Below are 61,868 nucleotides of genomic sequence, written 5' to 3'. Positions count from 1 at the left end.
GTCGGACGCTTAACCGACTGCGCCACCCAGGCGCCCCTAGACCACATCTTCTTTATCCAGTCATCCATCGATGGATATTTGGGCTCTTTCCATACTTTGGCTATTGTTGATAGTGCTGCTATAAGCATGGGGGTGCACATGTCCCTTCAAAACAGCACATCTGTATCCCGTGGATAAATGCCTAGTAGTGCGATTGCTGGGTCATAGGGTAGTTCTATTTTGAGTTTTTTGAGGAGCCTCCATACTGTTTTCCAGAGCGGCTGCACCAGCCTGCATTCCCAGATGTCTCGTTTATTTTTAAGTTAATATACCATAGAGTATATTAGCCAAGGTCCAGTTATGCCAGCAGAGAATTTGGTATGCAGAAATGAAAGCTGGTTCAAAATGGCTGACGCAGGAACGGAAAGGTCAAGAAGAAGACACTGAGATATCATGGAGGGAGCAAGGGCACGGACTGCCTCACTCCTAGGGCTGGGGGTGGGCGAAGGGAAGAGGCTAGACTTGTTCAAAGTGAACACTGGGAGAAGGGCCCCGGGGGCCTGGGACCCAGCCCCTGGGGAAGGGGTGCAGGTCCCTGGCACTGTGCCCCCGAGGCGGAGGCATGGTGAGGATGTCCTTCAGGGAGGGGGAAAACCACGCACTGGATCAGGAGGGAGCTGCTAGTGCAACAGAGGTGTCGCCGAGGTGAGGCCCACGGGGAAGAGCAAAGCACCGACGTGCTCAGGAAGCACGAGGGAAGGAGCAAGTCCCTTCTCCCCGAACCCACCCAGTGCTGGCCGAGTGCTTCCTCCCTCTCCCTCCCTCCTCTTTTCCCCATTCCTCACTTGCCAAGGGAGCAGGCGCACAGATCCTGACACGGGGCCACTGGGCAAAGCGGACCGATGTGGTTTGCTCGGTCCCAGCTCCAGCCTCAGAGCGGCCGAGTGTGAAAAGGTAGGGCTGGAACTGAAAGGCAGGAGCTTACTAACTGACACACCGGGTAGGGAAGGCTCGGGGCTCCAAGCCAACCCCCCTTATCCTTACCCTGCCCCTTCCACTGACTCGCTCTGTGGCTGGAAGCAAGGCACTCTACTTCTCCAAACCTCTGTTTCTTCTGCCGCAGAATGAGAGGGGAGCTCTGACCTCCTGCTTCTCAACCTGTGGTTCTCATACCAGAAGCGTCACAATCACCCGGGAGCTTGTTGGAAATGCAGTCTCCGACCCCACTCCCGACGGCCGGGATGAGACTGTGCATCTTAGCAAGATTCCCGGTGCACAGTTAAGTCACAGAAGGACTGTGCTAAGTGCCCCTCCGTGCCAGGCCCGTGGCAGTGCGACGGAAAGACATGAGGTTTATAGTCTGACAGATCTGAGTTAAAATCCTTGTTCTGCCCTTAGCTTCTCTTGACTTCAAGTTCCTCATTTGGAACAAAACAAAACAGAAACAAAACCAAAGGTGGGGGAGGGATTCCATGAAACTCACAGGATCATGGTAGGGATGAAATGAGATGAGGGGGCGCCTGGGTGGCTTGGTAGGTTAAGCGTCTGTCTGTTGATCTCGGCTCAGGTCGTGATCTCACAGTTCGTGAGTTTGAGCCCCTCATCTGACTGTACAAAGCCTGCTTGGGATTCCGTCTTTCTCTCTCTCTGCCCTCCCTGTCCTCTCTCTTTCTCTCTCTCTGAAAATAAACAAAGAAACTTAAAACAAAACAAAACAAAACAACGCTCCCTACACCAGCAGGGCTCAAGATTCTTTTGTAGATCTGTTAGAGAATCCGTGTAGATCAGGACACCAGGCCAGACTTCCTAGGAGCAGTACTGAAGCCAGGCCTCCAAGAATTCATAGGATGTGACCAAACCACCCTCCAAAGAGACTGGAATCTAAAAAGACTTTTTAAAAAAAAAATCCGGAAATGCCAAACATATGTTCTCTTCTCTAGAACTGTCTCTAGATGGCGCAATAGGAATGTTGTGACCCAAGGACTGTATTGGTTATGGGACCTTGCAGGTCGTAATGGCTCTTTTACTGGCCTCAGTCCCCACATGTGTAAAATGGAATCATTTTGCAGTAGACATTACTTACATAATGAAAAGATATTCCTGTAGTGGTTTATTTTTTAAAGAATGCCTCCAGGGTCACCTGGGTGGCTCAGTCCGTTAAGAGTCCAACTCTTGATTTCGGTTCAGGTCATGACCTCACAGTTCGTGGGTTCTAGCCCCGCATTGGGCTCTGCGCTGACAGGGTGGAGCCTGCTTGGGATTCTGTCTCTCCCTCTCTCTCTGCCCTTCCCCTGCTTGCTCTCTATGTCTCTCTCAAAATAAATAAAGATAAAAACTTCAGGGGTGCCCAGGTGGCTCAGTTGGTTGAGTGTCTGACCGGCTCAGGCCATGATCTCGCGGTCTGTGGGTTCGAGCCCCACGTCAGGCTCTGTGCTGACAGCTCAGAGCCTGGAGCCTGCTTCAGATTCTGTGTCTCCCTCTCTCTCTGCCCCTCCCCTGCTTGTGCTGTCTCTCTCGGTCTCTCAACAATAAATAAATGTTAAAATTTTTTTAAAAATATACGGTCACATCTTTGTTCTTCAAATTAACTGCTCGAGTGCTCACCTGCCCTTCTCAGAAAAGAATCTCTCTCTTCAGACACTGGTCTCCTTTCCAGCTAGCCAAGAATTCCAAAGGTTCTGGATTCCAAAGGATTTGAATTCCAAAGGATTCAAATCCTCACTTCACCATTGCAATGACTCACCACTGTCAGAAGGTGTCACTGTTCCACACCGCTGCTGCGGCAGCCCATCAAGGGCACCCCTCTCCATTCCAACAGAAGAACAGCACAGCGAGGCATGGCCCAGAACCCAGCCCTCCGCTTCCCTGAGTGGTTGCTCCGCCACCAGACCCTTGTGGCGTGCAGCCCTTTGAGGCTTTTGATGCTCTTCCCCTAGCTCTAGGACCAGGGACAAGATCACAGTGTCCACTTGCTGGGTGTCTAGACTTTCAGACCTCGGGGAAAAGCACTTGGGAGGTTGGGGGTCTCAGGCCCTCTTCTCCAGGGGTGCTGGATTCCTACATATATATCGGCCTATGCTCCCTTCAGATTCTTTCCTTTACCTATGACCCCCTTTTTTCCTAGAACAGTGTGGTTGTGGCTAGGCTTGAGTCCAGAGACCCTGCACAAAACCAAGTAGGTCAGCACTAAGGCATTTTGCTTGAAAACCGCATTTCTGCCTTGCCAGTCTTCTGCTTCCTAGAAAGGTCTGGGAGGCTCTGCATGGAGTCCATGAGTGAGGTCAGCCTGAGACTGGGGGTGCTGAACAGGAGGAGCACAATGAACCAGGGAGGGACCTGAGCCACACCAAGCCTGGGGTGGAGGAGAAGAAGGGGCAGAGCCAGGCATGAAGTTGAGCAGCCAGGCTGGTGGAAGGAGGGTGCCAGGTCCCATGCCCAGGTGGACGGGAAGATAGGATTTCAAGGAGGACAGAAAAGGGCTGTCTGGATCAGGCAATTCTAAGTCATAGGCAGTCTACCTGCGAGCCTTTAGGAGAGGGTCATGGGAGCCAGCGTGGGATAGGGATGAGGAAATGGGGGCAGGTTAGGAATGAAAGAATGGCATCGCTGGAAAGAACATAAAGATTATTTTTTAATACCACTAATGTTAGGGGCGCCTGGTGGCTCAGTCGGTTAAGCGTCCGACTCTTGGTTTCAGCTCGGGTCAAGATCTCGAGGTTCGTGAGTTCCAGTCCCACATCGGGCTCCACGCTAACAATGCAGAGCCTGCTTAGGATCCTCTCTCTCTTCCTCTCTTCCTCTCTCTCTCTCCTCTCTCAAAATAAATAAATAAACTTTTTTTAAAAATCACTGATTTTAGGGGCGCGTGAGTGGCTCAGTTGGTTAAGCGACCAACTTCGGCTCAGGTCATGATCTCACAGTCCGTGTGTTCGAGCCCCACGTCAGGCTCTGTGCCAATGGCTCGGAGCCTGGAGCCTGCTTCAGATTCTGTGTCCCCCTCTCTTTCTCTGCCCCTCCCCTGCTCATCCTTTGTCTCTCTCTCTCTCTCTCTCTCTCTCTCTCTCTGTCTCAAAAATAAATAATAAAACATTTTCTAAAAACCGCTAATTAAGGACAAGAAGACAGACATTTAAGAGGTTCCGTGAACTGTGACCACTCGGCTAGTAAGAAGCAGTTAGTTGCGTTTCACATGTACTTGTCGAGCATCTGTATATGAAGAATTATTCCAAGCACCAGGAGAGATACCAACACGGTAAAGAGGAAGTCTTCACTGTCAACAAATAGGGGATAGAAGTCATGTGGTGCATGTAGGGGAGAAGGGAACAGGGTTGAATCTCCTAGTCTCCTTTTGTCTTCACAGACACCACATGAGTGGGATTTCGTTTTCTTTGATTGGCAGATAAGGAACTTTAACCTCAGGGATAAGATACACTAATTAGAAGGAGATTCAGAACTGAAACCCAGGTTTATCTGATGGCAGGATCTAAGTGTTTTTCCTAACACTAATATAATTCAGGCACTAAAAACCAAATGGGTTCGAAGGAAGAAGCTGCCTGCCTCTCTCTGGGAGTTGTAGGAAAAGTTTCATAAGAGCAGTTGTACTGGATCATTGAAAAAACTCGCAGACAGAAAGCCACCGGGTAGGAGAGGGTAAGGTGGAAATGGTGACCAGAGTGCATGGGAAAAACTGCAGAGTAACTTCCTGCATGAAGAAAGTCCCGGAACTCAGTTCAGCTGGAACCAGAGTCCATGTAGCGCAACAGTGGGGACAAGGGAAGAGTGGGAACTGAGGGCCATAGCATATACAGACCTTACTTAGCCTGGAAGAGAAACTTGAACGTACTCTGCAGATGCTATTTCAGCAGGGAAATGACACATACAATCCGAGCTAGGCTGTAGGAAGACGAACCTGTCAGCATAAGTGGGTTGGTGCAAAAGTGAGAAATGGGAGGCCGAGGACAAGTTAGGAAGTTGCTGAAGTAGAGCAGGGCTGGAAATAAGTAAGCGGTCAGTGGAGCTGGAAAGAAAACAATGATTTATATTGCTGTAATACAGATGTGTCTTAATACAACCCATCTCTATTATAACTATATAATTGCTGAGTACATCTGTTCAGTAATAACAGAGATATTTACTGAGTACTTACTACAACCTGCGCACCTTGCTAAGGGCTTTATAAGTGCTAATTCATTTGCTACTCATAGCAGCCTTACGAGGTAGAAACTATCATTAGCCTCATTGTACAGATGGGGAAATGAAGGCTTTGAGCAAATGGGAAACACACCCAGGGTCATATAATTAGTATCTGCAGAAAACGGAACTCAACCCCCATGTGTTTGACCCCAGAGTCCATGCTGTTACCCACATGTTACATACTCAGCCCTCACGCCCATGTCTCCCGGGCTCAGCCTCCCCTAAATTAACAAGATTTTGATGGAGATGTAAGCCCTGTAGAGTGGGATGTGGAATCCTGGTTCAGCTACTTAAAAGCTGACTGATACTGGGCATGTTTCTTGACCTCCCGAGCCTCTTTTCCTTCTGTGGACTGGAGACAGCAGACCAACTTTGCAGGGCCGTTGAGAAGACCCAAGGTGGAAGCCCATGGAATATGCCTGGGCAGTGCATGGACACTTAGGAACAAGTCGTCAAGGAATGCTCGTTGTTAATAATAATAATACAAGGGCCTTCAGATGAGGGCAGCCAGGCTGACAAAAGGACTAGAGATTATGTCATCTGAAGACCAGTTAAGATGAGTGGCTGTTTTTATGTGGAGGAAGGGAACGGTAATAGTCGCCTTCAAATGTACAGGGTTGTCACATGGGAGGAGACAGGGAAGACTGGTTCAACATGGCTCAAAAGGGCAGAACTGGGACCGTGGAGGCTACTCTAGGAGTTTCTAACCACCTGAGGTGACTCACACTGGGAAAACCCTCTTTGCCAGATGGTGGGATCCTGTTACTGGAGGGTTTCCAGAGCAAATATTTACGAAGGTTTACAATAATTGTCCTCATGTATGGGTATGTAAGAATCACTCAGACAGCTTGCCAAAACCCAAATTGATGCGCCTGCTTCCAGAACTTTTGCTTCATAAGGCCTGGGGTGGGGCCTGAGACTTTGCACCTGTCACCAGCTCCCAAGTGATAGTGCAGCTAGGCCATGTTTACACTTTGAGAACCGTTCAGTTCCCAAGAGGGTAATAGCTTCTAAACCCCAGACCTGTTTGGTTGGTCCCTAACGATGCTCCCAGACGTCAGAAAAATTATGAAATGTATCACATGTTTCACAATTGCTAAATGCGCTCAATGTGAAAGACTGCTCTTCATTCCAAGACTATGACCTTCTGACATTTCTGGTGTCGAAATTGCCATTCTTTCGCCTAAGGAGAATAATAGATGATGGTTCTTTTGTTAGTTGGTTTCTTCACATGGCAAAAGAGCAAGCTGGAAACCCTGGGGTGGTTCTTCATTTTTAAAAAATCCTTTTGGTCCATGTACTTCTAACATCGAGGACGCGCTACCCCTGGGCGAGTAAGAGTTTCGATGAAGTGTTTTCTCTAAGAGATCCCTTCCAAAGTTAAGTTCAGGCGTCTTTTAAAAAGGCATTATACACCTCTTTGCCTGGCGGAACAGCTTACTCAGAACATATTTGACCTTTCATTAATGCTTCCAGTGATCATTAAGCACATCTAATACCATAAAGTGCTCTCAGACCCACAACCATGCCCTGAGGGAGGCTACTTACAGAGGACTGTTTGTCCCTCATTAAACCGCCCATGTGTCAGCTTGTTCTTCTGCCTATCATCCAAAGAATGTCAGGCTACCAAGCTTATTAAATCAGTGGTTTCATTTCACACATCAATTTAAGTCAATAGCCTGTGACTTTGAGACCACTTGTCTCTTACAAGGAATAAGGGTCATAGGCTCAATAAAAGATCAAAGAGAGTTGCCCCTTTCTGTTGCGAAATGGTAATGGCAGGCAATTCTCCCTGAGAACTCACTACATGCTAGAACTTACCTAGAGCAGTGAAGTAATTTGCCCGAGGTTAATTTATGGGAGTCAGGATTCAAACAGAACAATCAGAATGAAATGGGCACCGCCCACCTTTACTCTGCCCAGTTCACTGGTGATTCCAACAGTGAGCTTCTGTAGTCTGGCCACTGAGTGAACGCAGATATTGTTTGTATGTAGTTTGGGTACATAAAACTATTATTGCTTTTTGTGTGTTTGTATGTAGTTATTTCTGTATGTGTGTACGTAGGGCTTATGTGCTAATCGTTTTTGTTTAAGGGATGTTCTGCTTGTTAGAAGAAATTGAAATGATTCTCATCCAAGAATCAGGTTCGGGATCAGTTGACTTGGAGACACTGGCCTTGTGCTGTGTGCTGGGCACATGGAGATTAGGAGATGGCTCTACTCCCCCAAGAGCTGCCCTTGGGAATGCCAGTAAAGCGTGGAAGTTCTCTGGGCTGCGAGTGCCAAGGAGAGAGATCGGTAATGCCCTAATTTGTGCAGACTACCTTTCGATCACCGAAAGGTGATCACCAACTGGTCAGTCGGAAACACTGGCTTCAGTCCTTCCTATCTAGAAAGCACTGACAGCTGATCATTATGGCAAGCTGGAAAAGGAGACTGGTGGCTGGATATCCTTTATAGTGGGCTGGTCTTAAGCAAACTGCTCGCGTGTCTGTTGAGAGACACAGGACAGGCCAAAGGGCACAACCAGCTACGTGGTCTGAAGTTAGTACCATCAAAATAACCATGGCATTCTGTAATGTCGGTAAGGGTGTAGAGATATAGCTATTCTTGTACCCCGTGGATAGCATTTGTAGACAGCAATTTGTCAATTGGTTTTAAAATATAAAAAGAAATTTAAGAAAATTTCATGTGTTCGAAAATATGTGTGATAATGAAAATTTACTGGAAATTTTCCCATCATAGATTCCCCCACAATGGTCTGTCAGAGTGTGGACTGTGTCTAGTTCACTGCTCTATCCCCAGTACTTTTCACGGTTCCTATACATCAATAATCTCCACCTAGAATGGATTCTCCTTCTTCTGCTGGATGTTGCTGTATCTTCTGGAACGATGGTCACTCCAGCCGTCATCATAGAAGATAACCTGAGAATGACAGTGTAGGCAGCTGAGAGGAAGATGTGGATCTTTCAAGATATCACCGAGCCAGTGAATTAACGAACTCTGGGTCAACCTATGTTCAGACTTCTTGCTACATAAGAAAATAAGCACCCTTCTTCTTGTGGCTGTTTGAGTTACGTGCAGCCAAAAGCATCGCAAGTGAGAGACTGAGTGAATGAATGAATGAATGAATGACTCCATCCACTAGTATAAGAAAGCCAACTCCCCTACAATCCAGTTAAAGCCTTATCTTGGAGACTTGGAAAACTGCTTACTCTTCTTAAGAAAGTCAAGGTAATAAGACAATGAAATCTTGACTACCTGAAATTAGTTTTCTGGATAAACTTTTAGGTGAAAGCGGCACTTTGCAAGGGAAAAGAACCTCTTATTAGGGCTTAAATATATATTATTAATGTAATTATTTAATTATTAATTTAATAAATATAATATTAAACTTATAAATATATAAGAACCTCTTATATATATATATATATAATATATAAGAACCTCTTATTAGGGCTTAAATATATATTATTAATTATTTATTTAATTATTAATTTAATAAATATAATATATATTTATATATATAGGGCTTATGTATATAAAATAGTCTTAGAGAAGTTTCAGAGTCAAGAAACATTCAGTCCAATCTCCTAAATGTTAGCAAGCATAAGTATAACTTGAAGACCTTTTTAAAAAGCCAATTCCTGGGACTCACCTCTGAAGGTTTAGATGCAGTGGGATGTGTGAGTCCAGGAACTGGCATTTTGGCCAGCGTTCTGAGGTGGATTGTCTGCAGACTACATTTTAAGAAACCCTATTCTGAAATTTCCACTTTATGTCATGGAACTGAACCACAGGAAACGGCACTTCCCCCAGTAATCAAGGGAGCGTATTCAAGTGATGGAAAAATCCAGAAGATGAGAGCCATATTTTGGCTTATCTATTCACCAGATTAAGACACTGATCAGGCAGGTTTAGGCCCCCCAAGTCTGATGTCCCTATTTATTAAAAACAATATGGATCGGGGCACCTGGGTGGCTCAGTCGGTTAAGCGTCCGACTTCAGCTCAGGTCATGATCTCACAGTCTGTGAGTTCGAGCCCCACGTCAGGCTCTGTGCTGACCGCTCAGAGCCTGGAGCCTGCTTCAGATTCTGTGTCTCCCTCTCTCTCTGCCCTATCCCCTGCTCCTGCTCTGTCTCTCTCTGTCTCAAAAATAAATAAAAACATTTAAAAAAAATTTTTTTAATAAAACAATATAGATCAATAGTCTGCTGCATTGCTACCCCTCAGACTAATCGCAAGGACCAAACAATCTCAGTAGATGTATTGTATGCATATAAGGAGATGCTCTTTGTTAGGACTCTGGTGTTTATTGAGCTCCTTCATAAAAAAAATTATTGGGGTGCTCGGTGGCTCAGTCGGTTGAGTGTCCAAGTCTTAATTTTGGCTCAGGTCATGATCCCAGGGTAGTGGGATCAAGTTCCGTGTCAGGCTCCGCCTGAGTGTGGAGCCTGCTTGAGATTCTCTCTCTCTCTCCCCTCCCACCGCTCTCTCTTCCTCTTAAAAAAAAAAACAAAACAACGATTTGTATTGATTAGGTTATATTCATTATGAAAGAAACGGGGATGCACATTATAGGAAGTCTGCTACATTGTCAAACTATAAAAGTGATTTTGCTGACTCTCCAGTTAATCTGAGAGCTTGTTCACCAGAACATCCTATTCCTAAGCATTCTGACTGGGCTTTCATGTAAATAATGTACAGTTATTAACAACAATGTGCATTTATGAAGAGACTCCCCACCAAAGGGAGCTTCCTTGACTTGGGCACAAATTAATGGCCCAACACCCACGGGATGGGGAAAATATTTGCAAATCATATACCTGGTACGGGATTAATATGTAGAATACATAGAGCACTCCTAAAACTCAACAATGACCAAAAAAACCCAAAAACCACAAACCCGATTCAAAAATGGGCAAAAGATTTCAGCAGACATTTCTCCAAAGAAGGTATACGAATGGCTAATAAGCCCATGAAAAGATGCTCAACATCACTCATCATTTGGGAAATGCAAATCACAACCACAACAAGTTACCACCTCGCACCCACTAGAACAGCCACTATGAAAAAGAAAATGCAAACCAAAACCCAGAAAACAAGTGTTGACAAGGATGTGGAGAAAATGGAAACCCTTGTGTATTGTTGGTGAAGACAGAAAATGGTGCAGCTGCTGTGGAAAACAGATTCCTGTTAAGCATAAAATTATCATCGGATCCAGCAAGCCCACTTCTGGGTGTATACCCAAAAGAATTGAAAGCAAGATCTCGAAAGGATATTTGTCCACCCATGTTGATAGCAGCATTGTGGACATGGCTAACACACGGAGCCAACCCAGTGTTCATCAATGGATGAATGGATAAGTCAAAAGCGGTACATACAATGGGATATTTCGACCTTAAAAAGGAAGGAAATTCTGTAGTATGCTACAACGAGGATGAAGCTTGAGGACATGATGCTAAATGAAGTAAGCTACTTCTATGAGAAACTTTGAGTAGTCAAACTCAAGAATGGTGGTTCTTCTCTCTGAATGAGATGAGAGGGGGAGGGGAGAACGGGGAGTTATTGTGTAAAAAGCACAAAGTTTCAGATGAAAGGAATTATGGGGCTGAATGGTGGTGATAGATGCACTACAATGTGAATGTATTTATTTATTTATTTATTTATTTTTTTTTGGGGGGGGGGGACAGAGAGAGACAGAGCATGAACGGGGGAGGGGCAGAGAGAGAGGGAGACACAGAATCGGAAACAGGCTCCAGGCTCTGAGCCATTAGCCCAGAGCCTGACGCGGGGCTCGAACTCACGGACCGCGAGATCGTGACCTGGCTGAAGTCGGACGCTTAACCGACTGCGCCACCCAGGCGCCCCAATGTGAATGTATTTAATACCACTGAACTGTCCCACTTAAAAATAGCTACAATGATCATTGTTGTATGTGTTTTACCACTATAAATAATCCTCTACCAACAATTAACGGACCCAAGGTAATAAACTGTATGATTTGATTCTGTTCACATGACCTTTACCTCTGGAAAAGACAAAACTATACAACTGAGAACACAGCTGTGGTCACCAGAGGCTAAAGGTGGGAGAAGGACATGACCTCAAAGGAGGGAGTTTTTGGGGGTGATGATTGTGTTGGTGGTTACAAGAACCCCTCCATGTGCTAACATTCATAAACGGCACACAATCATAAGCCCTTTTGCTACATGTTCATTTAAAAGGTAAAATTAATTAATTGGCCCAACTGGAGGTTACTATTTTTCTCACCTCGACAATAGCAGCCCCAAAGGTTGAGGTTTATGGAGACAGAAAAGAAGAATCAAAGACGCAGGCGGGAAGGCAGGAAGAGAGAATGAGAACATGCGGGCTGGGTAAACAACTGTTCTGAGTATGTTTTTGTTCCTTTCCTTTTTTGAGAGTTCTCAGTCTTATTGAGGCTTCTTCCTCCTCTTCCCTAGTGTAAACTATCCTGATCAGCAGTCATTTCGAGGTTTCTCCTACAAAGGACAACACGCTTCAGTCTAACGGTGATGTTTAGGTGGAACTTAACTTTCCCAATCACCTAATAGTCCAACGACGCTCAGAATGGTTAAGGTTTCTGTGTGTGTGTGTGTGTTTTCCTTTTTTTTTTTTTTTGCTTTTTTTGCTTTTTTGTTATTGTTGTTGTTTTAGGATGGTTAAGCTTTTAAAGCAAAGCCCTCTCTAACAGTTCCAATGTTTGAGTTCAGGCATAGGAAGCAGAGGAAAGGCCTTTTCCATAGTGGCTGCAGGGTAACTTCGTGTATGAAGTTTGCATTTCAATTGCCCCCTCTTGACTGGAGCTTCAGAGAGACAGAACTTGAGACAAGTCTGTCATTTAACAATTTTTAGTAGCCACCTTTAAAAAGCAAACGTTGGGGCGCCTGGGTGGCGCAGTCGGTTAAGCGTCCGACTTCAGCCAGGTCACGATCTCGCGGTCCGGGAGTTCGAGCCCCGCGTCGGGCTCTGGGCCGATGGCTCAGAGCTCAGAGCCTGGAGCCTGTTCCGATTCTGTGTCTCCCTCTCTCTCTGCCCCTCCCCCGTTCATGCTCTGTCTCTCTCTGTCCCAAAAATAAATAAACGTTGAAAAAAAAATTAAAAAAAAATAATAATAAATAAATAAATAAATAAAAAGCAAACGCGGCAAGTGAGATCAACTTCAATATTTTATTTAGCCCAGGGCATCAAAACACCATTTCAATGTGTAATCAATATAAAAATTATTAATGAAATATTTTGCATTCTCTTTTTCGTACTGCCTTTGAAATCCAGTGTGTTTTACACTTAAAGTACATCTCAGCCTGGATAGGCCACAAGCCAATAGCTAGGAGCTGTTGTATAAGACAAAACAGGTCTATTCTTCTTTTTTTTTTTTTTTTTTTTTAAGTTTATTGGTTTTGAGAGAAAGAGAAGAGCACGAGCAGAGGAGGGGCAGAGAGAGGGGGAGAGAGAATTCGAAGCAGACTCCGCACTGTCAGCACAGAACCCAGTGCAGGCCTCAAAACCATGAACTGTGAGATCATGACCTGAACAGAAATCAAGAGTCAGACGCCTGACTCACTGAGCCACCCAGGCGCCCCTAGACTATTCATTTTTAAAGCCCAATGAATATTTGAGCCTCAGCCCACATTCTTCATTCATTCATTGGTCAACAAAAGCCGGAGTGTCTAACATCAAGCATTATGCTAGAAACTGGAAATACAAAAGTGAACGAGACATCATGTGCCCTAAAGCTGTCTGTGGGGGTGAAAGACACATAGATACTTTAAAAATAACGTGAAAGAATCGTGACAGATGCACTCTCTTTTTTGAGCACCTGAAAGGGGAAGGAAGTGCCATAAATGTAGTTTTAGAGGTGGCCCTGAGCTGGTTTCAAGGATGTGTTTAAGGTTAGCTCTACTAAGGACCTGGGTAAGAGCATTCCAGAGGTGCCGGCGTGAGCAGAGGCAATGAAAAAATGAGGGATAATGGGGTCCAGGGAACCACCTAAGAGTGCATGTTTCTGCAAAGATGAGAGAGAGGGAAGTGGATAGGTAAGCAGGACCAGTGTAGGACCTGATCAGTCATGTTTAGCTTCTAAAATAAAAATCTCTTACACTTTCCAAAATATTAGTAAAACAACCTGCTTTCTACAGAATTGAGGTGAAACGCCGGTAACAGTCATGACTCCTCTGTACTGACTGCCCCAGAGCACCCCACCCCTGGGGCTTGCGACACTGCAGGGCACAGTGGCCGCTACTGCGTTTGCAATGGCTGGGACTCCTTCCTTCCTTCTTCTCCCTCCAGTCCTGCCTATCTGCCTCAGGCAAGTGGAAAACGGGGAAGGCTGCTGACCACAGCCTATCCCTCAAAAGCCTTTTGGAGTTCAGGGACAGGTCTTCACGCTTCTGGAATGTTTCCTCGTGGATAAAATGGGGCTCACACTACTACCCACCGCCCAAAAAGAACTGCTGTGTAACTCAAATGAATCTACAGAAAGCGCCTCAAGACTAAATAAAAGGTGCGTTATGTGGTCTTGCGGGCACGGAGTGACCTGACCTGCCGAGGTCAAGGCCAGGTTTGCATCCTCTCCGGCCGGCCGGGACAGGAATCCTGGGCCAAGCTGCAGGGTGGCTGACCCAGGGCGGTGGGGAGCCCCCACCGCACCTGTCGGAAGTAACCCAACGCATGACCGCTTAACGCGACCCTCGAGGAGGCACCACTTAAGGAGCAGGGGCAGCAGCCGCATCCCTCGACCGCCGCCGCCCGCGTCCGCACAGCCTCCAGCACCGCAGGGCGCAGTTGACCCCACCAGCGCGCGTGTCCCCGGCCACCCCTCCCCACGCGTCGGAGAGAAGAGGGTGGAGCGGCCTGACTCCCGCAGCCAATAAACGCAGCGGTTTCCTGGTCCGATCTCCGGCGCGGCTCACCATTGGTCGCCAGCCGGGTCTCGGCCCACCGAACCTTTGCGACCCCAGCCAATCGCGAGGCGGCGACGCGACCCCAAGACTCCCCGGGAGCGGGCTGCGGGCGGCGCGGGCGCAGGCGGGCGAGGAGCGGGTGGCGGTGACAGGCGGCGCGAGCTGGCACCCCCTCCCCCGCGCGGCGCGCCGCTGGCCCCACCATGGAGCCCGCCGTGTCGCTGGCCGTGTGCGCGCTGCTCTTCCTGCTCTGGGTTCGCGTGAAGGGGCTGGAGTTCGTGCTCATCCACCAGCGCTGGGTGTTCGTGTGCCTCTTCCTCCTGCCGCTCTCGCTCATCTTCGACATCTACTACTACGTGCGCGCCTGGGTGGTGTTCAAGCTCAGCAGCGCGCCGCGGCTGCACGGGCAGCGTGTGCGGGACATCCAGAAGCAGGTGAGCGACGCCGGGCGGGGCACACCGGAGCCGGTCCGCGGCACTCGGTCGTGCGCGCTGAGAGCGCCACGCCGGGTGCGAGGTGGCGGGCGGTGCGCCGGTTTTGGAGGGGGGTTTGAACTCAAAATGTGATGGGGGGGGTGGTGCTTCCCGGAGAGGGAACGGAGTGAGCAAAGGCCTTCGGGGGACAGAACGTTGCTCGGTGTCTGTGGAGTGCCTACTGTGTGCGGAGCACGTGCGGGTCCCCAGAGGGATATAAAGGATCACGAGATAGGGGAAGGTGAGCCGTGCACAGGTGGCTGCCACCAGTCCCAAGCGGTCTCAGAGCGGGGAGGCCCTCTGGGAGGTGGAGCTGGCACTAGAGACTGGGAAGTAGGGAGGAAGAGGTGTCAGGGGGAGGGTCGGATTTGAGCCAAGGTCCAGAGCGGGAGAAGGTTGGAAGTCAGTTCCGAGCTAGGTTGGGGCGGGGCCTTGAGTTTGGAGTTTACTCTGTAGCAGCCGGGAGCTGTGGATTCCTGTAGACTGAAGGACTAAAGTGAGAAAGTAGCACCCAGCCAGGGCGAGGAGCCTCGCGGCGCGGCTCTGGGCCTGGCGTTCACTCCTTGGGGAGACATCTCCAGTAACTCTGGAAGTCCTCCTCCGTGTCTGCGCCTCCGGAGCCTGTGCCCCAGCCGGTGCTCACAGTGGAGCCTCCTTCTCCGTGCCCAGCGTTGGCATGAGCATCGGGTCTGGGCATTTTCTTGGCTCCCTCTGCCCCTGCTTATGTTCCTCTCTTAGGGGTGTTAGGTTGCAAGGAGCTTCTGTTTCCTGCCACCACCCTCACCACAGGTGTAGCAGCCTCCATGTTCTGTTGGCGTAGGGCTGGGTGCTGCAAGCAAGAGTGGGAAGATGGATGCTGAGGGCCACTCCCGTGAAGGATAAGACCTTGGACTGGGTGGCAGGATGCAGCATCTGGAACTGCTTTGCGTGGGCTGCCCTGGCCTCAGTTGATCAGTCACAGCTCCAGAGCCCTGCCTACCCTCCCTTCCCAGTTGCACCCTCTTTCCTAGCTCTTTCCGCTTGTTCAGATTCTCCATGTATTTGTCACCGCCCCCCCTCCTCCCGACCAATCAGAGTGTGAGCTCCTTGAAGGCAAGGACCGTTGTCCAACTCACATCGGGCCCATGGGGTCTGGCCCAGAGCAGCCCAGTGAGCACTTGTTCACCTGAACGAAGCCATAGGGTTCACTGGACAGGAAGACAAGAGGCTTGCCCAAACCAGCCCACTGCCTTGGACCTGCCATGTGCCACCGCCTGTGCCCCTGATGTCCATCGTTTCTAATCTCACAGCAACCCTGGTAGGTCTTATGCCTGTTTTACAGGTGGAAAAATTGAAGCTGAAGCCGTAGTGATGTGTCCAAGTGGGTATAGCTAGTAAATGGGGCTGGACCCCAGGCCCAGGTCAGCCTGGTTTTAGAGCCTGAACTCTGACCTATCTTCTTTCCCAGCCCTTTCCATTCCACCCAGAAGGTCTGGTTCGGTTGCCTCACACCTAGCTCGTGGTAACAGCCATCGGACCAGCCACTTAAGTAGTTGCCCCTTATCTCGGCCGTCCCCACCTCTCTCTGGCACGTGGTCACAAGAACATTGCCTCCCTGCCCAGATTCTTGTTTGGTTCGCATCAGGATCCAGTCCAACCGGTGGTTCAGGCTTTAAAACCTCAGACTCACTTCCCGTGGCCCATCCGACGCACCCACAATCCATTTCCTGCACCGCTGAGTTTGAAGTCCTGGGACTGCAGAGTCAGGCAGGGGCAAGGCCTGCTTGATGGTGGAATCCCACCTCTCACCCCTTCACAGAAATCTCTTCGTCAGTAACCCTCCTCTGCTCGAACACCTGTGTTTCACAGGGTGCTCTGGCCTCTGATGGTAGGAAAGTTCTCCCCCATGTTGAGCGGTTTGCCTCACAAACAGCTCTTGCTTCAATGCAACGTCCTCCACAACTTGGTTGCATGTGATAGGATCCAAACTCAGATTGGCCTGAACAAAAAGGGATTTTATTGGCCCAGGTCCTGAAAAGTCCAGGAGTAAAACTGGCTCAGGTATGACTGGATCCAGGATCGCCTGTCCCTAATCTCCCAACTCTCCATCCCTCTGCCATCTTTTGGCCCTGCTTTCCTCCGGGTTGACCTCATTCTCAGGGAGACCCGTTTCCCTGTGGAAACCCCAGCAGTTTCATCCAACCAGCTCAGCAACCCCAGTAAAATGGGAGCGCCTCTCCTAGAACAGGTCTTACTGTCTTGACTGGGATCCTGGGCCCCTCCCAGAACCTGTCACTATGGCCCCGAAGGATGGAATCAGACCTCAGTCCTGTGCCCACCTTCTGGGGCAGGGCTAGACTCAGCATCACCTGGACCAAAGGAAGATGGGAATATTAGAAGCATATGACGAGGAAATGGGTGGTCGAAGCTCACAGCGACAGATGTCCTTCTCAGTAGGAAGGGGACACTTCCTCCCATGTTCCTGATAGGCATGGCACCTCGCCGTTTGCTCTCGGTGTTTTGTGTTCTGGTCACTTAGAGTAGAGGTTTTGCAAAGCTCTTCCTTCCATCGGATTGGTGGTCCTTCCCTGCCCCTACTCTCACCCTTCAAGTGACACGAGTTAACACACACACACACACATATACACACATACACACACATGCTTAGAACAGGGCTTGGCACATAATGAGCCTCAGTAATGAGTGTTAACTGTTATTCTGTTCTTGACCGTTAACACAAGCACGTCTATCTTTCCAGGTCTGAAGTTGGACAGTCCTGCCTGTGAATCTGGGCTCTGCCCTTCACTGGTTGATTGACCAAATTATTCTGCTTCTCGGTTTTCTCACCTACAAAAGAGGGCTGGTCATCCCGCCCTGCTGGGGTTGCTGGGAGAAGTAAAGTACCCACAGTGTACAGTGGGTGCCTGGCACAGTGGGGGCACCCAGTAAATGGTTTTCCCTTGTCAGGTTGTGTTATGATGGCTACAAAACCTTTCCCGAGCTTCCCAGTTAGAGTTGTTTCCATAGCACTTTGATCCTGTTTTTTAGCTCTTTCTTCATCCTGTTTTGGGGGTGTGGTAACACCTCGGCTTTTCTGTTGGCCACACTAGCCGGGGAGGTTTCAGAGGGAAAGGCCTGTGGGCCTGCCAGGGCCTGGCAGGATGCAGAGGCTCAGTAAATATTTGCTCACACGGGAAGGCGTCACTCCAGGCGCCCTCTCATGAAAACAGGGCCGCGAGCTGCTCTGGGGACCCCTGGTGGGGCCAGCTCAGTCTCTGTCCCACTGTTGCAGGTGCGGGAATGGAAGGAGCAGGGCAGCAAGACTTTCATGTGCACGGGACGCCCCGGCTGGCTCACTGTCTCGCTGCGGGTCGGGAAGTACAAGAAGACACACAAAAACATCATGATCAACCTGATGGACATTCTGGAGGTAGACACCAAGAAACAGGTGAGGGTGCCACAGTTCCCTGGCTCGGGGAGCAGGTGGGGCACTACCCCTGGTGCAAGTGACTCACAGGGAGACTTCAACCAAGAAGACCCCGGCGGGGACGGGACCAAGACCCCTGGTCATCACAGAAGGCTCTGCCATCCTTCAAAACCTCATAGCTTTGGAAGAGATCAGTCATAGCCTTGTTCCCCAGGAGGGGCAAATTGAGCTCAGGGAGACCTGTTGATTGTCAGCAGTTCCATGGGAAGAAAGGATGGGGTAATCGTGGGCAAAGAGGAGAGAGAAAATGCAACCTATTACCCCTTCCCAGTAAGGAAGCATTCTGGTAAAAAATGGGCTTTGGAGGCGGCAAGGGGGAAGGGTGACCCACTTGTTAATAGACTTAGACATGTGCTTAATCTTTGTCCTGTCCAATGGTTTTTCTTGAAACCTGGCATAAGGAAAAAGGAAATAAGTCTAAATCAAAGACAGCACAGGGGGATTGTATCACTTCTTCCTTCCTTCCTACCTTCCTTCCTTCCTTTGCTTCTTCCCTTTCTCCCTCTCTCTTTTCCTTCCTTTACTTTTTTCTTTTCTTTACTTCCTTCCTTCTTTCCTTTCTCTCTCTTCCTTTCTCTCTCTTTCCCTCCCTCCCTCCTTCTCTTTCTGTCACAATTTTATTTCTAATGGAAGATCACACAATACCCTAGTAGTAGGGAGTTATTAGATATGGTGTATCCACACTATGGCATTTTGTTGTGAGGCCTTGGCCATGTTGCTTAATGTCCCTGTGTCTTTTCTTTTTTTCCTAAGCAGCTTTATTGATATATACTTGATATGAAAGAGTGCACAGGTGTCCCATGACAATAAATTTTGGCATATGTATGCACAATCAAGACAATGAACATACCCATTGCCCCCAGAAGTTTCCTTGTGCCCCTTGGGAATCCCTTGTTTAGCCCCCTACCTGCCTCTTCCCCCCACATTCCTAGGCAAATAATGGCCTGCTTTGTATCATTAGTTTGTATGTCGAGTTTCATATAAATGGCATCAGGCATTAGGTACTCTTTTTTATTTTGTCTGACAACTTTCACTCAGCATAATTTTTTTTTAATGATTATTTATTTTTGGGGGGGGGGAGGGGCAGAGAGAGGGAGACACAGAGTCTGAAGCAGGCTCCAGGCTCCAGGCTGTCAGCACAGAGCCTGACTTGGGGCTCAAACCCACAAACCAGGAGATCATGACCTGAGCCGAAGTCAGACACTCAACCAACTGAGCCACTCAGGTGCCCCTCACTCAGCATAGTAATTTTGAGATACATCCATGTTGAAGCAAGTATCAGAAGTGCGTTCTGTTTTACTGATGAGTAGTATTCCATTGTTTATGTAGATCACAGTTTGTTTACCCATTCACTTATCGATGGACATTTGGGTTGTTTCCAGTTTGGGGCTATTACCGAGTGGCTAGGAGCACTTGTGTACAGTCTCTATATGGACCTATACTTTCTTTTGGGTAAATACCTGGAAGTGGGATAGCTGGATCCTATGATGGGAGTATGGTTAACTTTTTAAGAAATGGTTAAATTGTTTTCTAAAGCGGTTGTCGCATTTCACATTCCCACGAGCGTTCCAGTGGCTCCACATCATCATAAACTTAGTGTGGTTGGTCTTAATCCTAATGGGTCTGTAGTGGTAGCTCGTTGTGGTTTAACTTCCATTTTCCTAATGACTGACGATGGGCATCTTTCCATGTGCATACTTGCCATTTGTGTATCTTTTTTGGTGAAGTGCCTGTTCAAATCTTAGGTTGAGTCTTTTTATTGGGTTGCTTTCCTATTATATATTCTAGAAACAAGTCCTTCATCAGATACACAATTTACAAATATTTTCTCCAGTTTTTGACTTCTTTTGAAAACCAGAGTTAACTTTGGAGTTCAGTATATTAATTTCTTTCATAGGTTGTATTTGTGATGTCTTATTTAAGAAGTCTTGCCCTAGTCCTATGTTTTCTTCTAGAAGTATTACAATTTTCTGTTTTACATTTAAGACCTTGATCCATTTGGAGTTAATTTTTGCATATGGTATCAAATGTGGATGAAAAAATATTTTTTTGTATGTGGATTTCCTGTTGTTCTAGCCCCTTTTGTTGAAGAGATAATCTTTTCTCCACTGAATTGGCTTTGCTCCTTTGTTGAAAATCATTGTTCGTATACGTAGGTCTGTTTCTGGAATCTTCTGTTCTGTTGATCTGTTTGCCCATCTGTATGCCAATACCATACTGTCTCAATTGCTGTCGCTTTATAATAAGTCCCTAAGAATGAGTTGGGAAGTATTCCTTCTTTTTCATTTTTTCTGGAGGTGTTTGTATAAAATTGGTATTATTTCTTCATGCAGTAATTAGTAGAATTAACAGTGAAACCATCTGGGCCTGGATTTTTCTTTGTGAGCAAGTTTTTATCTACAAAATAAAAATTTATAATAGCACTATGACTCTTCAGTTTGTTTCTTCTTGGTGAGCTTGGTAGTTTGTGTCTCTAAAGCTGTTTGTCTATTTCAAGTTGTATAATGAATTGACATTAGGTTATTCATGATACTCCCCTACTGTCTTTTGAACACCTGTAGAATCTGTAGTGATGCCACATGTTTCATTCCTGATATTGGTCATTTGTGACTCTTCTCTTCTTCCCGACCAGTCTAGCTAGAGGTTAGTCAACTATACTGATCTTCTCACAGAAGTAGCTTCGGTTTCATTGATTTTTCTCTACTTTTGGTTTGTTTGTTTTCTATTTCATTGACTTCTGCTTTGATCTTTCTTAATTCCTTTCTTTTACTTACTTTGCATTTAATTTTACACTAATTTGGTCTAGTTTTTTTAGGTTGAAAGCTGAGGTAATTGATTTAGGCCTTTTTTTCTAATATAGATGTTTAGTGCTATAAATTTTCCCCCAAAGCACAGTTTTAAAACAATCCCACAAATTTTGAATCTCTTCACATTCATTTAGTTCAAAATACTTTCTGGTTTCTCTTTTTTCTTTTTTTTAAGAGAGAGAGTGAGTGTGTGCACAGGCGAGAAGCAGAGAGAGAGGGAAAGAAAATGTTAAGCAGGCTCCATGCTCAGTGCAGAGTCTGACATGGGGCTCAATCCCATGACCCTGGGATTATGACCTGAGCTGAGATCAAGGGCCAGACACTCAACCGACTGAGCCACCCAGGCATCCCTGGTTTTCCTTTTGATATTGCTTTCACTCATGGGTTATTTAGAAGCACGTTATTCAGTTTCCAAATATTTGGGAATTTCCCAGAGATCTTTCTATTACCGATTCCTAATTTAATTCGGTTATGGTTAGAAAACATACTTTATATGATTAGAATCCTTTTCATCTTACTGAGACTTACTTTATTGCCCAGAATATGGGCTATCTTGGTAAATGTTCCATGTGCATTTTTTTTAACACATATTCTGCTCTTTAGGGTGGCATGTCAGGTCAAGTTTGTTGATTCAAGTTTGTTGTTCCAAGTTTTCTATATTCTTACAAATTTTCTCTCTGTGCTGTCAATTATTGAAAGAGAGATATTGAAATCTCTGCCTGTGATTGTGGATTTAGTTCTCTTAGAGCTCCATCAGGTTTTGCTTCATGTATTTTGAAGCTCTGCTAATAGGTATATAAATGTTTAGGATTTTTATGTCCTCTTGATTGAATGATTTATGTCCTCTTGATGAATCCCTTTATCATTATGAAATGACTCATTTTATTCCTAGTTACCTTCTTTGAGATCTACTTTATCTGATATGATTAATAAAGTCATTTCATCTCTCTCTTGACTAGTGGTGGCATGGTGTCCACTTATATTTAAAGCGTGTTCCTTACAGGCAACATATAGTTAGATACTGCTTTTTAATCCGATCTGACAATCTCTGCCTTTTAACTGAGACGTTAAAGCCGTTTTTATTTAATGCCATTATCAATAAGGTTTGATTTAAATCTGTCACCTTGTTCTTTGTCTTCTATTTGTCCCTTTGTTCTTTGTTCCCTTTTTCGTTTTTTTTCTTTTTTTTTTTTTTTTTTTTTTTTTTTTTTTTTTGCCTTCTTTTGGATTATGGAATCATTTTTGTAATCCTGTTTTAACTCTTTGGTTGGCTTACCTGTAACTTTATGTTTTGTTCTTTTGGCGGTTGTTTTAGGATTTATAGTTTGCACTTCGCTTATCCCAGTCTACCTTCAAATGATAGCATCCTATGTCATGTGTATTGTAAGGGTCTTTAACATTAAAGCACTTCCGGTTCTCTTCTTTCCACCTTTGTGCTATCGTTGTCATACTTTTATATGTTGTAAACCCCACTATTATTTAAAAGTCTGTTATCTTTCGAAGAAATATGAATAATAAGAAAAAAATCTTACTTACCGATGTAGTTACCATTTCTTCATTGCCTCGTGTTTCCATCTGGTTTCATTTTTCTTTCTGCCTGAAGGAATTCCTTCAACATTTCTTGTATGGTGATTTTGCTGGTGACGAAGCTTTCAGCTATGGTAATGTCTGAAAATATTTTTCTTGTTTTTGCCTTCATTTCCTTTACATTTCTTTTTTATTTTGGGGAACTACATATAACATAAAATTTCTCATCTTGACCTATTTTGTTGTCGGTGGGGAGAGGGGCAGAGAGAGAGAGGGAGAGAGAGAATCTTAAGCAGGTTCCATGCCCAACGTGGAGCCCAATGCAGGGCTTGATCTCACGACCCTGAGCTGAAATCAAGGCAGACGCTTCACCAGCAGACCCACCCAGTTGCCAAACCATATTTTTTAAGTAGGCTCCATGCCCAATATGGGTCTTGAACTCACGACCCTGAGATCAAGAGTCACATGCTCCACAGACTGAGCCCGCCAGGCGCCACAGTCATCTTAACTGTTTTTCAGCATACACTGAACAAATTCTATCTTTGTGATTTTGGCTACTCAGTGTACTTCATAAGTGGAATCATACAGTATTTGTTTTTTTGTGCCTATCTATTTTGCTTGGCGTAATGTCCTTAAGGTTCATTCATCTTATAGCATATTGCAGAATTTTCTTCCTTTTAAAGGGTGAACAATGTTTCATTGTGTGTGTGTGTGTATATATATATATATATACACACACACACACAAACACCACATTTTGCTTATCCATTAATCTGTTGATGGACATTGGGTTGTTCCCATGTTTTAGCTATTGTGAATCATGCCACTAGGAATGTGGATGTACAAATACCTTTTCAAGTCCTGCATTCAATTCTTTCAGGTATATAGCCAAAAGTGGGATTGCTGGATCGTATGGTAATTCTATGTTTAATCTTTTTTGAGGACCTGCCATACTGTTTTCCACAGCAGCTATACCATTTTGCGTTCCCACCAACGGTACACCAGGGTTTCAATTTCTCCACATCTTCACCGTCACGTGTTATTTTCCGGGTTTTTGTTTGTTTTGTTTTTTGATAATCCATCCTAACACATTTTAGGTTGCCTTCATTTTTGAAAGTTGTTTTCACTGGGTATGAAATTCTAGGCTGATAGGGGTTTTTTTTCGCTGTAAGTTAAAGATGCTTCACTGTCTTCTTTCCTGCATTGTTTCCAACAAAGCAACCTCTCATCCTGATCTTTGTTCCTCTGCGTGGAACGTGTCTTTTTTATTTCTGGCTGCTTCTAAGATTTTATCATTAGTTTTGAGCAATTTTATTATGATGCCCCTTGGTATAGTTTTTTTTCCTAATTCTTGTGCTTGGGATCCATTATAATTTTCACCAAATTTGGAAAATGTGGGGGTCATTATTTCTTCAAGTGTTTTTTTCTGTCTCCTGCTCTCCTTTGAGGACTGTCACACATCTATGAGACTTCTTAACGTTGTTCCAGGGCTCAGCTCACTTATACACTGTAAACATTGTAAAAAAATTTTTCTTTGGGTGTTTCCTTTAGGAGAGTTCGAATTGCTGTGTCCTTGAGTGCACTGCTCTTTTTTCCTGCAGTGTCTACTTTGCTGTTGATCCCAGCCAGTGTATCTTTCATCTCTGATGTTGTTTTCATTTCTAGAAGTTTGATTAGGATCTTTTTACTGTCTTTTTAACATCTCTACTTAATTTTTTGAATATAGGAAATATAGTAATATAATTACTGGTTTATAACAATTATTTTAATGTTCTTGTTTGCTAATTGTAATATCTCTGCCAAATCTGGGCCTATTTTATCAAAACAGATTGATTGATTTTCCTTCTTTTATGAGTCAAATCCTCCTGCCTCTTTGCATACCTGGTAAACTTCGACTGGGTTCTAGACATTGTGAATTTTACCGTGTTGGGTGCTGAATATTTTTGTGTTCCTGTAACTCTTCTTGAGCTTTGTTCTGGGACACAGCTATGTTACTGGGAAATAGTTTGATCCTCTTGGGTCTTGATTTTTCAGGTGGGGTCAAAGCAGCGGGTAATCTAAGGATAGTTCTTCCCCATTGCTGAGGCAAGGTCATACTCTCCCCATTGCCTTATGAACCCTGAGGTTCTCCAGTCTGCCTTGTGAGAACAGATATTCCTTCCTTCCCTGGGTGAGCCCTTGGCATTGTTGCCACTTTCCCGAGCCTCAGCCTCAGGTAACTTCCTTACGTGTATGCACTGATCATACTTCACTGAACGCTCGGTGGGCATCCTTTGCGGTTCATCGAAATTTTCTCTGTGCAGTTCTCCCCTCCGGTGCTCTGTCCTGCAGACTCAATTCACCTTGGTCTTCTGCGGCTCTCAACACAGAGTTCGCTGGGCTCCGCTGCCTTTCCCCTCCCTGCACTGCCTGATTCCAGGGAATTAGGCTGGGCGTTCACAGGGCTCCCTTTGTTTCCTGCCTCCCAGGGGTCATTAACGTCATTGCCCAATGTCCACGATGTTGAAACTCTCGTTTTGCTTATTTTGTCTGTTTCCTGCTTTCAGGCAGCAGGGTAAATCTGGTCCCTGTTTCTCCATCTGGACTAGAAGCAGAAGTACACGTTGGCATGTTAATGTGTCTATTAAAAATTGTGTTTTCCAAGAATATTTAATGGCAAGGGATGATGGTCATAGTGTCAAATTTTAAAAAGCAAAGCAGAAAAATATGTGTATGCGTGCCTGAATTTGTGTGTTACGTGTGCGTTGTATTACGACATGCAAAATAGCCATACATGCTGTGGGAAAAGACTGAAAGTAAATACACTCCAGTATTAACGCTGATAGCTAGGATGACACGAAGAAGTAGGATGGATGATTTTTGTCTTTATCATATATGCAGTTTCTTTCAAATAAATGAGCACTTCTATAATCTCAAAGAAAAATAATCCTAAGTATTAAGTGTAACGATATTTGAAAGGATGAGATTAAACACTAGCAAACCCAGCACCAGAAACCCCATTCACTGTAACGAAAGCTAGTGTCATATTCTAGAAAGAGGCCATAAACGGCATGTAGAAATCCTGTGTGATTGTGTGAGAAGGTTTGGGATGACACCTTCTGTGTGGAGAAGCCCCCAGTAGCCCTTGCAGCCTCCTTGTGACCCAGGGTCTCTCTTCTTGTGTCAACAGATTGTCCGTGTGGAACCCTTGGTGACCATGGGTCAGGTGACTGCCCTGCTGACCTCCATTGGCTGGACCCTGCCTGTGTTGCCCGAGCTGGATGACCTCACAGTGGGTGAGGACTGTAGGGTCAGAGCTGAGGCACCGTGTTGGTTCAGGGGCCGCCACTGTTCCATCCATGACAGAAGCCACCACCTCTGTCCACCTAGCGCCAAAGACAGGGCGTTCACTGCCTACCTTTCCATCTCTGAGCAGCTCAGGTTATTAGGCAGCACCTTCTCCTCTCTGGTGCAAATATGCGTCCCTGTGACTCATGTCCGTTATTCCAGTTCTGCCTTGTAGAGTGAACACAATAAGTCTAGTCCCTCTCTTCTTCCTCAGGATTCATGATCCCCAAAGCTTTTCCTTTCCAGGGCAAACACCTTTAGCTCCTGTAACTATTCCCACAGAGCATGGCATCCTGCCACCCAGACAACCGCCCTTTTCATCAAGGTCTCTCTTAAGATGAATGAACATGGTTTTCTAAGCTGGGTCTGGCCAGAGGTGAGGGTGTGAACGCCTTTGACAGGCTGTCATGTCCATTCCCCTACGCTGGGAAAGCCCTCAGGTCCTGTCCTAGCTCCTCCTTCCCTCTCCTCTCCAGATCCAAAGAGATGGGAAATCTATCCCAAGCAGCCAGCCCTCTCACATCTCCCTTGTGCTGTGAGCAACCCCAGCTCCCATGAAGTGCCCTTTACCCAATCCCCCTTGAACCTGCACCCCACAGCTCTGCCTGGCTAACACACGTGTCTCTGCAGGGGGCTTGATCATGGGCACGGGCATTGAGTCATCATCGCACAAGTACGGTCTGTTCCAACACATCTGCACCGCCTACGAGCTGGTCCTGGCTGACGGCAGCTTTGTGCGATGCACACCGGTGAGTTCAGAGACGGGGGACATCCCACCAGCCTGCCCTGGGCATCAAGGGTCCGGGGGTTGGGGAGGGAGGGACCCTGGGGATGCTTCCCTTCAAACACACCTGTTCGGTCTGGGTCTGTATTCATAATAATCACAAAGATTGATATAACCCCTTACACGTGCTCAAATACTATTATAAATGCTTCATACGTATTAAGCCATCTAATCTTTCGATAACTTCCTGAGGTAATAGTATTAGCCACATCTTATAGATAGGAAACTAAAACACAAAGAGGTTGATAAACCTTCCTGGGACACACAGCGAGGAAATCCCACACAGCTGGGATTCAAACCCAGAATATCAGGCGCCCAGATCAGTGCCCTTAACAATTTATCACTCCGTTCTGCCTCTCTCAGGGAAGTCAGGCCTGAGCCACAAAGCTCTATGCCATATGCTGTGAGGTGTAACTAAAAGTGGCAAGAGGGGTGGTTTGGAAAAAATAAAAGTTAATTCTGCCCGGAGTGGGATGCAAACATTTAAGGTGTTTTACCCTAATGAGCGGGACAGGACTGAGACTTTAAACAAACTCAGATTGCCTAGCCTATCAAAGGGGCCCCTGGATGGTAGGGACAGAGTGACTCTTTAAAGGAAGATGGTTCAGAGAGTGACCAGGGTCGGTGGTCCCACAGAAGAGAGTCCGGGGCAGGCTTGAGAACACCGGTCTTAGACAAGGATTCACACCAATTCAGCACGTTTTCTGAAACACTTGCCTGGGCCCAGCCTTCCAACCTGTTTATTACCAGCAGAGAAAGGAGACAGACATTCGAGAATCGCTCCCCTTCTCTGAGGCCCATTTTCCTCACCTGACAAATGCATCATCAGGAGGAGATGATAGATGCCAGATGTGAAGCTCCTAATGTAGAGGCTGGGTACCTGGCAGATACCCAGTTATTACAGCTGCTGTCTGACAGTGTAGTGAGGTGGGGGCCCAGATGGCCCACTTCCACTGTTCCAGAGACTTCTGCCAGCCTGCTGCCGAGCTCCCCCGCTCCAGTCCCCTGCCCCAGTGCACCCCACCCCGCCCGCACCAAGTGCATACAGCATGCGCAGTGACCACACGGGACTGTCCTCTTGGGTAAGGGCCAGCCAAAGCTAGACGTTTCCAAAAAGCGCTTTGTTAAAATCAAAGAATCTGAATTAGAAGGACCAGATGAGAAGTCTCCAAGACAAATACCGAAACGAGAAATGATAAGGTTAGAAGCGGATGGCAGAACCAGATGAGGTCTTGCGGGAAGAACGCTGGATCGGGACTTAGGTGACCCTGCCTGAGCCCTGGCATCCCTGTGCTGACTTGTGGGATGCCTCGGGTCACATGGGAAGAAGCCCTGCCACTTCTTAGAGCCTCACTTTCCTTACTGTTCAAGTGGGAATGTGAGTGCTCTGGGCTGCCAGGGCGGGGCTGGGGGGTGGGGTAGGAGAAGGTTGGATTTCACAGCTAATGGACTGAGAAAGCCTTGTAGGTTTGAGGAATGGCCCATTTTGATGTTTCTGGGCTCCTTACTCGGGTTCACACGATGAGATAGTGACAGCAGGAACTTAGCCGAGGCCCTGGGTCCTTTGCACCCCGTTGCCTGTGTGCCACGGTGCGGGGTCCGGGGATTCACCCTCTCAGCATGTGTTGACTCTGACTCCCAGTCGGAAAACTCAGACCTGTTCTACGCTGTGCCGTGGTCCTGTGGGACCCTGGGCTTCCTGGTGGCCGCCGAGATCCGCATCATCCCCGCCAAGAAGTACGTCAAGCTGAGGTTTGAGCCAGTGCGTGGCCTGGAGGCTATCTGTGACAAGTTCACCCGTGAGTCCCAGCGGCCGGAGAACCACTTCGTGGAAGGACTGCTCTACTCCCTGGATGAGGCCGTCATCATGACAGGGGTCATGACAGACGAGGCAGAGCCCAGCAAGGTAGGCCAGGGTGTCAGCTGCCAAGGACCAAGGCCTGGGGAGAAGGAAGGCCTGGGTGGGCTGGGGCTGAGCCTCTTCCCCCACCCTGACCCTGGCAGCACATTCTTTGAGGCTGTGGCCTTGGTCAGCCCACCTGGGGTTTGGACCCTGAGATCTAAAGTCAGAGCTGTCTGGGGCCCCTGGGTGGCTCAGTCAGTTAAGCGTCCGACTTCGGCTCGGGTCACGACCTCACGGTTCGTGAGTTCGAGCCTCGTGTCGGGCTCTGTGCTGACAGCTCGGAGCCTGGGGCCTGCTTCACATTCTGGATCTCCCTCGCTCTCTGTCCCTCCCCCGCTCATGCTGTCTCTGTCTCTCAAAAATAAATAAATGTAAAAAAAAAAATTAAAGTCAGAGCTGTCTGAGGGATGGAAGCATCCATTTACTCTGCCCTGACCCCCTGCCAGATACGTGCGTGTCTCTTGATAGGTGTAACCTTTATCTTCACTGCAACCGCACTGTATACATAAGGAAACCGAGGCTCCGAGAAGTCATGTAAACATCCCCCAATGCAGAACCAAGATTTGAAGGATGGATTTGATGCCTCGGAATCTGGATTGATAGCCGTTTAATGTATAATTTTTAATAGCAGCTTTTTCGGGATTTGTATTCCTGAGAGACTTGGAACGTGTAAATGAGTGAAAGGAAGGAAAAGACCCAACCTGTCTAGAATATGTTTATTCTACCCATAACAATATTGAAGTGTATAAAGAAAAAGGAAAAGTTAAAGTGGGTCTCTTTACCCCAGGCTCACTCCCAGAGCAACTACTTGTAACACTGTGCGTTCTTTTTTTTTTTTTTTTTTTTTTTTTTTGAGAGAGAGAAAGAGAGAGTGCACAGGGGAGGGGCAGAGAGAGAGGGAGAGAGAGAATCCTAAGCAGACAGAATCCTCTGCACTAACGGTGCAGGGCCCGACTCGGGGCTTAAACTCACAAACCATGAGATCACGACCTGAGCCGAAATCACGAGTGCAACGCTCAACCGACTGAGCCACGCAGGCGCCCCATCCCTGAACATTCTTCAAGGTGTGTGCACGTGTGCAGGTGGACGTGCCCTCCTTTCATGCCATGGTGTCCCGCGATTGCGTGTAAATATTTGACCCAACCCATTGCTCAGCGATGAACATTTATCCTGCTTCAAGTGTTTTGCTCTTACAAATAAGATTGCATCAAAGATTCTCTACCATCTCTCCTTGGCCTCTTGTGCAAGCAGCTCTGTGGGACGGAGTCCAAAATTTGGAATTCCTGACTTAAGGGTTTGAGCATATTAAATACTGACAGCTACAAGCAAACAGTCCTTCAGGAAAGTTGTGCTTCTGTCCGCTTCTGGTGACGGCGTGTGAGAGTGCCTTTCCCCCACCTTGCCAGCACTGGATAGGATCGCGCCTTCATTTTGGCCAATCTGATAGGGTTAAAAATAGCATCTCGTTTTATTTTGCAGCTTTCGGGTCACGTTCGAGGTTAGAACATCTCTTTGTCCGGTTTTTCAGTTTGTTTGTCCTCAGCTGTGATCGCCTGTTCAAATTGGCATTTTCTGGTTTAGTGTGATGTACGCGTTTCTCCACGCGGTTACGTTGCCTTCAAAACGGCCATTTCATGACTGTTGAACATCGTGTTGAGCTAACGCCCTGTCATTTACTAAACCGCCGCCGCACAGTTGGAAATAAGTTGCTTCCAGTCTTTCCTTATTTCCGTTCATGTAGCCATGAATATCTTTTGTCTGTGAAGGGAATAATATCTGAAAGTACATCGAAGGATAGGTACTCTTCAGCCTCCTGATCTATAAACATTTTATACTTAAAACATTTTAAAATTGTAAAGGACTGAAAATCATCTGGTACAATTCCTTCTCTAAACAAAGAAACGAGGCTCAGAGAGGGAAAGAGACTTCTCTGAGTCCACCCAGCTAGCATGGGGCAAATTTAAATTCAGGTCTCTGACTCCTAGTTCAGTGTTATAATTTAGCATCATTCACGTTGACCGCTGTGCCCTGTGCGCGGGCGCCGTGGTGGGCACTTGCCACGTTGTCTCTTCTCGTCTCCCAACCACTCCAGGGCGGGTAATGGCTCCATTTTGCTGGAGGAAGTATACAGTGCTGAAAGCAAGGCTCGGGGAGGCTAAGAGCCCTGCCCAGCGTCCGCCCAGTGTGTTGGAAGGAGAACAAGCAAATTGGCAAACAGGGTACAGGATGACCCCGTTTTTACAGATCAGTGTGTATGCGCAGAAAAGAAAACCGAATACCCCGTGGTGTTTGTAGGTTCCTCTGGAGGGTGAGGCTCTAAGGGGTCTCCTCTTTCCAAGTTGCATATTTCTGCAGTGTTTCCAGTGTCCACGAGGCGTTTACGTCGCTTTTGGAATTGGGAGAAAATATTAATAGATTTTTTTTTTTTTTTTTTTACAATGCTCACACTCCCAGAGGCCGCCATTCAAGGTTCTCTGCTGCCCAGGTTTGGCCTTGTTGTACAACAAGGAAAGGGGTTGAGTCCTTGCTCTGCCTCTTGCCAGCCCTGTGGCCTCAGATGCTCTGTTCAACCTTGATGGCTCTCAGTGTCCTCATCAGCGAGACGAGGACGGCTCTGCCTTGCAAGGTTGTGGAAGGGATAAAGAACGAACACACAGGTGCCAGTGACACCTGCCCGGAGCATGTTGTTGTGATTCTTCTCCTCCACGAGCTACCATGGGGCTTGCTCGTCTTGCCTCTGCTCCTGCCTTTACCTCTCTGAGGGTCCCCCGGCAACATCCTGCCTCTCCTGCCTGGCCTCTACTCTCTGCTTTCTCCTAACCCTTTGCTGTGCCCCAGCCAGGTGTGATCTCACCTCACCCGCCCCATCAAACTCAGATGCCTCTCCCACCCCCTAGAGAAGGTGGTCTGACCCGGGGCCCGAGGGCAGTGTGTGTGTGTGTGATTCCGAAGAAGCACGGAAAAACTGCCACAGAGCTTATATTTTTACTGCCATTTTACATGTGAAGAAATAGGCTGAGAGGGTGACCTGCCCAAGGTCAGACGGCGGGTGGCTGGGCCAGGGTCTGGCCCCAGGTCGGGAGCCGGCACTCCTTCCGGGCTGCCAGCCTGCCTCTCTCCTAAAGCATCTGGCCGGATGTCATTTCCTGGGTGAAGAAGGTGAGGCCCAGGGAGTCTAAGTCATCCCAGGGCACACGGCTTGTGAAGTCCTGAAGCATTTAGGACTGAAGCAGACTGGCTCCCTATGAGATTCAGGCATTGAGGGCCACGGGCCCCGGTGCCAGGGAAGCTTGAGGTTCATTCTCTGAGCGTCCTTCACCGATGGGGGCTGCCTGGGGGAGCGCAGCGCCCAGAGGGTCGTGAGGCCCGCTCTAGGCGGCAGGGAAAGTGCCACGGTCAGTTAGTGCCGTCCGTCGCGGGACCCGGTGACGAGGGGTCAGCCTGACGGGAGGGAAGAGTGCTCCCTGCCTGGAGCCGTGCGTTGTTCAACGTTTGCCCTTTCGTTTTCCCAGCGAGGAGGGGCAGCAGCCGGTGCGGGGAGGGGTGGCTGAGCCCTCTAGGCTGTCGGGAACTGGCTGTCAGGCCCTGGGCGCACCGCGTGACCACGCTCCGCTAACAGGATACCCGCTGCGCTCGGCCTCGCTGGGTTTTCAGGAGTCTCGAGGGTGGTGATAGACATGAAAGCTGTGAAAAGGCCAGGGGTGCGGAACCGAAGCCGGGTATCACCGTCACACCCTTGGTGGCGTTCGGTCCCCGTCTGTAGCTGACACGATGCCCTCTGTCATTGCAGCTGAATAGCATTGGCAGTTACTACAAGCCCTGGTTCTTCAAGCACGTGGAGAACTACCTGAAGGCAAACGAGGGGGGCCTGGAGTACATTCCCTTGAGACACTACTACCACCGCCACACCCGCAGCATCTTCTGGGAGCTCCAGGTGAGGCTCGGATTTCCCAGGAGTCCCGGCCTGCCCCGGCCGGCCGGGCAGGGAACCAGGATGGCTAGCATTGCAACCGCACTGTCTCCCTGGGGGAAAGAGCAGCTTTGTCCCGGGGAACCAGACACCCTGTTGCACGGCGACACGGTCGTTCCTCTCCGGGGGGAACAGACCGCTCTCACTTAATAGCAGGCTGGCATCGAGCGTCTGCCACCGAGTGGGGCGCGGGGCCAGGTACCTGGCAGAACAGACACCTGTTCCGCCCTTGAGGGACGGCAGCCTCGCCAAGCTGACAGACTCTGGCACCGTGAAGGGCCGCGGGAACAGGAAGCGGAAGCAGCTAGTTCTGCCTAAGGTCAGAGGTGGCTGTCAAGCTTGGCCTTGAAAGGTGAGCGAGAATTTGCTTTGGTGCATGGAGGAGTGAGGAGCAAGTGACATTTGAAACAGGGGTGTCGGGAAGGCCTCTCAGGGGGTGACTTGTGAGCAGGGACCCGAGCAGGGGAGGACAAGCCAGGCAGGGCTCGGGGGGAGAGCGTTCCAGGCAGAGGAAGAGCCAGAGCGTGGGTCCTCAAACGGGCTACGTGGGTTCTTTTTTTTCTAAGTCATATAACCGAAAAATAATCATTTTAATGTATAGAATTCAGTGGCATTTAGAACCTTCATGATCTTGTGCAACTACCACCAAAGTTGCTGAGGGCCTTTGGAGGAGAGGAACGGCGGTCGGGAAGCACCAATGAGGCAGCAGGAAGCAGTATGAGCCCCCTCCCTCACCTCCATCCACCCCAGATGGTCGTGGAAGAGGAAATGATACCGCCGAGGAGGCCTGCAGGGGCCAGCCAGGCTCCAGCTGAGAGCAGGGAGAGGAAGACAATGTTGAGAGAAGAGATTGAGAACGGCGGGGGGGGGGGCTTTGCTGATGTCAGACCACGAGAGCACAGGGGAGGGCCTGGGAGACAAGGGGGTGTTGCATTGCAGTAGCAGGTAACAGGAGGTAACGGGGCACCTGGAAGCCCCTGGTGACTAGGTTAAACAGGGGTGACAGGCCTAAAGGAATTAAGCCCGGTGGTCTCCTAGGAGGAGGTGGTCAGTTCTAATAGGTCTCTCGGGCTGAATGTGATGGGGCCATGGTGAGAAGTTGGAGGAGTGAGGCATGGAGAGTCATCAAGACTGGGGGCCTCGGGGATTCCCCCACCTCCGTTAGCCCTCCCTCGGACAGTGTCAAGGCCCAGCAGTTGGCGGGCAGTTTTGCCAAATGCGGGAGACACCATAAGGAGTGTCTTTGTTAAGAACAAGGACATTAAAGAGACAAGAGAACGAGGACCAGCAGAGGACACTGGGGAGGGCATCCGAGAGGTAGCAGTGACGTGCAGTAATCGCTCCTCACGCGTTAGCCGTTGTGCCAGACCCCGTGCTCGCATGATCTTGATCTTCCTCACAGCCCTGGGAGGGGGAGTTCTCTGGTCTTTTCCACTTTACAGATGGGGAGACTGAGGCTCAGGTCTTCCAAAGTAACGCAACTCAGTAAGAGATCGAGTATATTAGCAACTACCCCAAACTTAGAGCATTAAAACATCTGCCAGATTATGACTCTCATTTTTGGTTCTGTCACAGCTTTCTGAGGGTCAGGGATTGGGGAGTGATCTGGGTGGCTCTGGCTTAGGGTTGCAGTCAAGCGTCATCCAGAGGCTTGCCCAGGGATGGAAGATCTGCTTTCCAGAAGGCTCCCTCGCACGGTTGTTGACAAGAAGCCTCCGTTCCTTGCCATGTGGGCTGTTCGAGTGTCCTCATGACAAGGCAGCAGGGGCCTCGGTGCCTATTATGACCTGTCTCCTCACTCCGCCAGTCCCCCCCCCCCCCCGCCCCGTGCTGTTCGTTAGAGCAAGTCCAGCCCACGCTCAACCGGAGTAGCAAAGAATTTGTGGGTTGTTTTTTTTATTTAAAAAAATTTTTTTAATGTTTATTTACTTTTGACAGAGAGAGAGATACAGAGCATGAGCGGGGGAGGGGCAGGGAGAGAGGGGGACACAGAATCCGAAGCAGGCTCCAGGCTCCGAGCTGTCAGCACAGAGCCCGACACGGGGCTCAAACTCAGAGACCGCGAGATCATGACCTGAGCCGAAGTCGGATGCTCAACCGACTGAGCCACCCAGGCACCCCAGAATTTGTGGGTTTTTTAAGATTACAGAGTTAGAATTCATAATGAGGTTTGTCTTATATTTTTGTGCTGTTAAGCAGTGGCTGTCCGGCCTGAAGTTAAAGGCAGAATCTTGTATGATGGGTGATTTACAATGGACATTTGCACACAGGGCATCTGGGTAGAGCACCACAGTGTCCATGACAGTGGGATTGCAGAAGCTGGGACTTCTAGAAAGAAGGGGTAATAAACCATGTCACCTGCAAGTCTTTTCCCCCTCCCCTGAGGTTAACTCCTCCTCCTCCAGGCAGCCCTATACCCTAGTTCCTCCTTGCTGAATCCACCCTTTAATCAACAAAACGTGACCTGGCCTGGGTGCTGAACTGCCCAGTCCGTTCCTGTCATACCTGGGCCAGCCCTTCCGTCACCCAGCTCAGTTAATCAGCAATACCTGGGGTCAAGGCCAGCTACGTGATCTGCCGGGCCCAGTGCAGAAAGCAGGGGAGAAGTGCCATCAAAGGCACTAAATGATAGAGCCTTTTCTTTTCTCCCACAGTCTCTCTCTTCATAAATATTTGCTATTTAATGTTCTAAGTAAAGAAAAATTATTAACTTAGATTATTGGAATGACTTTACTGTTCATCTTTTACGTACAAATATAAGAGCGTTCAACTCTTCATGCATATGAATTTCGTTCTTAATGGACCAGTAGAAATGCTGCACAAGGACCAACTCAGCTATTTTTATCTCCCCTCCCGGTGACATGCACGTTCCACAAACACTCCAGGGCGGCTTACTAACAAGTAAGGAAGGACTGAAGAGGAAGAAGACTCTGAGCAGCCCCCCCTTTCCCTTCCCTCTTATGTCCTCATTGCCAGCCGGCGTAAGTGGCTGGCTAATACAGGGGAGTAACACAAGTAGGAAATGTTACATGGGGTTCTTGGCTGTTCATGTTTCTTAGAACGTCATTGCCACAGGGCCTGCCTTTGAGGTTTGGGGTCCTGGCTCAGGCCAGGCCCCCTGGATCTGTAGTGGGGCCCAGCAGAGCAGAACAGGCCAGTGGCAGGCTGGGCCCAGGTAAAAGGCAAGGGCAGGCAAAGAGCAGGGGACCAGGAGTGAAGCCAGGGACACGGGACCTGAGGTCACTCAGAGGCAGAAAAGATGAATGATGGGGCGGACAGGTGGGAAAGGAGAAGGGCGGGACAGGGCATGCTGTTTAAAACTTGAACTTTTCTGAGGTTGAGATTTGGGGAAAGGAATGGTTCTAGCTGACCCTTGCGGGCAACAAAGGACTGTTTTTAGGGGAAAAATACAAAAGGCGCTTAAACGTGAGAGAGGTGATGGGTCCCACTCGTTGTTAAAGACGGGGTGGAACAAAACTACAGGAGTCTCATCTGTCACCCTCAGGATGACGGCGAGGCAGAAGTGGGAGAACGCTGTTTGGCCTGAGTGTGGGGAAACAGCGCTCTCTTGTGTTGTTTGGGAGAGTATAAAACGGTACAAAGTCTTTAAATTGCAATATACAATACACAATATACAATATACAATATGCAATATACAATTGCAAAATGCAATTGAAATTGCATATACTCTTTGAACCAGAATTTTCCACTTCTAGGGATTTATCTTACAGGTAAATGAACGTGCAGATGGGCAAAGATACATATACAAAGGACGTTCGTTGGAATAGTCTGGAAATAATCTAAGTGCTCATCAGTAGGGAACGGATGAAATCAATCAAGGAACATCCATATAGGAGAGCAATGATCCGCAAACATTCTCTGTGAACGGCCGGATAATAGTTAGGTTTTGTGGACCATGAGGTCACTCGAGAGGCTCCCTCTACCCATATAGACAATATGTAAATGAATGGGCCTGGTTGTATCCCAGTAAAATGTTATTTGTGGACCAGATTTACCCCAGGAGCCCGAGTTTGTGGGTCCCTGCAGTAAGTACGGTGTTAGGCACCCACGACCAAGCATGTGTGATGGCTCTCTGTGTGCTGATGCACAGGAGACAGTGATGAGCAGGAGGCTGTTAGATGCCATCTGTGACCTGTCTTTATTTGTTGATTTATTTATTTTGAGGTGGGGGAGAGAATGAGTGGGGGAGGGGCAGAGTGAGAGAATCAAGCAGGCTCTGCGCTGAGCCCCGACTCGGGGCTTGATCCCACGACCCTGAGATCACGACCTGAGCCGATATCAGTCAGCCTTTCACCTGACTGAGCCCCCCCGGGCTCCCCAGGGAGCTGTTGTTTTTTAAGCCCATCTGCTTGTCTGTGCACGAGATGTCTCTGATTCCTAACGAGATGTCTCTGATTCCTAACGGTGGTTGCGTTTGGGGAGGGGAAGGAAGTTGGGTCGGGGAGGAAGGAAGTGGGTTCGGGACTAAGCGGGGAAACGGGGTGAGGGACTACGGGAAAGGAGGCCTGACCTTTGGACTGCTGGGATTTCTGCTGTGGGCGTGTGTGGCTTTTCCGAAAGCAAGCGAGGGAACAATAAAAGCCGTGCTGCACATTGCGCTCCCGTGTCATGTGCCGGGACCCAACAGCAGAGCAGAGCACAGACAGGTCCCTCCCGTATGGGAGCAGGCTGCCAGCGGGAGAGCCGCTTCCAGGGGACAGGAGGGAGGAGTCACTCAGCCTCCAAACTCAGCACCCTGCTTCCTTTGGGAAGCCACCACTGACCCCTCTGCTGATGTGGGCCCTGCGTCTTTTAGTCCCAGCTCTCCCCACACGGTAGTCCCATGACCTGTCTCTTCATCACCTGAGGACAGGGACAGGGATCACCCCAGCGACCAGCATGGAACCTCCTAATTGTTGAACGAGGACAGGAATGTCCTTGGCTTCAAGAATGGGGTAGCAGGTGGACAAGGACACTTGGGAAGACAGACTTGGAGCAAGAGGAGGGGGAAGATACTGAGCTGGGGGCCAAGGTCTCCGCTGTTGGGGCTGGGCAGGCTTGCCAGCTGGTGGGAGCCCTGGAGGAGCTGGTGGGCAGTGCAGGGTGTGGTCGAATTGGGGGGGTAGGCTGTGAAGGGCCACAGGCACGAGAAGAGAAGTGGCTAGTTCTGCCTAGGGTCGGAGGTAGCTCTCAAGCTTGGCCTTGAAAGGTGACGAAGAATTTGCTTTTGTGCATGGAGGGGTGGGGAGCGGTAACACGTTGAATAGGAGTCAGAGAAGGCTCTCGGGGGATGCTGTGAACCAGTGGGCTTGTCGATGACCCTGAGCCAGACCTTGCCCACTCCAGTGAGAGCCGCCCCTGGCTGTGCGACCTCAGGGAAATTGCTTAAGCTCTCTGAATATCGCTTTTCTCGTTCAACAGCATGTATTTTTCAACCACTTATGAAATGCCTCTCTGTGCCAGCCACTCTGACCCCAACAAAAAAACAGCAATTATAACTACCTTATTTTGCTCCAGGCACTGGGCTGAGTGCCTTCCAGTTGGTATTTCGTTGTTCCCTCAAGTCCTGTTTTACAGATAAGGAAACAACGCTCAGAGAGGTTAAGTAACCACCCCAGGCCGTCGCAGTGGGTAAATGTCCGAGCTGAGAATCAAACCCAGACCCGGTTGGGCAAATCCCGGGTACCACCGTGCCCCTCCTGCTGGAGGAGTGTGTCCTGTCACGCTTTCCCCGAGCACGGACCAAGGACCTGGCCCTGACGCATGGAGACACAGCCTTGGTGGGCCTGTTGTCTCTATCGCCAGCCTTTGTCTTTCAGGACATCATCCCCTTCGGCAACAACCCCATCTTCCGCTACCTCTTTGGCTGGATGGTGCCTCCCAAGATCTCCCTCCTGAAGCTGACCCAGGGAGAGACCCTGCGCAAGCTGTACGAGCAGCACCACGTGGTGCAGGACATGCTGGTGCCCATGAAGTGCCTGTCGCAGGCTGTGCACACCTTCCACAATGATATCCACGTGAGCCGGGGCAGGGACTGATCCTGGGCACGCTTGCCCTCTGGGCCTCCGTTTTCCCAGCTGTAAAACGGGTCTGCTCAGGGCTCCTGATGGGGAGCCCTGATGGCTCAGCAAAGGCATGGGGGCTGCTAATGAGCACTTCTGTGAGCACATTGTGTCCACTAATGCGGTGAAATGGAGGTGCTCTCGGCTGCGGCCTGGGGGATTGGGAGTGAAGCCAGAGAGGGGGTTCCCTGGGGAGGGGTGGGGTGGGGTGGGCCAGCCGTGAGCCTGTCACCTGTTGGAGAAAAAGCACCAACGCCCCTCTCCCTGGTCCACCCAGGTCTACCCCATCTGGCTGTGCCCGTTCATCCTGCCCAGCCAGCCGGGCCTGGTGCACCCCAAGGGAGATGAGGCAGAGCTTTATGTTGACATTGGAGCCTATGGGGAGCCGCGGGTGAAGCACTTTGAAGCCAGGTCCTGCATGCGGCAGTTGGAGAAGTTCGTCCGAAGCGTGCATGGGTGAGTGGCCCAGAGGGTGGTGCATTTCCTCCGGCCCCAGAGTGCTGCCACAGGGGTGTAGAGCAAGGGCCACGGTGATCAGTCCCGGGGCCAGACCGGCTGGCTGCCTAGCGAGCGTGAGGCCCCAGCAGCCTTGGTTCGGGAAGCACCTCGCAAAAGTACAGAGGTGGGATTGCAGAGGTTCTCACCCTTCTTCCTCCACTCCTCCTCCCATGAATACACCAGCGTCCCCCAGCTGCTCGGGCCAGAGCCCCACCATCACCCTGCTCCCCCTGTCGGAGCAGATGACGCTGTGGTTTTAGATAGGTTCGGGGCTGCTGCTCCGGGTCGGAAGAGCACAGCTGAGGAGGGAGGGGTTCATGACTTGAAAGCCACGCCGGGCCCTGGACGGCATTGCTCAGAAACTGGCCTGGAACAAACGCTTGATGCCTTGAACACGGACACATCTCAAAATAATTAGCTGATTGGGAAACACACACACACACACACACACACTCAAAACAAAAACCAGGATAAAGGAGACTTGTATGATTGCATTTACACGAAAGTCCAGAATCCATGGGGACAGAAAGCAGCTCTGCCTGGGTCAGTGGGGGTGACGGACGGCACAGGGGCATGAGGAAAGTTTTGGGGGTGATGGCCCGTGGTCATGGGCTGGACTGAGGTGACAGTTTCAAGGTTGTATACAAATGTCACACTGAGTCAAGTTGTACCCTTTACATATGGGCAGTCAATAAAAAAAAAAATGAAAAGAAGGCAGCCCAGTGGCCCCCTTGGCAAAATGGGGGCGAGCGTCCCTGTGCCGCCCTCCACCACCAGCTCGGTAGGGGGGTTGAACGAGAGATCCTCCAGGAGTACTTCCCGCGCCACAAGGCGTGTGACGCGTGGGGGACAGCTGGGGTCCCGCGGGTCCTTTTCCCCTGCCTGCAGCCTCCCCTCCTGTGCTCTGCAGGTTCCAGATGCTGTATGCTGACTGCTACATGAGCCGGGAGGAGTTCTGGGAGATGTTCGACGGCTCCCTGTATCACAGGCTGCGGGAGCGGCTCGGGTGCCAGGACGCCTTCCCCGAGGTGTACGACAAGATCTGCAAGGCCGCCAGGCACTGAGCAGGGGCTGGCCCCGAGAGACACAGACATGTGGGTGGGCCCCGTCCCCCAGGTGCAGGAGGCATCTTCTCTTCAGGCAAGCTTGCCGGCCCTCCCAGATCCACCCTTCCAGAAAGAAACCCCTCCAGAGATTTCACCCGGACCACCCCAGCGGCTCCCAGGGGCGGCCGAGTGGCGTGCAAAGGACGTGGGCTCCGGAGTCAGACATACCTGAGTCCAGTTCCCAGTTCCGGCACTCATTAGCTGTGTGACTCCGGGCAAGTCACCCAACCCCTCTGAACCTAGCTCTTTGCCCGTTGAAAGGGGGCAACAGTACCCGCCTGCAGGCCACAGCCATCCAGGTCAAGCGCCTGTCTCCTCGGAGGTGCTGGATACGTGTAGCGGCGGTTACTATGGCTTCCCGTTCAGCACCTCATCTGACCGGCGAGCTCCGGATTCAGCGCCGGGTCCAGGAAGGCTCCGTGTGAGGTCACCTGGGCGCAGGTTTGGCTGGAAGGGTTGAAGGGATGCCCCAGAGCTGGACTGCGGGTGCTTCAGTCAGCCAGAAGCACTCCGCACCGAGAGAAGGAAGGCTCCTCTCTCCCCCTAGGCTCTTGGGAGGGCAACAGATGGGGCAGGCAGGCCCAAGATGTGCTGTGCCAAAGGTCCCAGTCCAAAGTTCCCTCTGCCGCCCTTAGTAATGCCCTGCCCCTTGCCCCTTCCCGCTTAGGCTTGCGGGCCCATCCCAGCCACCCCCCACGTCTCAGAGAGGACCTTGTCCTCAGAGAAGACAGCACGGACTCCTGCCCTAGCCCAGGTGGAGCGAGTGGCTCCTGCTCTGAACTGGGTCCGGAGATCCTGGGCCCATCCTTGGCTCCTCAACCCTCCATGCCTCATCTGGTCCCCAGAGCGTGCCTAGTCACGGTGGGGGTGCATCCACGCTGCTCTGCGGCATGCGGTGGGGGGTCAGGAGTGGACCACACCAAGCAGGAAAATGGAGACTTGGTGAGGATTCTCGCTGTGGGGCCGGAAGGAAAGACCATCAACTTGATTTCTCCAACTACTCATCCCCCTTCGTTCTCCCCCACCCACAGCTGTAGTTAATTTCAGTGCCTTACAAATCCTAAGCTCAGAGAAAATCAGCTCCGTTTCCCTTCCAGAAGGAAGGGAGCCTCCCCAGGGCCTTCCCAACTCGTTACAGTTTGATTGTTTATGCAACTCCATCTGAAGAACCGCCCGGCCTCAGCTGAGGACCCAGAATCTGAGAAGGAAGTGTGTCTTGTGGGGAGCTGGGATTAAGCCAACTGTGCCAGGCGGTGACATTCTGAGAGAGAGCATCGCCCGAGAGGCAGGGGCTGGCTTTAAGTCCCTGCTCCCTTGTCAGCAAGCCATGTGACCGTGGGCAGGTCATTTAGGCCTCTGAGCTGTGGCCCCTCATTTTACCCTGTCGGTACAGCCGAGACCTCCCTGGGCCCTCCTGCTGTAGGAGCACATGCCTGTCTTAGACAGTGTGCTTGCAGCGCCCCTGGAAGGTCAGGTGAGAAATAAATCCTCCAAGTGAACACTTGGGCTGTCTCTCAAGGTCCTTCCTTGGGTCCGAGACCAGCTGTCGTGTCGCTTTCAGAGAGGCACACCTGTGGCTTGCAGGGAAGTGTCTGTCCCGTCTCTGTAAGTTGCCAGAATCCTGATGGAACCAGTCTCAACACACTGCAAAGTGTCTTAGCGTGGTCCTGTGAGTGCCGGGCGCGTTCATGGCACTCAGAAGGCAAGGGAACCCCCCTTACCCATTTGGCCCCATGGGTGGGGGGGGTGGGGGGCGGAACGTGAAAAAAAAATAAGAAACCTCATTCTCCAGCGTGTCTGCAAAGCATGTGAATTCTGGCTTTAGCTCTCATGTGGGCCCCTGTGCTTCCCACTCGGTGCTAAGCTGATGATCCTACTTCCTGTAGAGGAATGGTTTGCCCGAGCAGAGTAACCCATCAAATAAGGCTCTGTCCCTTCACCAGAGGGGTCTCCATCCTTAAGCCGCTGGGACTGTGGCCAGAGATGCCAGCAGCCTCTATCACGCTAGATGATAGATAGTCCTAGGATAACCAAAATCCTGCCCTTCGCAGACCTCCCCTGGAAACTGGAGCTTGGAGGGGAAGGTCTTGGGATCACGCCAGCCTCAGGTTAATGTTTTGCTCCAGTGATCTCTTGCCCGGAAAGGGGTAGACTTCCAAGCATGGCGAGCCTAGCTACCGGCACTTTCCTGCAGAGTCCCATCACTGTCCCTCCGTGTGGTGGTTTGGGGTGCGGTGGGTGTGGAAAGTGAAGGAATAGGCCTCTCCCCTCCAGAGCCCCGAGTTTTTTGGCTGGAAGGATGCATAGATCAGATATTGCTGGAAGGGAAGGGAGGGGGTGGGGATGCGCGTGGCAGTGCATGGTGTGTGGTTATTGTTTGTCCGGTGATGACGGGGACCAAGGGGAAAGGCGCGGGTGTCCCCCAACAGGCTCTTGGCTGCAGGCGCTGTGCCCACTGTCTAGAACACTTCCCATCCCCGTGGCTGTGTGGCTGCTGCTGCTGCTGCTGCTGTAAAAATAAAAGCGTTACCTGGAAATTAGCCTTTGTCGTTTCTTGCTTTGGGGACCACAACGTGGAGTCAGGCTGGGGCCGAGTGCCGGGGCAATTTCCCTCTCTGGACCTGCATGCCCGGGGATGAGGGCTGAAAGACAATGTGGGGGGGCGGGGGTGGTGCCAAGTTGGTCTCAGGCGATTTTCCAACCCGTTTTCGAGTTTGGCATCGGTCACGACGTGACCTGGCATAGGTTTCAGTAGGATCCCTCTGACCTCAACGGGGAGGGTGGAAGCCAGGAGACCAGCAAGAAGGGCCCAGGCGAGCAGGGATAGTAGCTCAGATCAGGGAGGGGACTGCTTGTCAGACATGGTTGTCGGGAGCTCTGGGCTACAGTGCTGGCTTGGTCACTGGAACCCCTTCCTTCCAGCTGCTGGAGCTGCGTTCCCCAGCCTCCCTGGCACTCAGATGTGTCCTCGTGTCTGGGCTCATCGGGACGCGAAGAGAAGTGGGAGAGACCTCCCACGTGAGGTTCTGGCACGTTCCCCTTCCATTAGCTGGATTCCAGCGACAGCCAGGACATAGGCTGTGGCTGAGTCACAAGCAGGAAGGAGCCCGAATCCCTGAGTAGCCGTGTGCGGAACTGCCCGCCGCCTGTTCCGGGGGCAGGAAGTAACGAACGTTGTGGCGGAGTCACTGTGCACGTGGGACTGTTTGCTAGAGCTCTTCGATTCACCCTAGTTGGCTGTCAGGCCAAAATGAGCAGAGATGTGAGAGCTGCGTTTAGGACAATGATGTTTTAGGCAAACACGTGGATATACACGATGGACGTCTTCCTAAAATACGTGTGGTACGAAAGGTCCCATCCTGAGGTTCTTTGGGAAGAACGCCTCGGAAATCTTTTCCAGTTCGGTGTCTCACAAATCTGGATTTTGTGAATTCTCTTTAAAGGAGGAGAAATCTTTAGTGCTCCTTAAAATAGAATTCGTATTTCACGCCTTAAATGTCGCCCGGCATTGGAACAGCACACGACACACAGTATCGTATTTAATCTTAATCCTGGACCCAGAGCAGGCCCGTCTATACCTGCTCAGGCCAGTTACGGGAAGCTCAAGAAAGGGCAAGTGATTTGCCTGAAGGCCACGGGGAAGCTATTAAACAAGGATGCAACCCCGTCATCTAATCACAGCCTCAAGTCCGGGAAGAGCCTTAGCCAGCGCCAGGTGAGACAGATCTCGAAGCTGTGAAATGAGGCCCCGTGGCTGAGCCGCGTACACAAGCGGGTGGGCGGGAGGTGAGGGTTCCCGCTCGGTCTGCTGAGAAGGGAGGCAGAGAGCGTCCTGCTTCCTTCCAGGGCAGTTCCTTCCACCAGGAGCCCCTCTTGCCTGAACAGACCCTCAGCCCACACCTGCAGCGTCCGTGCACTAACATTCATGCAATCGGTTTTCCAAACTCGGCTCACGTAAGAAAAATCAGACTACGCAAGTTAAATGTAGACGTATTTTTTAAATACGCTTTCGTGGGGTGCCTGGGTGGCTCAGCTGGTTAAGTGTCCGACTTTGGCTCAGTTCGTGGGTTTGAGCCCCACATCGGGCTCCGTGCTGACCGCTCAGAGCCTAGAGCCTGCTTCAGGTTCTGTGTCTCCCTCTCTCTCTGCCCCTCCCCCACTTTCACTGTCTCTCTGTCTCTGTCTCTCCCTCTGTCTCAAAAATAAATATTTCAAAAGTTTTAAATGTGCCTTCTAGTTCTATCTTGGTTATTAAACGGCCTATAGGTTTCGTCTGGCATGACTAATTAATGCCAGTAACTGCTCTGACAAGCTGTGTTGAGAAAATCGGTTTTGTTGAGGTATAGGAAGGGGTATTTTGATGGTGCTAGGGGTTGAATGTGTCCCCCACCCCCAAAATTTGCATGTTGAAGCCCTGATGTGATGGTATTGGGAGGCCGGGGCCTTTTGAAAGTAATTGGATCATGAGGGTGGAAACCCCAGGATGGGATTAGTGTCCTTATAAGAAGAGACTCAGAGGGGCGCCTGGGTGGCTCAGTCCTGGGTTGGGCCCTGGGTTGGGCGTCCCACTTCAGCTCAGGTCACAATGTCGCGGTCCATGAGTTCGAACCCCGCATCGGGCTCTGGGCTGATGGCTCGGAGCCAGGAGCCTGCTTCCGATTCTGTGTCTCCCTCTCTCTCTGCCCCTCCCCCATTCATGCTCTGTCTCTCTCTGTCTCAAAAATTTAAAAAAATGTTAAAAAAAAAAAAAGAGACTCAGAGATCTAGCCCTCCTTCTGATCGCCACCATCTGAGGATACAAGATGTCCATCTGTAAACCAGGAGGAGGGCTCTTAGCAGATACCCGATCCGCCAGCACCTTGATCTTTGATTTGTCGGCCTCCAGAACGATGAGTAATAAATGCTTGCTGCTTAAGCCACCCATGCTATGGTAGGCTGTCATAGCAGCTTGAACTGCTGAAGTCAGATAGGGTGAAGATTGTTGACCCAAGGGACCCAGAAATAGCTGAATCCTGCCCTGTCCATCACCTCTCCTCCCCATGGGGTTCCCTAGGGAGCAGACCTAGGGAATGATTTTCGTAATGGGGCGCTGTGAGGTAATAGGAAAAAAATATATTGGTCTCTGTCCCCAGTTCTTGGCACAGGGTTCCTAAAAATCCTTGTAATTTCCTAAGCGATAAAAGCACCAGGAACATCGTTTATTCTAATATCTGGCCTTTGATCCTGATTCCTGACTCTGAGCTCATAATTCCCTTGGAATTTCCTGGGTGAGAGGAGGGTCTTTTGCCCTAACGAGGCAACTCTGGGTGGGCTCCTGGTGGGCTCCTGGATGGGGTTCTGAGGGTCAAGTTAGAGAAGGTGAAACTCTCTTTAGGGCCAAGGGACCACAGCAGGGCCAACAGCAGGACCCAGCTTGCTCAAGCTCAAGGTAGGCAGCGAGGAGCCCACGATTACAAGGATTCAGGATGTGAGCTCTGAACAGAAGGGGCTTCCCAGAGCCGCCTCTCACCTGGCCTGGCTGCTATGCCTGGGGTCACTGTGGGCTCACAGTACGAGGCACTGCATAGGGTTCATGATGGCCAAAACCATCACTCTCCGGTATTGATGAGGAACTGACACAGCCAAGAAAAGTCTCATCCTATTAACTATGTTAGCTAAAGCAAAAGTGCTGTGCAACCTAGGTAAGCTTGTTCCTTCTCTGAACCTCAGTTTCCTCTTTTAAAAGCTAGCTGTTCTTGATCGTGCTGACGTATTAGATGACCAGCTACCTAGTTGCAACAGGCCTGCCTATGTGAGATGCTCGCTCGTTGTTATGTTATCTGTGGTCCAGGTCGCAAGGTTGTGCCAGAGGCATAGGTCTGGTGACATGGCCTATGAAAGGCAGCTCTTGCCCTGCTCAGGGTTGCTCACAACCTGGCAGGACCTCATATTGGACTGGAAGACACTGCTAGCCTCCCAGGCAACCAGGGGGATGCTGGACGCTGATACGACTTTTATAAGGTTTAGGTGCCAGAGTACTCACCCCAGTCTTTCGTGGACGACTGCAAGAGACTGAACTAGGCAAACCTCTTCCCTGATGTGGAACTCTTTTCTCCAAAGCCTTTAGTCCAACGTATAACAAACAGAGTTTGTACTTTGGTTCAAACAGGGCAGGGCTAAGAGCCCAGCCCTCATGGAGCCCTCCAGCCTTCCTTCCCCAGTGGTCCCCGGAGGCCTCAGCAGAACCCAGTCAACAAACCTCAGCGTTCCTGGTCTCTTACGGCCCCGCCCAGGCAAAAAAGTCAAAGGTCACAGGAGCCGGATTTCAGCTCAACATCCATAGGACTCTTTACAAGCATGCCTGCCTGCGCTGGAAGGGACTGTCTTGGAGGTGTGTAAGAAGCCAGGCAGAGAGTTATTGTTGTGAAGGAAAGCAGTAATCTCAAACTGAGATGCCCAAACCAGCGGTGTGGGAGGGTGACACAGTGTGATGCCAGAAAAAATATTTCTGCGTTGTTCTGGTCTGGGTCAGAAGCACATCTTGAGGCAAGGATTTCAGTGTAAGTAGTTTATTTGGGAGGTGAAGAAAACACCAGTTGGTGGAAGAGGTGCTAGCCAATAAAATGTGCATTGCCAACAGGTTACCACTGTGGGCAGCTGGAGATGAATTGTGCTGGGAAAACTCTGACAGCCAGAATAAAAACCTACACCTCAGAGTTAGATCCCACAAGGGGTGAGGGAGCTGGGTGCTTATATTCCAATTCCATCGGTCAAATCTGAAGGCAGCTCCCGGTGGGGGGGGGGGGGGGGTTTTAATTCCTGTGGCATTTCCCCTTCCATGGAAGGAAGCTTTCCATGGTGGCCAGAGAACCCTTCACTCCATTATGGCTGGATGTCCCTTCTTAGCATACGTGACTTTAGGGACACATAGAAGTTCCTTGGTATTTCAAGGGAAAAGTACTTCAAAGAACTGCCTGATTTAAAGTTGTTACATAGGTTTCTCTTACAAAAAGGCAAGCGTTCCAAAATCGCTGACCTACTCTATGCTGACGGTGACTGTCAGTAATATCACAGCCAACAAATATACTTGGGAAAAAAAGTACTTATTCTATAAGGCCAATTCATCTTTTTTTAAAAAGTGTTATCGCGGGGCGCCTAGGTGGCTCAGTCGGTTGAGCGTCCGACTTCGGCTCAGGTCATGATCTCTCAGTCTGTGAGTTCGAGCCCCGCGTCGGGCTCTGTGCTGATGGCTCAGAGCCTGGAGCCTGCTTCGGATTCTGTGTCTCCCTCTCTCTCTGACCCTCCCCCGCTCATGCTCTGTCTCTCTCTCTCTCTGTCAAAAATAAATAAAACATTAAAAAAATTTTTTTAAATAAATAAAAAGTGTAATTGCATATATTTTTAACTTTTTATTTTGAATTCATTTTACTTATGGAAAAGTTGCAATGATAGTTCAGAGTTCCCACGTCCCCCTCACCCAGCTTCCCCTAACATTAACATCTACATAACCACAGAATTATCAAAACCAAGAAATTGACTTAAAGTGTACAATTTGGTTAGGCTTGATATTTGGATATAGCACAGTTGTTTATTCATTCATCTCTTGATGGACATTTAGGCTCCTTCCAGTTTGGGGCGCCCACAGATAAAGTGGCCAGGAGCGTCACAGTCTCTGTATGGACTTTTGGTCTCATTTCTCTTGGGTAAATACGCAGGACTAGATTATATGGTAGGTGTATGGTTAGCTTTTGCCAAATTGTTTTCCAAAGGCGTTGTATGACTTTGCATTTTCCACCAGCAGTGTATGAGAGTTCCAGTTGTCCCACATCCTCACCAACACTGGGTATGGTCAGTCTTTTTTAATTTTACCTTTTTTAATACGTGGGTAATAGTATCTCATTGTGGCTTTAATTTGCATTTCCTTAATGACATATATGTATATATATATATATATATATATATATATATATATATATTCCGAATATAAGTCCTTTATCAGATCTATGATTTGCAAGTGTTTTCTCCCAGCCTATGGCTTGTCTTTCCATTATCTTAATAGTGTCTTTGAAAAAACAAAATTTTTTTAATTTTAATTAAGTCCAATTTCACAATTTAACAATTTATTCATACCATACCAAAGTATCCTCTATAGAATAACAGTTAAATTTGCATCTAAGAAATTTCTGCCTAACCCAAAGTCCAGAGATTTTCTTCCTATGCTTTCTTCGAGAAGTTTCATTAGTTGAGGTTTCACATTTAGGGTTTTGATTTGTTTTGAGTTAATTTTTGTATATGATTTGAGTCATTGATCACAGTTTATTTTTTGCATATTGATATTCAACAGTTTCCAGCACCACCTGTTGAGATCATTCTTTTTCCACTGAGTTGTCTTTGCACCTTTGTTGAAAGTCAGTTGTCCATTGGTGTGTGGGGCTGTTTCTACATTCTCTGTTCTGTTCCTTTCATCTGTCTATCTTGACACCAATTTCACACTATGGAATAAGGTAATGTTATTCCCCCAGATTTGTTCCTCTTTTTCCAAGTTGTTTTGGCTATTTTACGTCTTTTGTATTTCCATATGTTTTAGGATCAGTTTGTCAATTTAAAAACAATTACCGAGATTTTGATTGATATTGCATTGAATCTACAGATCAACTTGGGAGGAGCTGATATCTTAGCAATATTGAGTCTTTTGATCCATGAACATGGTATAGCTCTCCTTTATTTAAGTCTTCTTTAATTTCTCTTGGCAGTATTTTATAGTTTTCAGTGTAAACATATGTATGTTTTTTGTCAAATTTATACCTAAATATTTCATAGTTTTGAGACTATTATAAATGGCATTTTAGCTTTTCAATTGTTGGTAACCACTAATATATAGAAATATTTGCTTTTAGGGCACCTGGGTGGCTCAGTCAGTTGAGCGTCTTGCTTCAGCTCAGGTCATGATCTCACAGTTTGTGGGTTCGAGCCCTGCGTCGGGCTCTGTGCTGACAGCTTAGAGCCTGGAGCCTGCTTCAAATTCTGTGTCTCCCTCTCTCTCTGCTCCTCCCCCTCTTCATGCTCTGTCTCTCTCTCTCCTTCAAAAATAAATAAAAACATTTAAAAAAAATTTAAAAGAGAAATATTTGGTTTTGGTATGTTGATTTTATTTCCTGAAAACTTGCAAAGCTGACTTATTAGATCTCGTCCACATGTATTTTGGCTCATCAAAATACTCATAGTATTTTTTTTTTTTCACAGAGGCAACATGTCTGTGCATAAAGACAGTTTCACTTCTTCTAAAACAGTCATTTTGACTTAAATGAGAAAGTAACTGCTTTTTATAACATACTCACACTCTGAAGAGTGGAGTTTTGTGGCTGAGGCAGTGGTGTCCCAGCCTCCTTTTTTTCTCTAGGGACAACACGCTCCTGCCATCCTACACAGTCTCTCACTGACACAAAACAGTGAGGGAAGAAGATGGCATTGTGAACAGCCCCACAGATCCATCTATAGGCTAGACTGGTGTGCTCACAAGGCTGAACTCTAAGGGTGAAATCGATTGTTCCCAATGGCTGCACCTTGCCTGGAGGCCAGCAGCCTCCTCATACGTAGCATTAGGCCCTGCTGAGCTTCCAGAAGCATCCTGGGATGGAGATGGAGAGCACCAGAAGGGGGCCTAGAGCTGTCTTATGACAATATACTACACTTTTCCACCTCTTTTTGGATTTTAATAATCAGGGAGTCAAGCAGTTTGACTTTAGAAGAGGTTCCAAGAGTGTCAACCACATACCCCCCCATTAGTCCATCTGCTGTCTGGCTCCCATGTTCATGTCACTGGCTAGTTTGAATTCTCAGCATAACTGATCTTTCATAGCAAAAAGTATCTGGCCCCAGCTGTCCCAGCAGACCATGTGACCTCCAGGTAGATGTCTCCAGCAAAAGCATTCCCATTATATCCTTCCCCTCCAGGCATTCCCATGTGTCCTTTCTCCAAGACCTGCCCCCCACCCCCAACCCAGATTCCCACGCCTATCCTCCCATCCCCAAATTTGTCTTCAGGCTTTTGGGGCCCTCTGGTCATCACAGGATGTCCTTCATATGCAGCTTTAAGGAGTAGGATCTGAATTGTAATCCACTGTTGGAGGGCACTTCCCTTTAGTAAAAGGTGTGATCCTTTCCCTTTAAAAAGACAGAAAGAGAAAATGAAACTTGTCCCTTGGAAGGAAGTGAGCCCCCATCCTTGGGAGGGGCACCCATGGGGGATGAAAAGGTACCTGTCGCTTGTGCTTCCCAAGGGATCCTATGGTGGGTAGGAGAACAAAATTGATGACTTCTAGTAACAAAACAACCTGGTTTTAAGAACCAATTTGGCCCATCAAAGCCCTCAGGTTGGTCTGTAAGAACTCCAAATATGAAATCCTAGCATTTGAAAGGTCATCTAACCCACCCCTGAGAGGGAGAGGGAGAGGGAGACTGAGGGCCAGAGGGAGGAGAGAACTTTCTTGAGGTTACACTGGTGGCCAGAGTCCCTGACTTCAGTCCAGTGACCCTTGCATTTTTCTGATTCTTTCCTCTGAAGGGAACCCCTGAAGACTCTAGTTCATGGAACTCTAGTTCCACTCCCAGAGCCATTTGGAAGATGACATTTCAATACGAACGCTTTGTGTCTCAAACAGCATCTATCAGCCCTTATGTTACACACACTTAGGTGTTTATTCTCTTTCATACCAACATGTAAACTTAACAAGGGTGGGGCTTTCATTTTTAAGTTTATTTATTTATTTTCAGAAGAAGAGAGAGAGCACGCAAGCAGGGGAGGGGCACAGAGAGAGAGGGAGAATCCCAAGCAGGCTCTATGCTGTCAGCACAGAGCCCGATGCAGGGCTCGATCTCACAAACCATGAGATCGTGACCTGAGCCAAAATCAAGAGTCAGATGCTTAACTAACAGAGCCACGCAGGCGCTCCAGGGCTTTGATTTCTTTGCGGATACTTCCCCTGTGCTTAGACTGTTACCTGGTGCTCGATAGGTGCTCCACAAATATCTGTCAAAGGAAGAAAGGTGGGAGGGAGGGCTCACCAGGGTAAAAGAGGTCTTTACTTTCATCTGGTGGGTCTTCACTCCTCCCCACCCCACGGCCTCTGGCCTGGCTCAGAGCCTCGGCTCTTCCCTGACCATTAAGACGGCCTTCTTGTCTCCACCTGCTTCCCACTGCCCCACCCCACGATGCCACAGAACACATCTTTAAAACACAAGGGCTGCTTGGGCTCACGCTCTCGCTCTCTCTCTCAAAAATAAATAACCATTAAAAATTTTATTTTAAACACAAGACCTACTTCCCATTAAAACCCTTCTGAGTGTCTGGGAGAAAATATTTGCAAACCACACATCTGAAAACAGATGGGTGTTTAGAATATATAAAGAACTCTCGAAACTTAATAGAAGAAAGCAGGCCACCCATTTTTTTTTTTTTTAATGTGCCAAAGAAGAGATACGGAGGAGGCAAAGCCAAGCCCCACCCCCAGATTACACCTTCCAAGTGGCCCTTTCCAAAGACCTCCTCCGAGGAAAGCTTACTGGTGACCTGAATTATAGGTATTTGTCTGCAAAAAGGCCAAATTCCTATATGAAGAGGCTGCAATCCTGTTGTATCTGTTTATCTTGCTTCATCACCTTCCAGAGCCTCTCCTGGGCCCTGCCCTCCAATCACTCAGCCACCTCCGAACAGGTCAGGCTTATTCACCCCTCTGCACCCATGCTGGCAGCCTGGGATGCCCTCTGTCTCTGCACCACCTTCCCAGGCAGACTGGCTCCTCCCTCTGCACACCACGCTCCCACAGCATCTGGCTGAGCCCTCTGTCACGTACCTGATTCCAGATCAATCCCTCCCTCCCTGCCCCGTTTGCCTTTCTGAGCAAAAACCACTGGCCCCTAGCAAACACGTAATTGGCTCATCAATCGCTATGACTTCCCCGCCTCCTGCCCTCCTCCTAGGTCGATCTTTTTTTGTGCTAGGGTGACCACCCCTCCAGCCTGTACTGTGGGTTTCACCACCTCACAACTGAATCACCGGCTTCTACCTGGCCCATCAGCCCCGAGGTATGCTCAAGCCTCTATCCCTACCCACCCCTGCCAAAAATAAAGGAAGATAGAGGAAAAGAAGGAAGAAAGGCAAAGTAAAAATATGGCCTCCTCTCCTCTCTGCCTTCCTTTGGAGCTGAAGGCCCTATCTTGCTCTGGTGCCATAGGGTCTCTATGGCAGTCACCAGACTTCCGTGTCGCACAGTAAACGTGTAGTTTGGCCTCCTGAGTCCCCTCTTCCAGGTCAAACTCCTAAATCTCCCACCAAAGCGGCATATACAAAGGCCCAGGAGGTCAAAGAAAACGGATCGGGGGAGGGTAGGTGGAGTGAGAACAGGGAGACCAGCCACAGTGAAGATTTCCTCTGCCTTAGCCTTCCCGGTCTCGAAGAGCCAGGTCCTGGCCTCATCCTCCAGGAGACCATGGGGGAAAGAGTGAGGAAAGCATTCTGGATGGAGAGACAGGAGTCCTGGGTCCCACTTGCCCTGATTCTCCTTCCCTGCTGCCCTGTGACCGTAGAAAGGGGTGAGTGCCTTCCGCACGAAGCTGGGAGCCATTCTGGGGCAGAACTGCTGTCTGGCTCTCTTCTGCAATGTTCCAGCAGTCGGGATGTGCCTGGCACGGGGCAGCTGTTCAGTGAACCTTTGAAGACTGTGCGCACGCGTGCTCTTGACGGGCAGCGACTTTTCAGGAAACTGCTCTCTCTCCGAATTCCAGTTGTCTCAACTGGAAAACACTGAGACTAATATCTACCTTTTAAAGTCATGGTATACAGGGGCGCCTGGGTGGCTCAGTCGGTTAAGCGTCCGACTTAGGCTCAGGTCATGATCTCGCGGTCCGTGAGTTCAAGCCCCGCGTCAGGCTCTGTGCTGACCGCGCAGAGCCTGGAGCCTGTTTCGGATTCTGTGTCTCCCTCTCTCTCTGACCCTCCCCCATTCATGCTCTGTCTCTCTCTGTCTCAAAAATAAATAAACATTAAAAAAAAATTAAAAAAAAAAATAAAGTCATGGGATACAATAAATGCCCACAAAATCACTTTGTACCTTATAAATATGCTTCGAGAATATAAGAATTAATCGTCACCATTATTGCAAAGAATGGGTATTTTATTATTTCCATTTTACATGTCTGGATAAGGAATATGACTTTCGTTTAAAATGCTAAAATGGGAGGGCGCCTGGGTGGCTCAGTTGGTTAAGCCTCTGACTTCAGCTCGAGTCATGATCTCATGGTTCGTGAGTTCAAGCCCCACGTCGGGCTGTGGGCTGGAGGGCTCGAAGCCTGGAGTCAACTACATGCCCCTCCCCCACTCATGCTGTGTGTGTGTGTGTGTGTGTGTGTGTGTGTGTGTGTCTCTTAAAAAAAATGAATAGACATTAAAAAAGCTCTTAATTAAAAATTAATAAAAATAAAAATAAAATGTTAAAAAGGTAATATGCAGGTTGAAGCGTTCAGGAGGAAGTGTCTCAAGGTCTCCCATTTACCTGAAATGTATGACGTTATAAGATGATTAACAGATCAAAAGAAGGATGGATCGGTACCAAGAGATGTCATAAAGCAAGAGTAAAACATTAATGACATCATCTAAGTGGTGGGTATATGGGTGTACACGGTAAAAATCCTTTCAACGTTTTCGTACGTTTGAAATTTTTCCTAATAAACAAATGTCAGGCAAAAAAACTTAGAAGGAAAAATCAACTTCTGCCAAACCAAACTGGCAGTTTCCCACGTGTTCCGTTCATGGAGTCATCCAGACGTGATTCTTTCACCAGGGAATGCACTGACTCATCCCTGAACGCGTACTCATCGAGCTCCCTCTATGCATGCCAGTGAGACACTAGAGGTCCAGAAAGAGACGCTCTCTGGAAAAATCAGGAAAGGCTTTGCATTTATGTAGAGCCGTGGAGGATAAATAGGAGTTTTCCAGACAGGAACTGGCGGGAGGAGGTCCCAAGAGCAGGCCACAGTGTGGCCAAGGCCTGGAGAGTGGTGCAAAGTGTGGCCTGACTAGGGCACAGAATGCTCGCGTACACACAGCCAGATGACACGAGAGCTGGCTGCGGGGCTCCTGGTTGGCTCAGTCGGTACAGTGGGTGACTCTTGACCTCAGGGTGGTGAGTTGAAGCCCCACGTTGGATGTGGAGCCTACGAAAGAAAGAAAGAAAGAAAGAAAGAAAGAAAGAAAGAAAGAAAGAGAAAAAGCAGGGGAGGAAGGAACATTAAAATCAGACAGATGTTAAAAAAAAAAAAAAAAGAAGACGTGGTTGTAAGAGCCAGAAAGGTGGCTAGATGCAAAATAATGTTCCACTGGTCGGCCAAGCATCCTTACGAACCACCTACTGCCTACATAGCTCTAAAGAATGAAAACCAAAAGGCTACCTTTCCCACAAAGGAGCTAAATCCCAGGCTGCCTGGCTGGAAGCCCAGAACCCTGTGGTTTGGTGGGAGGAAGCAGGTGAGGCTAGGGAGTGAGGGTGAAACAGATTAGCTGTCACTAAGCATCCTAAAAAGAGACTTCACAACTCTCCCACACTTGCCCTTCCTGGCCTGGCTGGCACATGCTTTGAGGACCTATTGTGTTTGCCTCCAAAACCTGACGCCTCCAGGCCTCACCTACTCCTGTATAAGACGGGGAAGGCGGCACTGACATTGATCCTTTGCCTTCTATGGCAGGCACAGTCTGTGGACTTTGTGGGTGTTTCCACCCACTGGCACACAGGATTATGACCAGCCGCAGGTGGGGATTAACAAGAGGGCATCAGCACTGAGTGGTGGGGAGCCAGCGAGAGCACCCCCATCCGCCCAGTTTCCATTCATCTTCATTAATTCTTGACTCCTGCTTTATTTTTATGTTTTCTTTTTTTTTTTTTAACTTCAAGGGTCAAATGATTGCTTCTTTTGGTTTCCATCTTTCTTGGTTAATATTAAAATCAAAGGTAGAAATTTTACTCCAACTGGTGTTTTTAAAATTTTTGTTTATTTTGAGAGAGAGTGAGAGTGAGCCAGGGAGGGGTAGAGGGAGAGAGAGAGAGAGAGGGAGAGAAAGAATCCCAAGCAGGTTCTGCACTGTCAGCACGGAGCCTGATGCATGGCTTGAACCTACGAACCGTGAGATCATGACCTGAGCTGAAATCAAGAGTCCGATGCTTAACCGACTGAGCCACCCAAGCGCCCCACTCCAACTGGTGTTTTGACAACATTACACAGATTTCGATATAGAGTTTGTTATGAATCATTTCTAAAGAGCGTATAATTTCCAACATGACTTTCTCTTAGACCCAAGAGCTATTTAGAAGAGCGTTTCCTAATTCCAAGTACTTGGTTTTGGGGACTATCCTTTTATTGTTAATGTTTTGTCTTATTGATCTATGTTTAGAAACAGTGACCCCAAATTTTCTATGTAGGATGTTTTAAATTTAGACAGTTTTTAATGAGGTTTTCTTAGAGAATCAACTTTTTTTTTAAGTTTACTTATTTATTTTGAGAGAGAGAGGGTGCATGCAAGCAGGGGAGAAGCAGAGCGAGAGACGGAGAGAGAGAGAGGGAGAATCCCAAGCAGGGTGCAGAGTCCGAACTGTGAGATCATGACCTGAGCTGAAATCAAGAGTCAGATGGTTAATTGACTGAGCCACCCAAGCGCCCCAAGGATCAACTCTTATAAATCTTCCATGAGTAACTCAAAACAACGTGGAGTAAAATACACCTATTCAAACCCTCCAAATAATTATTTATATAGACTTACTGTCAGATTCTCAAACAAGTCTATTCATGATTGTGGGAGCTCGTCACTGTCATTTGGGGTGTAAAGGTTCAAAGTTATTATCACTTCTTTATGGATTTTATTGTTTATCGTGATTACTCACCTTTGTCCCGGTTCACATGTCTGCCTTGAATTCTACTTTGCTTCGTATTGGTATTGCCACTTTTGTTGGTGGTGGTGGCCGTGGTGGTTACATTTATCTGGCATATCATAGGCAGATATATTCCTACATATTATGTCTTCCCCTTTCTAGACCTCTCCATGCTAATCCATTTTTCATTTGATTGGAGTATCCCCCCCAGTAATATTTAAAATTTTTTTTCCCAACGTTTATTTATTTTTGGGACAGAGAGAGACAGAGCATGAATGGGGGAGGGGCAGAGAGAGAGGGAGACACAGAATCGGAAACAGGCTCCAGGCTCCGAGCCATCAGCCCAGAGCCTGACGCGGGGCTCGAACTCACGGACCACGAGATCGTGACCTGGCTGAAGTCGGACGCTTAACCGACTGCGCCACCCAGGCGCCCGCCCCCCAGTAATATTTTAAGAAAAGATACATTTGGTATACATCCTGAATCCTTAGGCGTCTCTATTTGCCTTGCACATGAATGACCGTTTGGCTAGACAGAGAATTCTACAAACACTGTTTTCTAGCCACGTTTCAGAAGAGAAGCCCCCACCATGTCTGATTGTCCTTTATTTAAGTTGTAGGTTATTGGTCTCTTCAGAGATGAAACTTACAAGACTTTTATTTTTACCTTTGAAACTCAGAAATTTCACCACACTTTAAGCGAACGGAACGCCTACATTAATTTTTCTCCCTTCGGAAATCCCACGAAAACAAGAGTTAAGGAATAAAAATTGAAAAGCATATTACTCGCGGGGACCAAAAGAAGAGGCAGCAGTAAAGAAACAAATATTTTGGAAGGTAAAACGCAGATGGAAGAATGGCAACTAACTTGGCAGACCCAAGAGAGCTAAAACGTAAGCCAGTAGGAGATAAATTCAGGAATTATCTCACTCCAGAGACTGAAGAATTAGCAGCACCCGGTCCTTCTGGAATAGGAATGAAGGTGGGGCCAGAAACAAGGCTACTGATTGAGAGTCTGCGTAGGGTGCTTCCCTCCCCACTCTCTGCAGCCAGATGAGTGTCCTTCATGGATGAAGATTGGGGAATTTATTCTCTGGAGACAGAGGGGGTTTCTATACAAGATGACACCAGGCACAGAGGAGATCATGAGTACCACCCTTACAACAGAATCAAGTGGAAGTTGGACCACTAAATATTGAGACCTCAAGGCTCTTCCACTTAGAGCCCTGCCAGCCAGGCTTTGATCCTCCAGAAGAGTTTTTTCCCAGCCAAGGTAAAAGACAAAAGATCTAACAACCCTGACACTGAAGTTCCCCCGTGAAAATCTGCAGCTTGGTCAGCCTATGGAGAAGTCCATAATTAACAAGTGCCCCAGAGCCTTCAGTAGGATTTTCGGTTAGATACAAACGCACAGCCAAGAAATCTCAGACATTTCAGAAAAATCTCTGGTATGGAATCTGATGCCAAAACAAACATACAGGAAAATGAAAGGATTTGATAAAACGAGACGATATCAGGCAAACTGTCTTAATCAATAATACCTTCAAAGTATGAGCAAACATGGTGTCCATGAAATAAGAGAATAGTGTTGCTAAAAGGAACATTTTAGAAATCAAGAAAGAACGGTTAGAAATTAAAATAGGAAATCAGAAAATGAAAAACTCGGTGAGTGAATGAGAGACTATTGCTGCTGTATGGAACCAAGCATGGAGCAGACTTTTTAAATGAATCAGTGAAAGAGCTTATAGGGGCACCGGGGTGGCTCAGTTGGTTAAGCACCCAACTTCAGCTCAGGTCATGAGCTTGCCTTTCGTGAGTTCAAGCCCCATGTTGGGTTCTGTGCTGACAGCCAGCACAGAGCCTGAAGCCTGCTTCAGATCCTGGGTCTCCCCTCTCTCTGGCCCTCCCCCTGCTCTCTCTCTCTCTCTCTCAAAAATAAATAAACATTAAAAAAAAGTGGGACACCTGGGTGGCTCAATCGGTTGAGTGTCCAACCTCAGCTCAGGTCATGATCTCATGGTTCGTTGAGTTCAAGCCCTGAGCCCCACTCTCAGTGCAGAGCCTACTTCGAATTCTCTGTCCCTTTCTCTCTCTGCCCCTCCCCTGATTGTTCTTTCTCTCTCTCTCTCTCTCTCTCTCTCTCTCTGTCAAAAAGAAAAAAAGAGTAAGCTTATAAAGAAATCCTTTTTCCCACCTTATGACCTACCTACTGTGCCATGGCACAATCTTCCTGATGCAAGAAAGAGCCCCAACGGGTCAGGTTTACATGGACAATGTCAGACCAGAGCCCTAGGGAAAATCATGCACAGTCTCACAATTAAACACCCACAGGGACCTGCTGGTTGGCTTCCATTCGGTAGCATTCATTGGCCTTAATTGAGCCTGACCATGTTCCTGTAGGGTATAAACCATTACCCTTTTAAGGATGGGAAAACTGAGGTCTGGAAAACAAAGAGTGACTCTTGGCGGGAGATGGGTCTACATGGAGAACCCATCATTTGTGTAGTCTGTCTCAAGAGCATTTGTCCTCTATTCGCCTTTTTTGTTTTCCTGATTATAAAAATGTTACATGCTTATTTTGAAACACCTAAACATCTCAGAAATAAAACAGACAAAGTGCAAAAGACTCTGGTAACCCTCCACAGGTAACCACGAGCAACAGGATGGCGCCTAGTTCTCCAGACTGTGTTGTCTACGCATATGGAAATATATTTTTAATAGGATGATTATTCTCCTATTTTTTTTTAATTTTTTTTTCAACGTTTATTTATTTTTGGGACAGAGAGAGAGCATGAACGGGGGAGGGGCAGAGAGAGAGGGAGACACAGAATCGGAAACAGGCTCCAGGCTCTGAGCCATCAGCCCAGAGCCCGATGCGGGGCTTGAACCCACGGACCGCGAGATCATGACCTGGCTGAAGTCAGATGCTTAACCGACTGCGCCACCCAGGCACCCCTCTCCTATTTTTAATATTCACATATATTTACTCTTCAAGATGAAGTTTAAAATAAATATATCCAGTTCTCCTTAACAGCCCCCCCAAATTTGGCAAAATGGCATTAAATGTGTACATCAATGAGGAGAATTACTGTTTTTCAAACATGGAGTCTTTCCATCAATAAACGTGGTATTCCCTCCAGTTTTTCAAGCCTTTATTTTGACATCTTTATTAGTAAAGGTTTATATTTTTCTTCCTGTATGCCTTAACTGTACCTTATTAAGTTTATCCCAATGCATTTTATCATTGGTATTGCTACTAAGAAAGAGATCCTTTCCTTTCTCTCAATTATGTTTTCTATTAATTGTGGCTGCAGTATCAGAGGAAACTCTTCGTCTTTACAGTTGTGTTTTTTAGTTTTTTTCATGTTTATTTTTGAGAGAGAGACTGCACGTGAGTGGGGGAGGGGCGCAGAGAGAGGGAGACAGAATCCGAAGCAGGCTCCAGGCTCTGAGCTGTCAGCACAGAGCCCCATGCAGGGCTCCAACTCAAGAACCATGAGATCATGACATGAGCCGAAGTCAGACACTTGGCTGACTGAGCCACCCAGGCACCCTGCATCTTTACAGTTTTTTTTTTTTTTAATTTTTTTTCAACATTTATTTATTTTTGGGACAGAGAGAGACAGAGCATGAACGGGCGAGAGGCAGAGAGAGGGAGACACAGAATCGGAAACAGGCTCCAGGCTCTGAGCCATCAGCCCAGAGCCCGACGCGGGGCTCGAACTCACGGACCACGAGATCGTGACCTGGCTGAAGTCGGACGCTCAACCGACTGCGCCACCCAGGCGCCCCTACAGTTTTAAAATGAACTCTGTTGGGGGCACCTGGGTGGCTCAGTGGGTTGAGCGCCTAACTCTTGCTCTCAGTTCAGGTCATGATCTCACTGTTGGTGAGACTGAGCCCCGTGTCAGCCTCCAAGCTGACAGTCTCAGAGCCTGCTTGGGATTCTCTCTCTCTGCCCCTCCTCTGCTCATGCTCTCTCTGTCAAGATAAATAAAATAAATTTTAAAAAATAAAATAAAATAAACTCCCTTGGACTATTTTAGGTAAATGCACTATAAATTGTGATAATTTGCCCTTCCTTACCAATATTTATATTTTTTATTTGTTTTTCTTGTCTTACTGCATTTGCTGGAACCTCTACAACAACGCTGAAGAGGGCCAGGGTCTTGTTCTTGACTTCATGAGAAGCCTTCATCTTGGCCTCTTCTTTAAAAGCCCCCACCCTCCCTCAGGACTCAAATGCCCTCCTTTTTCTCCCCCATCCCTGTCAAATATCCTTTGTAATAGAGGCTTTTCCTTAGGTTTTTGACAGCAGGGGGTGAGTTAAACTACTGTAGTTTCTGGGGCGCCTGGGTGGCGCAGTCGGTTAAGCGTCCGACTTCAGCCAGGTCATGATCTCGCGGTCCACGAGTTCGAGCCCTGCGTCGGGCTCTGGGCTGATGGCTCAGAGCCTGGAGCCTGTTTCCGATTCTGTGTCTCCCTCTCTCTCTGCCCCTCCCCCGTTCATGCCCTGTCTCTCTCTGTCCCAAAAATAAATAAACGTTGAAAAAAAAAAATAAATAAACTACTGTAGTTCCTTTTCCTGGATGATGTGCCTTCCAAGCCTCTGCAAAGGACTTGCCGCTTCTATAACTAAAATGCAGAATTCTGCAAAGGCAGAGCAGCTGCTAAGAGACAAGAAACTTGCCTCAGCGTCCACAGACACGCAACCTCTCCTTCAGTCCTCAGTGCACACTCCGCAAGTTGGATTTTTTAGTGCACTCTCATTGTTCAAAGGAAGGTCTGTCTCCAAGTAACTTGTCCCAGGTCACACAGCTAAGTGGCAGAGAGAATTCGAAGCCAGATCACAAGGGAAATCCTACAACCTCACAGACCTGAGCGTTGGATGTGATTACAGGGATCAAGGGGAAGTTTGGACACAAGGGGAAGGCCGATGTTCAGGGGAGAAAGTCTAACGGGGATGGGACATCCTTCCCTTCCCTGTAGGCCTGTGCTGAGCAAGCAGTATATAGAATGGGGCTTTGCTGACAGGGTGGCCGGAGAGGAGTGTCAAGAATCTTGGGGCGCCTGGGTGGCGCAGTCGGTTAAGCGTCCGACTTCAGCCAGGTCACGATCTCGCGGTCCGTGAGTTCGAGCCCCGCGTCGGGCTCTGGGCTGATGGCTCGGAGCCTGGAGCCTGTTTCCGATTCTGTGTCTCCCTCTCTCTCTGCCCCTCGCCCGTTCATGCTCTGTCTCTCTCTGTCCCAAAAATAAAATAAAAAACGTTGAAAAAAAATTAAAAAAAAAAAAAAGAACCAGCCCGTGGCGTTCTTCCTAGAACCTTCAAATCCTCACGTGGGCATTGGTATAAGGGAGGGGCCCTGTCCTGGGAACAAAGACTGGCTATGAGTCCCAGCTCTATCACTCACCTGCTGTGTGACCTTGGGAAAGTTGCTCCCCTCTCTGGTCCTGGTTGAACATCTATAACATACCCAACCACCTTGACTGGAAAGAGGAAGAAAAAGGTTTTGCACAAAGTGGTCCATTTGACTTTCTAATTTATTTTTATTTTTGTAAGTTCATTTATTTTGAGAGACAGAGAGAAACTCAGCATGAGTTGAGGAGGGGCAGAGAGAAAGGGAGAGAGAGAGAAAATCCCAAGCAGGCTCCACACTGTCAGTGCAGAGCCCGATGCGGGGCTCGAGCCCCCAGATCATGGGATCATGACCTGAGCCGAAATCAGGAGTCAGATGCTCAACCTACTGAGCCACCCAGGCGCCCCTAAAGTGTTCCATTTGATTTTCAATTAAACAAAGCAGATGAATCCATGCATTTATCCCTACTCTCTCTACTCTCTTCTGCAATCTGCTAAAAGGACTATACAGAATTTTTCTTAAAAATAGACAAACAAGAAAGAGAGAGGTTGATATCAGGGGACAAGGGGTATAACGTGTTTTTCTGGGACCCAGGA

The 61,868-nt window shown here is 48.4% G+C and overlaps 2 protein-coding genes across 2 annotated transcripts in view; one reads left to right on the top strand and one right to left on the bottom strand.

The window, feature by feature from the left end:
- The first annotated feature begins 14,199 nt into the window (after positions 1-14,199).
- Positions 14,200-42,560, top strand: DHCR24 (24-dehydrocholesterol reductase). The gene is made up of 9 exons (XM_040470365.1): positions 14,200-14,531; positions 17,842-17,997; positions 25,540-25,645; positions 26,328-26,446; positions 28,124-28,387; positions 32,175-32,318; positions 38,174-38,371; positions 38,694-38,872; positions 39,825-42,560. Exons 1-9 carry the CDS (start codon positions 14,301-14,303, stop codon positions 39,976-39,978), a joined length of 1,551 nt encoding a protein of 516 aa, XP_040326299.1. The 5' UTR covers positions 14,200-14,300; the 3' UTR covers positions 39,979-42,560.
- Positions 42,561-50,038: 7,478 nt separating this feature from the next.
- Positions 50,039-61,868, bottom strand: part of CIMAP2 (ciliary microtubule associated protein 2) — a 26,189-nt gene continuing 14,359 nt past the window's right edge. The window contains exon 10 of the mRNA XM_040470363.1: positions 50,039-50,163. Within this exon, the coding sequence (XP_040326297.1) occupies positions 50,091-50,163 (73 nt within the window). The 3' untranslated portion in view covers positions 50,039-50,090. The remainder of the gene's footprint in view (positions 50,164-61,868) is intronic.

This window comes from Herpailurus yagouaroundi, unplaced genomic scaffold (assembly GCF_014898765.1).
Source record: "Herpailurus yagouaroundi ecotype Mexico unplaced genomic scaffold, PumYag 77, whole genome shotgun sequence".
In the NCBI taxonomy this organism is placed as follows: Eukaryota; Metazoa; Chordata; class Mammalia; order Carnivora; family Felidae; genus Herpailurus; species Herpailurus yagouaroundi.
This window is presented reverse-complemented; position numbering and strand designations above follow the sequence as displayed.

Excerpts from the sequence above, each read along its gene's own strand:
- DHCR24 (XM_040470365.1), top strand. The coding sequence starts at position 14,301 with ATGGAGCCCGCCGTGTCGCTGGCCGTGTGCGCGCTGCTCTTCCTGCTC. Across the intron at positions 17,998-25,539 it reads AGGTAGACACCAAGAAACAG|ATTGTCCGTGTGGAACCCTT; the intron begins GTGAGGGTGCCA and ends TTGTGTCAACAG. Across the intron at positions 26,447-28,123 it reads GCTTTGTGCGATGCACACCG|TCGGAAAACTCAGACCTGTT; the intron begins GTGAGTTCAGAG and ends TCTGACTCCCAG.